Here is a 72,089-nt window from a genome sequence, read left to right as displayed (position 1 = left end):
GAGATTCAGGAATATAATAATGTGGAATGAATGTGCTGGCTGCTTTCTCACCTGCTGCCTTCAGTAGCTGTGTGCACGCACTGCACCTGAAAACGGGGCTCTCCCTTTTGCTCTTCTGCCTTTAACCTCAGTTTGGCAGATGGGATGGAAATATGTAAATTTTCTGCTTTATGAACCTCCCAGCTTGGAGGTTTGTTTGTCCTCACTGGCTGTGTGACTTTTGCAACAGGGGAAAATATCCTTTATGGCACCTCTGCCAGCTCTTCTGAGCACAGCACTAGGCTCGGCTCCCTGCCAGTCCCACCATGGTCATTCCCCTTCCCTGTTCTCCGTTACAAAGCTTTGGTTATCCTTTAGATTACCCTGCCTTAGGAATTCCTTAGGATAGGTACTTTCACAAAATGGTTTCCACAAGATGAATGGGAGTACAATCCTAAAAACTACAGAAGTCAACCCGGAACGGTCAGAGGAAGCATTCTGGGCTACATGCAGCTCTGTGTGTAGTAACAGTGTCCCTCAGCATTTCCCCTCTTTTTGGTCTTCTAGATGTTTCAATAAAATTTTTAAAAATTGGTGGAAGTTTATAACTCTGAAAGGGAAGAACAAAATGCTACGGGTGTCCAGTCTAAAGGCTGAAATAAGATTTTCACAGAACAAATTTTATATAATTATTCTTTCCATCGTCAGTTAGCAGAAACTTTTTTTTTCCTGGATTATTTACAAAGGAAATTAACAGTAAGGTTGGGTGGTCTAATGACAAAACTCACATCTTCAATCAAAATAGGTTTTGTCTGATATAATACACAGTGCAGTGATCCAGAACAGCAATTACTGCACGAAAAGTACTATTAACTGATACAAATACAGAAAATGTAAGAAATGCAGAGAAAATTAAGACAGTTATGTTTACATAACCGGGTATCTTCTATTAATTATGACCACTGTCGCCAGTAGCATTTGCTTTTAGCGGGAGAAGGAGCATTTCATTCTTTAATGGTAACACTTGTTGAAACTAATAGCTCAGGAGCTTAGTTCGGACTTTTTTCTCTTTGCTTCTACTATCAGTTTGGAAGCTGCTGGGATAAGTAATGGAAGCGATAGTCAAATCATGTACCTGCACAACACTGGCAAGTTTTGTATGTTGGTGTTAGACTCCATGTTTCTCTGCTTTGTGCAAGGAGTTTCAGTGTTTATTGTGCATCAAAGTTTCCATTCCAGCCACAAAGAGATAGCCATTTCCAAGCATTGAGGATGATGCTTCAGAACACCATAGTAATAAAACACCACTCCACTCCACTTGGAGTTAAACAGAAATGCCTTTTTTGTTCAAGATACAGTTGCAACAAATTGTCTTTTTGTGTGTATTTTTTTCTCTGTATAAGTTCCACAACTGTGCTCGCTGCTGTCAATGTTTTGCTGTAAACTCTGGCTCATGATTATTGAGGGAGACTATTTTGATTTTTTTTTTCCCCTGTTTTTAATTTTTTTTTTTCTTAAGCAGGAGCAATTAGATGACTGTACTATTTTGTACATCTTCATTTGGATGTGATCCTTACAGATTTGATCTGTGGAGTCTCTAATTATGATTAAAATGATTAATGTGTTTATTTGCCTTTCTGTTGCAAAGGGAGCTATTTTTACCTGTATGTGTCCGGGATTACATTGTAGAAAGGATAGCAGTGGAAAAAATCCTTAATTGCTGCTGGTGAAACTACGCCAAGATATACTGGCACAAATACATCTGAGCATATTTCTCTCTTACTTTAGAAGTGTTGTTTGCATTATCTTTACACAGGTACATGTATCGTATTTGTTCATATGCATGTGCAAAGTACTATCTGAAGCGTGTTAAGAAATATAACAATCTAATCCCCAAAAGAAGCCAGATCTGATTTAAATCTCTAATTCCAGGCAAATGTCAATTTAGTACACAGAGCAACCATAAAGATTATAACCACTTAAACCTCCAAAATGGGATTTATATGGAATTTAATGTCTCATAGTTTTGCAATGCTTTTTTGCATGTGGTTGAAACTCACCCTGAGCAGATGAAATGCTGATCACATTCCATGTCTGATCAAAGGACTGTCGCTGGCTGTGATGTCGACTAATAAACAAACTAGCAGATGTTGATTCTGAAAGAATTACTTGGTCTAAAGAACAGCATCAATTGGTTTCCCAGTCTTTTTATTTCTTATGTCATGCTGAGATAAATATGGCAATGATGCTTAAGTATCTTTCTAATGGAGAACAGATGAATGCATGCCTCAACACAGAAATGCCTCCTGTAATCTTGCTGGTCACTGGTTCTCTGGTGTTTCACATATTGTCTCATGCCTGAGGGACTCTGCTGGGGTCAAACTTATTCTGCAAAAACTCAAAAAAACCCCCCGTGTACCAGCAACTTCTGTGCCTTTAAGAACTCTTCTATGGGCTGTACTAGAAGGGCTGGTCCCTTCATGCTCAGTAAAAATTTCGGAAATTGTAAGTCTGTGGAGTTGTAGGGTTATTCTGTAATTTTTTCCTGATGTCTGTAGCAGGTGCATGTGCTGTGGCAGAACTGAATAAACCATGTGTACGTAGGGGAAAATACCTCGTGTAAAGCCCTGCCGCAGGGAGCAGAGGGATGCCCAGTGCCGGGAGGCAGCCTGGCTCCCCTGCAGGAACGCAGATGTGTTTGTGTGTGGCGTGGGCCCGCTTTGATGAGCTGTGGCCACCCAAGTGCTGCTGAAGTTTGTTTCCAGCCTCCAAGGTTTAATGTCAGAAGACGACTTCCAAGGTGCTCTCCAGGCCACTGGATCTGGGCTTCTCTGAGATACGGCTTCCCTGTGGTGTCTGTTCCTCAGTCTTAACACATCACAACTGCTGATGTCACAAGATAGTTTTGTTCAGGCTTTCGCACTGTTTAATGCATTTGCCACTTCTTGTGCACCATCTTTTTCTCTTCAAATTCTCTTTCCCCTTATCCACCTCACTCTTTAACAGAGAGCTGCTCTGACTGGCAAACCTCCCCCTTTCTTTGAGCCTTCATATGCTGCCATCTAACACCTTTTGCTCAAGTTTGCTTTAGTTTGTCTAGGAAGCCAAATAAATATTTTATTTATTCTGATTTTTTTCCCCTGAGACATTTTTTTTTTTTAACTAAGTGCAACACATTATTTCAAAGGCACTCGGAAAAGATCAGCAGCTGAAGAGTGCTGCATATTTTATGTGAATTTTAAACAACGTCCCTGCTCTGTGCAGGGAGAATGACTCAATCTTTGTATAACTTAGCTGAAGGATGTCATGTTGATATCTAATGGGTAGATAACTTGCATACAGTAAGAGTAAAAGCTGGGTATGTGTCTGACAGTCTATTCACATTTAGGTTACTGGCAATTCCTACTTTATGCTAATGGGCAAGTGTCAAGAGCAGAGTAAATATAGACTCATCTCCTCTTGCTTGAAACCGATTGTAAACTCTGGGAGAGCATTTACAAGAAGCCCTTCCAAGATTTATTCTTCTCGACGTTACTAAGAACAAAGGAGTATGAATAAATAACCTTTCACTAGATAGTGTTCTGAGTTGAAATATTAAGTCTTATCAAATCTTTACTATCTTTTTCTAAACTACATATCAAAGCTTTATTTAAGTTAGCAATCTCAGATCAGAGAGGAAAGGAAACGGGTGGGGAGGTAATCATATGTGAGAATGAGAACATGACAGTCCAACTGAATGCCTTGTGATGCTTTGGAAAAAATCAGGGTTGCTTTTATTTGGGAACTTTCCGTTAGTCACACAATTTGGCACTTAATGTGAAGTGTCTTATGTTTGTTTTTTTCTACATTAAATCTAATTTTTTTTTTTATACAAACAGAGAAGGAGGAAATCAGCTTAGGATATCGAGGGGATTTTCCTCTACTATGCAATTCTTCTCTAACCTTGAATTATCTGAACTCTCTAGATGTAAGTCCAATCTAGCTCTGAATAAATTAGTTCAAATTTTGTAGCAACGTAGTCATTTCAGGACTGCATTATGTCCTGGTTAAAAACATCTCATCTGGGCTGAATCAAAACAAAGTGTTCGTATAACAGCTAGCTTGCTTCTGGAACCTTAAGTGAGTTGTGTCCAAGCATAGTGATGTTGGAACCATGTATTCCTTCATCCATGAAGTGGGGGATAAGAGTTCTTCCCTCTTAGGACCTGTAAGAATAAATACAGTGGAGGCTGTAAGGTGCTCTGATAGTGCAACAATAGGGCAGTGTCAATGCTCAGGACAATTTTTTAATGTTTAATATAATATATAGTCATCTATTATAAGAATTTAAATGAGAATAAAGTATACAATAATGTAAAAATGGACATGCCTGAAACAATGGCTGTGGTTCATGCTGATATGTGAATCTGCATAGATCCACAGCAGCTTGATTGAAATCAATAAATGTGTTTTACATCATTATTATAATTGTTTGTGCAGGTTTTCACCGGTAGAACGCACCAGATGAATTTTCACCAGTATAACACACAAGATGCATTAATCTATGACTAATCAAGTGCTCTAATTTTTGTGATGTTGTTTATTGGCAATTGAAAGCAGAATGGTTATTTTTTTTTAAATGCAATAGCAGAATCGTGAAAAGATGAAAAAGGATTTATTCCAATTCATATTTGACCTTTTCCTTCTTTATCCAATAGCATGCCATACAAGCATTAATGTTTAAAACATGAAAGCTAATGCAGAAGGACATAGGCGTATTGCAGCAATGCGTTCAGAGCTCTGTTTCTGGAGTTCGATCGCTCTTTTGCAGCTGTAACGGCAAATCTAAGCACTTGTTAGAAACATTGAAACTGACCAATGATAGTTCCAGTCTCTCGAGAAATAAGTGTGATTTTCCATGACCTGCTGCAGTTATCTGCTGAGGTCTTGCCTTTCTGGCTCTGCTGTACAGGTTTGTGTCTGCCTCTCTGTCCTCTGCTAGATAAGAGCCCAGAAGGTGATAGAAGATTCCTGCTCCTGTCACTGGCACCGGGTGTGATGGTCAGTTGGTCCCAGAGGCACACGGGCACTATGGCAGAAGTGAAGATGAGCTGTTTGCGCTGCTCTGACTGCTCTGTGTCAGTTAGAAGGTACTTATGTAGATAAGGGGTCTATTAGATGAGGATCGAAGGCGCTGGTGTGCCGAAAGCCAGCGGGGTAGCTGGAACCTCTTGGAATGGCTTAGGAAGGCAGTGGTGCCCGAGAGCTGGAATCCCATTTTTGGCCTTTCTGCTCTTCAGTTTTATCATATGTGGAATAGAAACTATCTCTCTATTCACAGGAAGCTTTATGGCTTCATTCAATTAACATTTGCAAACCATTTAATGGATTGCAGGAGTAAAGGAGTGCAGAAATATAAGACATTATCTGAGTGCAATGGTGGCAATGTTTAACCCCCTGTCCTCCCTTTCCCTTGCTCTCCTGCAGTACAGTTTGTCCTTTAGTCTCTAGAGCCTTACTATGAGGTCCGCTCCAGTAGGCTCTCCCTGATTCTAGCCAAGCCCTTTGCCTTCTCAAGCTTATGTTACCTTAATCTCTCTGAACTCAGACTGATCATTGATCAAATTAATTAATTTCATAAGGGTTCTACCATAGCTTCTTGCATGTAAAATGGGATATCGCAATATTAATGGAAAAAGCATTGTGGAAACATTTGCAAAGCAGCAGACAAATAAGAGAGTAACTGTAAATTCAATTATTTTGAAATGACTGCACTATTTCTAATTAGCTAATTGAAGCCTAAACATAATTAGGAAAAATGATAAATGTTGAAATGCTCATTGAAGAAAAGAACACACCACAATACCAAACTCCCCAAAACCCACCCCGCTGTGGAGAGAAAAATTCCTGAAAAAATTGTATCAGACAGTTGGTCAGAAAGGTCAGCCTGACTAAATGATATTATTTACCCTTCCCGTACTGACTGAGATAATTGCAGTAATTGCACAGTTCATTTTCATACAAAGAGTAGAAACTGCTTGGAATCAGTTTAATCTGGAAGAAATAATGTGTTCCTCTTATAGCAAGAAAGCGTTTTAGGCAAGCAACATTTATTTCATCAAAAAGTTTTAAAGAAAGGATTTTGATTCAGCTGCCAGATGGATGCAATGAAGAACTCATCATTTGCTAGCTTATAAAGACAGGAGATATTTAAAGGAAAAGAAATATCTATGGAATGTGCTGTTAAATTACAATTTCTAGATAAGATACTATTTCCAGACCGACCAGTGTGGTCATGGAGAGAACAAATCCTTAATTTTGAATGGAATCGGAGAACACTTAAGGTAGAGACAGGAAGGATGGCAACCATGTCAGTACTTAAGCAAGAACCAAAGGATTTGCTCTATCCCAGTGTAATACACCAGAAAAAGGAAGGTGTTTCCCTGGGCTAAACAGCTTTATATAGAATGATACTCTACTTAGGACAGGACAAAAGCTTTTTTTCTGTTATAATCTATGAATTTTGCTTTGGACATGACTCAAACCAAGCAATGAGTCAGGTGAAAGCAGATCGCCTGCAACCCAAGTGAAGAAATAGTGGGTGGTGGGATTAGCAGCCCCTCTGAACTGTCCTGGAGTTTTTTGTAGTTCTGGGGAGATCTAGAAATGGTACTTCTTGAGAAGACACATCACGACAGTTTCTTGTTGTAGGGTCAAAATAGGAAATACAGAGAGCTGTTGCCAAGTTTGAGAATTGCCTCACCTAAGAAAGAAAACTAATTCTGGTGCAAATGAAAGAGGATGAGCCTCTTACAGATGGAGACAAGCAAAATGACAGCTCCTGTCTGTACTTTCATCTTCACTCTGTGTCTACACTTTGGACTTCATCCGTATTAATTCTGCCGTGCTGGTGCTATTTGGTGTGCTAGTCAACCGCTTTGAAGGAGTGCAGCAGGAGGAAGCCACTTTGATATCAAAATAAGCTCGCAGTATGTAGTCTTCAAAATCTTACTAAATCACTGAGACACCTTTGTGACAAGCTATGTTTTGTGAGTGAGCAGGCATGGGAAAAAGTATTACTGAGTTTAATTCATCAGTTTGAGAAGTATGTCTTTGCTTGCGGTTGCACTGTGTATAAACTAGTAATTGCTCTGTGGTATTTTATTCTCCCACATGCTTTCTTCTTCCCTGATTTTGAGCAATTAAATTAATTTAAAATATAATTACCATAAACACAGATCACAGAAAGAATAGATAACCCTCTTATTTTCATCGAGTTTGTTTAAAATTAGCACCATTTAATCTAGATTTTCCTTTTTAGATTTTCCTGTCTGAGAAGCTTCGTTTAACTGAAAGTACTGCTTATTATTTATGAGGTACCCTTTCTTTCACTGACAGACAGCTGGGGAGAGCATGCCATTTTCTATTGGTTTGGAAAGATGAAATATGAAACAAGTGCTGGTTAAACCTTGAGCTTCCAATCTGACCTCTGCTCAATCGTTAGATGTCAGCAAGTTAAAATATATAATATGGCCACATTACACAAATTTGTCAAGCAACCCGTGTTGACTAATAAAAGGGCAAGTTCTTCCTTACACAAATCAAAACCTGAACCCATAAAAGCACTGAAGACCTTGAGAAGAATTGCATGGAACCAGCTATTTATTTTGTTTTTCTGCTCAGGGGCAAGCAAAGCAGCCCTGTGGCTCCAGCAGAAGCTACTTGCAGAAGTTACTGATGTATACGTTAAGTCTGGGAGGGGGAAAAATAGATGATGATAACTAGATACTAGCTATTGCTTTTGAAGTACAGCATCTGACTGGAAACCTACATCAAGAATAACATAGGTTAAGTCTGTATGGTAGATCTTCAGGGAGCGGAGAGGGGGATGACTTTTAAAATATGGAAATTGGACAACAACGCAGCTTTAATGCTTACCTGGCTTGGTGCACAAATGGTTAGGGTTGTGATTGGTGTAGCTGCGTAAGTTTTTTGGAGATTGAAGATCTTGAAACATCCTCTTTGATGGAAATATAATACCTTAAGCAAAATTATTTGGGGGAAATTTTGTGATTTCTCAAACAACTGTGTCAGTGCTAGTGACATCCAAGAGGGTGATGGGGGGCTTAGAGCTCTTGCAACACTGAGGAGCAAATTTGACCTCCTGCTTCCCTGGAAAATTTATAATGAATGCTTTTACCTTTTTCATGTAAACAGTTTGAACAAAGTTTGGAATGCCAGTTTCTCTGGGCTGACAAAAAAAAAAAGTAATTGGGTAATTTAACTGGTCTCATATTTTCTTACTGGCTCAGGTCTTAAACCTTTTAAGTGAAACTGGAACAGCTTGATGGTTTTGCAGGAAACCTAAATGAAACATGTTGATCTGACTGACTTAAGCATGAAATTGTGTTTCTTAAGGGTTCTAAACAAAATCTCAGGCTGGTAGAAAAGGAAGAGAAAATTCTCATATGAGTTAGCAGAGAGCAAAAGCAAATTTTACCTATTTATGACATGGGTAAATGATATTCTAGTTACTTATCCAGTTAAAACCCAATTTCTAATAATCTGATTTCAAGAAAAGTGAGCAAGAAAAGTGCTAAAATTGCATAGGTCTGCCAAATTAATATTGCACTATCTGGTTAGCAATGCCTTTGCATTCTGCTTTGTTTCAGGTCAGTACAACCTTTTATACGCACACATTTCAATTCACATCTGTCTAGGCAAATTCTGGTATTCCAGTTCCTAGCAATGTTGTCTGGAATGGCTCGTGATTGTGTAGGCTCTGCAAGGACTCACTGCCCTTGGCAATATTAAGTGTTTCCTCTTTCTCATATAGATGAACAATTTTTTTTTCCCAGTGTATTAAATGAAAACAGGCTTTCCTGCAAAATTAGGCTTCTCTCCAAAGATTTAAACAGTTTTACTTGGCACTTCTGCATTCCTTGGTTACCATTTTAAGAAGCACCAAGGGCAGATGATTGAGTGCATTTGCTTATTATTTCATCACCCTGCTCAAAGTAATGCCACTCTACAGGGGCTGATAGCTGATGAGTGACATAAAACGGGGTAACTTTGGAGTTTAGTGACTTGGTGAGATTACTGATTTTCACCTGTTACCTCTCTTACCTTTCCAAGAGCAAATGAATCTATCTGTGCACCTGACACATTAAAAATAAGATGAATATTCTGAAGTGGTACAAAAATTCTCCTTTCTAGCCAAAAGCTTTGCTCCTTTTACCTCAGAAGGTTTTCAGAAGATTTGAGTTATGTTTGATATTTAGCCTCTGGATGAAATCTAACTGTAATGAAATCAGGAGCATACCTTCAAATGTATTGAATCCCAGCTTTCACAAAATGGTTCTCCACTGCTATAAAAGACTTTCTCCCTCCCATGACAAAAGGAAGCAAGAAGATGATGCTTGACAGTGAAAGTTTTCTTAATAAAATCTCTGTTCATCTTTAACACTATACTCTGTTAGCACACTCCTAATTAAAAAGGAACCAATTTGATTTTTCTGGCTAGAGCAGAGGAGAAAGGAGAAAAAAAAATCCAGTATCTTATGAAAATTTGGGGGTGTTTTCAACTTTTCCTGATCTCATTGCTCCTGCTAGTGTTCCCAGGCTGCAAAAAATCTGTCTTGAACCAAACTCCATTTAACAGTTCCCCTCTGCAATGAGGGCAGATGCTGACCTACTTTCCCAGCTTCAGCTGCGTGAGCCGGCCCGTGGCAGCCCAGCTCGGTTGCCCATGATGGAGGCAGCGCTTCCTTCCATCCTCTTCCTCCGCCTGCCCCGCATTCTCTCTTAAATCCAGCCCATTCAGCTGGTCCTATAATAAAGTTTTGGCAGTCTTACTTGAAATATTGCTGAGCTGAGTCACCCAATAGAAGGGGAGAGAAACAGCAGGTGGGAGAGGCAGGAGTCCTTGGCTGGGAGGGGAGATTTTGTTGGGAGAGAGGTGAGGAAGAAAGAAAAGGGGAGTGAGACCTCTGTCCTTTGGCACTGGGGAGCCACCCAGGTGTTTTCACTACCTGTGCAACCACAGCCTTCAAGCAGCTGCTTTGCATTCAGTTTTGTCTCTTATTTCAGTTGCAACCTGCTGCAAGAAAAGAAAAAGCCATTTGTGCTTTGTTGATTAGGAAGAGACTGGTGGGCCTTCCAGAGCCATTTCTCTTATCCACTAACCCCATTTACTGACTCTCTTCTGACAAAGTTTCTAGCCCCAATTAGAAACATTTTGGGTGGGGTACACCCTCTTGACTTGGTTATGTTATATACATATAGGTAAACCAGTAGATTTTCATATTTTTAGGAAGAATGTTTCCTGCTAATCTCAAGATTTTTTTGAATAGAGCAGATTTTACCCTTTTCTATAGCAGTATCTATTTTTTCTCTGCATTCTTCTGTATCTTTCTTTTGTATTGCTGCTGCCTTTGTCTTCTCTGGCACTTTGATAATAATTGTCAGGCAGACCCACACTTCTATTGGTTCTGTTAACTTCAGCTCAAGTCTTTACTCTCTGGCCTGACGTGCTTGCTCTTATTTTAATGAAAAATACTTCATTTTGGTGGAACATCTGTCTGTATTGATTTTTGCAGCCACTTATTTCCTGAGGTTTTATCCATTCTTTAGTGCAAGACACACACTGTGCAGGAACAGTTCTTAATCCTCAGATCTCCCTCCAACTCAAGCAGCGTTGCTGGGAGAGCTACTAATACCAGCCATAAGAATTTTATAAAATGGCCCTAAAGCAGCAGGCAGCAATTGTGTGTTAAGTTGCATCATTTGCATGACCTTCAGTGGGTAGCCTTGGACCCCTTTATTATCCTTTCTGGGCAACGAGAGAGCGCACAGAAATGTTGCACTGAAAGTAGCAGGTGTTGTAAAATTGCTGAGTAACTATAACAATCGCTACTGTAGAGGAAAAAAAAAAAACAAAACTAAAACAGGTGACTGTTTCCTGTTCTTGTGTGTTCCCATCTCTGTCCTGAGCAAATCAAAAGCAATCTTCACCAATTTAACTCCCCATCCTCTGTACAGTAAACAGAGGCCAAAGGAGTTGGAAAGCTGATAATCTAAAATTCTCAAATGGGTGATGAGCACTAACCCCAAATCTTATTAGATATCTAACACTAACGGCAGGCATAAATATCTAATTTCTGGAATGCTATGATCTACAAAACCCATCGAGTTAGTGCAGCTATAAAAATAAACTGTGTTGAGTGGGGTATGATGTTGTTTTGGGTTCCCCCCCCCCCCCCCCCCCATATGTCTTGTAGGACTCTGTCCTTTCCATCAGGTATTATGCAGCTAAGATCTCTGTGAATCCCGACACAGCCACCATCTTTTGTGGTTGTCTGGTGCTTGTCTTTCAACTCTAAAATAGAGACCATAGCATTTTCTTCCTTTGCAAGGATATTGTATGAAAACTATATTAAAGGTGTGGCTTATTCATACCATACGGTAATATAAATACATAGAAGAATTCCAGCAGGTGATGCTCATTGTATCCCAGCTTGGCTAAGCCAGAAAATGGCAATGAACCAAAACAGAGAATCTATCATTAAGAGCAGAGGGGTTTCCTGGCACAGTGAGACCACAAATGAGCCAGAATCCCTGCAAACAAAGTGAAGATTTATGTCTTCACCCGCAGCTCTCTCCACGCAGCAGAGTGAAAGGCTCCCCCACATCACCATGGCCATGATTAATACCTTGTTAAGGAAGAAGTGGTGTGTGCTGGATGCTCGCAGGGGAGTGCTGCACAGGCGTATGGGCTGCACGCGCTTCTGGTAGTGTTCATATTTCACTGTGCTCTGCTTGTGCCCTTCCTGCACTTGGCTACTGGAACGAGGTGGTAGCAGAGGAAGCGGTACTGGTGGGCTTTTTTCAATTTCTCAATTCGTATCCAAATTTCAAAATAATGGTAAATGCTATACCACTGTGCATTGTCTAAGTAAATTTTTTCAGCTGTGAAACTTTCTGATTTGATTTGTAAGCAGATGCAGACTGCAATTTTTCTCGTGATTATAGATCCAAATTCCATCTAGCTGACTGAGGACTATTTCTTTATAAAAAATACACCAGATTTGAGTCTCTCCTAGCAAAGCTAGGCAACGAGGAAGCTGCCTGAATAGCCACCTATAGATTTCTCTGCTCTAAGTGAATCCATCACACGGTATGAAAGCATCTGTATAGCAAAAATTAGGAAGAGGGATTGGTCTTGGTGCCCTGCCTAATTCTTATTGGGACACTGCATTGTAGAACTTGCTTTACAATCAGCATCAGTCTGCCCTCTCTGACTCTCACAATCAGCAGGTTTGCATTGGTCGGTCATTCCTACTTCTGCTGACTCTCTGCAGACCAGGGGAAGGATTCCTCATTTGGTCAGTGCTGTTATATGAAGCGGGAAAGTGAATTTTTATTTTGTTGGGTATTATAAAGGTTTGTCATAAGTAGCTGTGAATAGTGGTTTATACGGCCTTTGGATTTACCTGAGAGATGTTCGCTGTACTGTCAAGCCTAGAGAAACCAGCACAGTTTTGGGGTACCTGGTGTCTGTAGGTTACCATGTTCCCTGAATAGTCTTCCACCTCACGCTGCAGCATACTGAAGACAAACAGTGGCATTACATCCTTTAAGCAGAAGGCAATTTTGCAGAATTTCATGAGTAATCCCTTTCAACAGTTCCGAGCAAACTGACTGAAGCCAGCAGCCACAAATCATAGCAGCAATATTTGTTGGCTGGTGAGGCAGTGTTATTTTGCAGACGCTGGTAAATCTCTGGGAAGTTTCCTCTGCACCTGGCTGCTAGGTGGAAGGACATAATTGGTGCTTGTGATGGGCAAACCCCCATAAAAGGCCAGAAGTTTGTAAAATTGCTATAAAATCACTGGGTTGTAGAGAAGTCTATGAGCAATAAATCTCTGTTTGTTTATACGATGGCGGCTGAATTCTGCAAGGTCCTTTCCAAACCTAGAATGAAGAAAGTCATAATGTAAAAGAGCTTTTGAAGTAATAAGTTGTGAACCCAAATCATACAAGTAGAAGGGTTCAACGCAGGGCTTGGAATAGGAAAGAACAAAGCCAAAAGATTAGCTATAAAACAAATAGCCCCGGAGTTCAAAGACTTAGAACAACTAGTTAGCTCAACTGATTACTGATGCTCGTGTAAAACCAAGCAGGAATAATAGTCCTTCTGGCCTCAAACTCTGCCCCAGCCAGAGGAGAAGGGAGTGGATGCTTCTTTGAAAGGCAAATCTGAGTGCTCTGGTAGAGGATTCCCAGAGTGCAGTGAACTGGGACTGGAAGGCACTTTGGTGCCCAGATGACCTTACCGGTCTTTCCCTTTCTGAGCTATGTCTTACAGCAGTGGGTTCACGTAACTAGCCTGTGGGAACTCGAGCCCGGAAAGCTTAGAATAGCTCATGCAAAATATTGGATGTCCTTGGCCTCCTAAAGTAAACGTAGGCTGGCAGCTTGACAGCCTGCAGTTCAGGGGAGAGAGCGTGCAGTATTAAAAGCTAAAATATGGCCCTGTTGGTGAAAATGAAATTTTGGTGTGAAAGGAGAATGAGACCCTTTGGATTATATATGTGTACCATCACCACCATCAAAGGCATGAATTCTGGAAGACATGTATTATTCGCTTGGGTTTGTTTCACCTACCAAACACCCAGCGACACTGTATATCAGTAGATGCTACCTTAAGGCACTTTCTTGTTAACGATTTCTGGTGTGTATTCATGGTTCTTTTCTGCAGAGCAACCTCTTCAGTGTGGTACAGGCTGGTATATGGTCTCTACCCTGCACAAGACCAAAATTTAGGTAAAAATGTCAAGCATCTCATGGTTCTGGCAGACATGAGGTGATATGGCTTCACCGAAATAACCTGAATTATTTCTTCCCCTCCTTCCAGACTGCACATCTAGCCATTTGTTTGCATCAACTAGTAAGGCAAAGGGGAGGAAAAGGCAGTTGTTTTTTGTTTCTATAAGTCTAGGAGAAGGCTCAAACTCTAGAGTGACTGCAGTCTTCTGAGGAGACTTAGACATTATGCACAGTTTGAAATGTTTGTAGCCAATGTAGCATTTAAATCTTCAAGCCAATTAAGTGTAATTATTGAATGAAAGGTAATACTTTTCTTCAACAATATGACGGTTAAATTTAAATTGGTTTTTAAATTAGAAGGTGACACCTACTAACTGTCAGTCAATTAGGTGTTTATCTGAAGACTGTTGGCATGAAATGTCTTTTTTTTTAAAAAAAAAATATATATAGCCCATGTACTGAAGGCTGAATAAGTTTCTGCATTTTGTGCAGAGGTAAATACATAGAGCACACATGAATAAATGGAAAAATTAAACAACAGATTTGCTTTCCAGAAAGTGTCCAGTCCCCTTAATAGGTATTGATAAAAGCTTTCTATTTATTCTATTCTATAAACTATCAAAATTGAACTCTTAGGCTAATATTTCCAAAAATTGTTTTAAAAAATAATTTGCCTATTTCTTATCCACTCATGGGCTATTTTGTCCGTAACTGAACCTCTTGGCTGTGTCTGAGCATTTGTACTATATAATGCCCTCTAAAACTTTGAGAGTTTTGGGCTCACGGGCACATCACATGGTTCAAGGTGCAAATTTACTCATGTCTCTTGCCCCATAACATCTCACAGGTTTGTTCAGACAGTGGAAAGTCTTTCTGTTAAAAAGCTACAACTTTCCATGGAAATCCTGGCTTCTTACAGCATATACAATATATAGGCTTATTAATACACAATGACAAGATCAAAAACATACAGAAGTTTCATTTGATTAAATAGCAACTTGAGGTTGTAATTTTTATACTCCAAGCTGCATTATTAGATCATCTCAGTGATTGGAATTACAAGTTGCTGTTACTTTTAAAAATTAAGTATTTTTTTTCTCATTTCTTCTCGTGGGAGAACTTGTTTGAGGTCTTTCTGTTTGTGACAGCTAAAGAAGCATAAATTAGTAGTTTCTGAAGTGTTCTTTTTGTAAGCAATTGCAGATAACTTTTGTTTTGGCATGTATGGTAGAAAAAGATAAAAACACGGTGATGTGCAAAGGCATGTCAACAATTGTAATAAACATCTATTCTGAGAGCAATTGACATAAAAGTATAAAGATTTTATTTACATGATGCCAGGTGACATGGCTACAAGGGTTTTAAAAGATGTTTTCCTCAACTTCAAAGCCCTGTCAGTGTCTACACAAACACTTGGTGATTCGCTCAGTGATGGGAAGCTGTGGCAAGTAACGACAGAGCTTGTTTCCTTCTGTTACAACCGTTGGTAATTTTGAAGGCTGAGTTGCTTTCTGCAGCTAGGGACAGAGAGAACGCCTGTTCCCTGCCCCAAAACAGCTCTCACTTGGTTTGGGATCATAGCACTATATTTATATCCATGTCCAACAGCAAGGAGATGGAGCTGTGTCAATCCAGTTGAGCTCGTAGCTTCTTTTCACCCCCAGCAGCTCTGGCTGATGTTTGCCAAAGCTTTGCTAGGAAATGCGGAGGGGTGCTGGCTCTGCACGGGCGCTGACGGAGACCTCCCGCAGCACTGCGCTGCAGCTCCAGCTGCTCTGCGAGGCTGGCTGGCTGCGGGAAACAGGATTCCCTACCAACAAAACACTTAACGACTCTCAAGCAAAAGGCTTGGAATTGGAGGTCTGCGCTTAGCCAGATGTTTCTGTCTCTTCACAAAATAGATCAGAACTTGTGTTCAAAGTATTAAAATGAAAAACAATCCACAGGACTGGATGCATCTGTAACATTAATATTTTATATGCAAGGTTGACTGGTTGTACATGCAACTCCTGCTGGATATTTGCAAATTGAAATGCCTAATTTGCATGCAATTGTACAAACATCTAGTAGTAATCACATGAAAATGGAGGCAGTTTTATTCTTTTTGTTCTCCAGTCTCTATCAGAACCAATACGTAAAAGACGTTTTCTCTTTTTCTCTTTCTGTTTCCTTTTCCCAATATTCAATGAGTAGCAGTTTAAGAAAAAAAATTCATGTTGATAGTTTTCTATTTCTGCTAGTCTTTCTCTTTTTTTTTTTTTTTTTTTTTTTTTGCTCTTTGACCTTCCAATGAAGTTACTACACTACTTCATCATACAAAGGGGAACACTTAAAACAATTATCTCGGAAATGCTTCTATTTACTTTCCCTTTTAAAATGTTCAGCCTTTCAATGTTACAATTATTCAGACAAATGTTTCTGTTGTGCCAGAAGACATAAAGGAATAAAGACAGAGGAGCAGAAGCCCCAAGAACCACACAACCACTTAAAAAGTACTATAAGGCATTGTGTACACTCTATTCTAGATCCATTTTAGACATTGGACTAAATCCTGCTTTCAGGCACACATCACTGGCTCTAACAAAGAGTTTGACTTTGCTCTGATGTTAAGGGCAAAATTTGCTACCATGAGCAAATTGGTTTGGTATGTAACAGCCACTATCATCAAGGAGGATAAGTGGTATAATTGTAACCCTGACCTATACAACAGTGTTACAGTAGTCGGTCATTTAGCTGTGTTGTAGAATCTGCTGGAAACTGGTTCTGCACCAGGAAAGCCAGGTACTGTGCAAAGCTAACACCTTGCTTCATCTAAAACCCATCAGATTCTTCCTGTAGCTAAGCCAGAATGAAAAAGGGACTTTGGTTTGTTTTCTGATTATCATTGGTTTGTTTGTGGGTTTTGTTTTGTTTTGTTTTTTTCCCTGTGGAAGGGCCCAACAAGCCTTTGTCACACATTTGATTGATGACAAATCAGCATGCGTGCAGTGTTTTCCAGTAAGGGCAAAAGCAAAAATGCAGGGTAGGGAATGAAATCACAGGCCATTTCCAGTGTCTGACATTTAGACCCTGCTGTCAGTAAAATGCAGGTCTGAGGCAATTCCCAGCTGCTGGGTGCCACCCCTCCACCAGCCAAATACTGACTGTGTTTGGATCTGGTGGGCTATAAGCTGTGGGGTGTGCTGGAGGAGAATCAGGGAGCCCAGATGCAACCAGTACTTGATGGTGCGGAGAAGCGATGTGGATAGACTAACCATGAGCTGCAGGCTTCTGTGCTGGAAGCGACTGACACAAGGATAGAGTTATAAGAAAGGAGCGGTTTTGCACCGTGTGGGTGATCTAATAGTGGAATAAGTTGCCCAGGGACACTGCGGAGTGTCCCTCCTTGGAGGTACTCGCAGCGTGGCCTGAAGTTGGCCCCACTTTGAGCAGTGGGTTGGATGAGACGACCTTCAGTGATCCCTTCCAAATCAATTGGTTTGAGATTGCATGAATGGTAGGAAATAACTTCAAACTAAACTTGGTTGTCATGGTAATGGAATTTTCTGTTGTTTCCCTATGTACCTGAAAAAGAGCATGTGGTGGTCAGCTCTGATGCAATCCAGCCCGTAACAGATCAGCCATAACCAAGCTTTAGCCAGAGGTTAGAATATGCCCTTGATCAGAAGGGTCTATTAAGACTTGATTGGAAATCTGGTTTTTTTGGATTTTTTTTAGCCGGGGATCTGCACACACACACCCACACACACACACACACCCCATCTGTATGTGGTGTTAAATGCTGTCATTTGGTTACTCTTCTGTTTCTTGTGGTCTGTGCAGTTACACTGAAGTGATACACATAGTTTCATTTTCTGGAAGAACTGTGAACCTAAAGGAGAAGTACATGCAGTTGCATATCTGGTGGAAGTAGTGACTTGTTGATAAAATGCTTTATTGCAGTATTTCTATATTATAAAAGTCATTGACTTTGATATTGACCAACTATGTCCTAGTTTTGACAGACAGACAGCATTGTTATTGATTTTGTAATTTTGCAGAGCAAAATCACAAAATCTCTGAAGCGTTCTAAACCTGATTAACACAGGTATCTATACACTAGAATTAGCACACAAAGTTTATCTTAAAAGCTAAGAATTACTGAAACTACCTTGATTGCCTGACATAGATCATGGGAACTACCCATGCTGCTTTAAAATTCCATTTAATGATACATAGAGAAATTCGACAGTTGCCTATGAAGTACAATAATAATAATTTAATTACATTTCTAGTATATTAAATTTGAAATTACTTCTCAGACTCTTTTTGAATGTGCCTGTAATAATTGGCAATAGTGGTACAAACACTTTACCGTGTTCTGTTACAAGCTGCTATCAGAGATCATCTGTGTTTCTTCCAGAGGTAGCGAATTAAACTATCAAAGCACAAAAGGTACAGTTCAGTTATAGCATCAATAGCTGAGTTAATTTTCTAGATATTGAACTGCTTTTTTTTTTCTGCTAGAAGTGTGAGAGAATAGAAATCCAGATGTTTAAAACAACATATGGCTTTTACAGTGGACTATTACGCCCGATGGTCAGATTTTTTTTTGCGCAAGATTTTAGATTGTCTGTATTTAAAAAAAAAACAAAAAACAAAAAACCACCACAAAATGAAACAAGTCAGAAAGGGAAACCTAATGTTCTAACAGGATTTTCTCAAGAAGGGAAAACACCAGGATGAGACTCATCAGTGCAGGATAATAAAATAAATGAAAAGGACTGACTCTAGCTTAGGAAGAGTGTGAAGAATCACTATTTGTCATTTGAATCCTTCACTCGGTGCATTAGAGCTTCATCTATGACATTGTACAGCTGAGAAAGTGTTTTATCTGACAAAGTGTTTAAATGGCACTAGCCAGTAGAGAAATAGTTTTGAACGTTCCAGGTTGCTGTGTGTTACCATTTTGCTTTGAAGTTGGCCTTGCTTTGTGTGGGGGTTAGACCAGGGATCCCTTCCAAACCAAATCGCTCCATGATTCTGTGGTTTCCATTGAGGAAATATCTTGGAAGTAGTTCTCAGGAATGGATTTCTTGGTCTGGATTGTTTATAGGAGGCTGTCAAAAAATAAACGGGTTTAGAGACCCAAAACTCTTTTGAAAATGTGCAGTTTCTAAATTTGTGTTAAGCTTACTATTATGATGATCATATCTGATTATTCAGTGATTCTGTTTGCCTCTACCAATGGATCTATTAACTTTTATGCAGCCCTTAAGGCATGGAAAAGTTCTCCCAATCATTTCTCTTACCAATTCTCTTTTTTTAATTTTTATTGAAAATGTATTCCCTTGTAATTTTTATTCCCTTGTAAAGAGCTATTTCCTCCAGAGCCCTGGTGATAGGAAGGTGGCTAATAGAAGAGAATGACAGGTTTGTGGAGTTTTTTCTTCCTTCCATTAGACTTTGTAGTGTCTCTTTTCTCCCTTCAGACTGACTTTTCCTCAAAACTGTCAGCGTAAAGGAGAGGAATCTGGTTTCATCTTGCTCAGCGATGAGGCTTGGAACAATGCATGCACTCACCAGCCTGACACCCTCTGCCCCCAGTTCATGAGTCCCAACTGCCTAAAATTTACGCTTTTCTTCAAAGATCCCTCTGTTCTTATTACATGCCAAACCCAAACACCTAATAATTAGGAGAGAGATCTCTCTCTCTAGTCAGTGCTGCAAGGCTGCATCTCTTCACAGTATTGATGAATTTGGATACCAGGATACCTTCTTCAACAGCGTGTCAAAGTGCTTTAAAAACAGAAGCTTTCAACAAAAGAATAACTTATATAAGTCTGTTTTGGAGGAATAAAGCTCATCTCTACATCTAAATAATAAAAAATCATTTTCGTAAGCCTACAAATCTTATGTATCTGGGAGACAGCAGCCACTTGTTGGTCCACTGAGAACATGAACAGTATTTTCATGTCAATAATGAATCAGTGTTCTGTAGGAATGCATTTTCCATGCCAGATACTGCAATGTGTCACTAGTAGTTCAATGGGGTAAGCAATGGGATATCTGGGACTAAAGCAGAGAAAAAACACAGAGGAATTCAGAACTCTTGATATACCATATACCATTAGTTCTGGGAAGGATTTCTAGTCAGAATTACAAACTTGTTCCACTGCTTATGTTGCTGTGTTTGGTGATTGTCAGATTGCAGGGAAAATTGATGTTCTGGTCTTTGTTGCTGATAAAGACTTTTGGTCATATCTTAGCTTCTTTTTTCAGAAATAATAAGCCTTTGACAAATAACCCTTTATATATATATATTAATTTGGTCAGTTATGCAGAAATCAGGGAAATAGGAAGGAAACTGAAATCTTGACATACAAAAGTTTTGAGTTGCCATAGCTGAGCAGACGGTGGCCAATATATTAATAAAGTTAATTCTTAAAATCATGTCCTACTTTAAAAAAAAAAAAAGAGTAACTTTCAGTGAACCACCAGCATGTGATGAATGCTTTTTATAAGCGTTGCTGAAATGTGAAGAGAATGATTTCTCAGGGCTCATAAAGAAGGGATATAAAAAGCAAACAACAATATGTTAGCAGAGACACAGAAGATCTAAGGTGTCTTCTGGAGGCAAAACCAAACAAATGGACAGTCCTGCCAGTCTTCCAGCCTCTGTACAAAATGTTATTGCCTGGTTAGTTGTCCTAATGCTACCTTTCCTATTTGTTTAAGCTATTCAGAGTATTTCTCATCTCCCTTGTTTCAAGCTATGTTGAAAATAGCTCCACTGAGTTATTGAATTTGAAAACAATTTCAGCAAAATGTAGTTCCTGGATAAAATTATCAAAAGGCAAAGTTTGTGGAAAATGGATGATTTAAATGAGTCAAGCGATGAGTGCTATGGGTGTAAATAGGGGTGAACCATCCTGCTGATGCTTCCACAAGATGCTCCTGGCAGTTCACGGTGTTTGCTCTGCTGCCTCTCCCGGAGCCTCCTCTAGCCCGGATTCCTTTAGGACTGATGCTAGAAGAGCTCACAGCAGAGAGCAGCGCTGGGGCTGACCCGGGGGAGCCCTTCTCAAAGGGGCTAACATCGCAGAAGCTGATGCTGGAAGGTGGCTTACTGGCTTGGCCTCCAGAGCAGCTTCAAAAGACACAGCTGGTTTTCTTTCTGGGGCCCTTTCTAGAGCTGCCACTGGAACAGTTTCTCATGTAATTTCTCAAACAATTTCCAGGCCCAGTTCAAGATCCATGTCTAGAGCCACTATTTCCCTCTCATAAAATATAGAAGAGTTTCTAGAACTGTCTCTAGACCAGTATCTAGAGCCACTCTTCAAGCATTACATTAAAAGAATTGTTATTTAAACTTGCTATATCAGGAATGATTGTTCTGCAGAAGCATGTGAAGTACAAATTAGTTATTTTACACATTTGAATTTCTGTTATTTCATATGGTGAATTTCTGCTATTTCATATGACATCAGATGCAGGCATAAAAGGCCAAAGAATTGATGATGGAAAAAAAGGAACTGGTATCAAGCTGCTAAGGTCAAAAGTAACCTACAGTCCTAAAATTTAGGAATCCCAAGGTTAATTTATATATATATGAAATGTTTTGATAATTACAATAAAATATTTTGCAGAAAAATTATAAAAGAATTGTTCTAGAATTGAATGATATTTTTCTTTACTTTTATAAAGATTAATTCTAATTTAAAGCCGAAAGCCTTGATTCTATCTGTATGTTGAAAGTACTGGTCCACACTTGCTGAGGTGGCTGCAAGTGACTACCTCACCATTGCCATTTCCATCAATTTTACAAAACTGCGATTGTCAAAATAATTCAGACCCCTCTGTGGTAATCAGATAATTGAGACTATAGTAAACTGGCAGTGATTGCTAAATTAATTTGTGAAACAGTTTTAAGTAACAAATAAATGGAAAAAAATCGCAATCTGATTATAGGTATTACAGAAGTAAGAAACCAAATTAAATTCATTGGATAAATTACTCATTGTGATTCACTTTCTCCGTACTGTAACAACCCAGGGGCAAATATACTGTAAAGCTTCAAAGAGGTGTTAGAGTACTTTCCTTTGATTTCTAACAGAAAGTTTTAGATGACTGCAGGTGCCCTGGGTACCTCCTTGAAACAATTCCAATTTCAGTTCAGCACGGTAAAGGCAGCAGAACTGAGGGTTATGGAAAGAGAAACATAAGTCTGGGAATCAGATACTTCGATTCTTCTGGCTTTACTTATGATCTTGGGCAAGCCTACAAATCTTATTGCTTAAATTTTATTTTAAAAATCAGAAAGACTACAACAGAAAATAGACAGAAGATATTACTAGAGTTCTTAGAAAAGACAAGTCTTGGCTTCTTAAGGAGATGTGACAATGCAGGATATGTATTATGGGCTCCTTATTCAGATATGATCGTTAAACACAGAGGAGGATGAAACAAAATGTGAGATGCTTGTGGTGAAGCTTTTGTCTCAGCTTCATAAGCATTCACCATGCAGATCATTCTAATTCAGTTCATGATTTCAGGAGTATGTATTTTATTTTTTATTTCTTTAAGTAAATGCTTAAGTGACCCTCAGAATCAAGGCCATAAAAGGCTCCTTGGACTACAGCCTTGATTTACTGTTTCTAATTGGAAACTTTGAGCATATATTTTAAGTTAATATAGGGGGAAATTATATGAAGACTCATTTTTAATAATATAAAGACTCACTTTAAAGCATCCAGTTATAAATTCAGGTGCAATATGTTTCTTTGAAATTTGCTCCATTTGTTCATAGCATAAGCTGCCTTTAATACTTATTTCCTTCTATCTTATTTTGGTTTCATCTAAACAAAGTAAAAGCAGACAGAGGGTGAAGCACAGACTGATTAATAAATGTACACCTTTTTGAATTAGTCTCATCTGACAAGAAATCTAAGGTGAATGTAACAATTTCCCTAACAAAAATGAATTTTTTTTTTCTAATCCTAAATACAAAATCCTTTTAAAATCTACCCTGGGATTTTAGCACTGCAAGGTGAAGACAGCCACCGAGTAGTTTTTCTGGGGAGCTGGCTGATTATAAGAATTGTCTTTCAAAAGACGTGTTGAATATGATAAGAATTAACATTGTGCTTTATCTTACTTTAGTATCTTAGAGTATTGGATAGAGGATGATACCGAGACACAGGAATTAAGCTGTCAAAGGAACTTTTTCTTTCTTTTGTTGCTTTCGTCTACAGCTAGTAGAACAATTATCATCAAATAATGGATTAGCTGGACTTTTGTGGTATTTTTAAATATGTAGTTGAACAAGTATTTTAAAGTTATTTATTTTGTTACGGAGATTAATTGATAATATAACAAATATGTTTCTCAATAATGTATTTATTAAAGCAATAGGCTTTTTAAAAATTATTTGGGGTTGAGGGGTGGCATGTGTGAGTACTGGACTGATTCATCCAAATAACCCAAGCAGTGATCCTACCAGCATATATAGGACAGGATGGTAAACATTTTAGCAAAATAGTTGCTGCAGACTTTGCACAAGGAATGCCATAATTAACCATGATGATTTTGGAACTACATTGGTAAAAGTGTTTCCCATCGTTTCAACTGACATATTGGCTGCAAAATCTAAACTGAAATTAATTTAATACTGCAAAAAAAGTGAGGCAGTCTTCTCCAATATTGTATTCTGTCTCTGTGAGTAACTGCTTATAGGAGGACCAGCATTTCCTGGGTTTGCTAAACACATAGCTACAGCAGCACACCTCTCCTACAAACGTGCCTTGGGTTAGACAGAGTTCCTGGCAATGACCTAATTGCACCAAAATACACCTTTTAATTTGTAATCAGGTTACTGTGGAAGTTCAGAGTTTAATTTACTATGTTTTTAAAACCACCTGCCTGGAAGCTAATGATTATAGAGGGCTCTTTTGTATTTTCTTTTTTCCCTCTCCCTGCATCTAGTTTTTGTCACATACTTACATATAGTAATTCTATAATTTATGACATAGATGATGGGATGAGACATTTGTGACTTGCTATCTTGGGTTTCCTCTGAAGATCATGCAGAGTTCTTTGCTGGTCTTCAGAGATGCACTGGTTGTAGGTATGGAGCCAGTCTCACATCAGACAGGACTGGACTTTCAGTTGGTCTTATTCACCGTCCTGATGCCTTTGGATATATTCATCTGTCAAATCCACCGCTCCTGCAGGGGCAGTAGCAATGTCCTTAATGTTTTTCTATTCACTTCTGGTTTCCATGCTTGTCTTCAACGTGCAGAGACATAAGCAACCAGCCTGTGTGGAGCTGCCAGGCCTAAACATATCTCATGCTTGACCAGTTTGCGCAGAGGATTATCGTTGATAAACCAAGTAGCCATTTTAGGCCTAAGCGCATTCCCCATACCTCTGGCTTTCATTTTTAAATTCTTGTGCCATCACTACAGGCCAAGGCTCCCTTAAATTGGTATGTTCGAAAGGCAAGGACAGTGCTCAACTGTCAGCATCACACAGGCAAAGAGGCCAGCTCCCTCAGCAGGACACTGGCCAGGTGTCAGCAAGCTGGTGTCAGTTCTCTTTCCTACTGGTGAGGTATGTGGTCAGCTTCTAACAGGTGACAATCAGTGTGCTTCCACAGAATCTCTGAAACATATGGATATCACAGGCATTTAGGCACTTCCTGGAGTTTTCAGGTGTTGAATTTAATAAATAAGCAGGAATGTTGTGTGCAGACCCTCCTTTCACCATGACCCTTCCATCAGATGCATGTTAGGTCAAAGACTCACAGTGCAATCCTGGGCTTTCTCAGCTGAGTTTTGCTAGTTTCTCAACAATGAGGGAAAGGGTTGAGCCCTTTCGCCTTTGTACCCCTTTCCTCCCCACTTTCCTGCCCCCTTCCCCCCCCCCCCCTTTCCCTCTCTTTTCCCCCTTCCCCCCTTTTTCCCCTCTTTTTCCCATTTTTCCCCCCTTTCTCCCCCCTTACCCCTTTTCCTTCCTTTTCCCTCCTTTTCCCCCTCTTTTTTCCTCACTTTTCCCCCTTTTTCCTGTTTTCTTTTTCCTTTTTTCTGTTGGTTTTTTTTTCCTTTTTTTCCTTTTGGTCTTTTCCTGTTTCTTTTCTTTTTAAAATTTTTCTTTTTTTTTTTTAATTATTCTTTCTTTCTTCCTGGGCCTCTCTGCACACCCACACAATTTAAATATCTGTTGTGCACACAGTTTGACTAAATTACAGCAGCAGCATGGAGTTCCCTGGGGGTGACCCCTGGGTCCCCAGCCCAGTCTGGTTCCAATCCCCATTTTATCCCCAACACTTGATACACTCCCTTCTCACTCCTCTGTCTCCTCCTGATGTCTGCAGTTGCCAAAGACCTTTAGGAAGAAAACTGCATGTGTCTGCATCAGTGGACTCATCTAGCTGATTGATTGTGGGGCTTTTTAAATCCTATTATATCACTCTGGACCCTTGTAACTGGATTGGAATATAGATGGAAATTTCACAGAGCCCTTTTAATATAATGCTGCCACATACTTTGTCCATCAGATATTTCGGTTCATTCTGTAGGCATTTGTATACTGTTTTTTAAATGTTTAAGTAGCATTTACCTTTAAAAAAGAATAGCAGTACATGTACAACTGTGATTTATAAGAGGCAAGTATTGTCACTTCTAGGATTTAAGGAACAATTTGCAAAGGTTGTCAGAGACACTCAGGAATAAGATCTTTCAGATGAAGGATCACGTGAAAACAAATTGCTCATGTCTGCTGTCCTGGACCCAAGGTTAATTACTGTAATGTAGAACAGACTGAGGGAGATGTTGTGTTCAGATCTTCTCAATTAACCCCTTATCTAGAAAGGATGTGTTCTGCAATAAGCAGTAGACCACCTAGTCTTTTAAATAGCAGGTGTTTCATGGCGATGAAGCATCGGGAGGGAGCATGAAATAACATTCCAAGGGATGCCATAGAGAAAATGGTGAAATTGAGGGTTAACCAAAATCCTGCACTATAAGGCAGATGGATAACAGAAAATAGCACAGGCCAGATATTTATAGGCCAACCTTTTATTTTCTGTGTACAGTTTTGCATACTCAAACACTATCCCTTGTGTGTGATTGATTATCTGGGAGTGTATAAAGTCACCTGCCAGCAATAGTTGTCTAAAATGCATCTAGGAGTGCCTTAGAGGAATACTCTATCACATAGAGAGTAATTAAACTATGGAACTAACTGGCACAGAAATTCATTGAAGGCAAAAATTGGGGCAAATAAATGGATAACAGGCCTGTCAGGAGTTATAACTGATGGTGAAGACTTTAGAAGGAATACTAAACATCTCTGTTCAAGAATTAAGCCTCTCCCTTCCCAATCGGAGACGGGACACATGGGGCCGACAATCAGGCATCTATCTCTTCTTGAGGCCTGTGCTCTGACGATGCTGGAGATGGGACGGCCAGAGGATTGTCACGTATTATCCTGTGTAATGACTCCTGTGCATAACTAAAGGTGGTTCCCATCCCCTTGGAAAACAGGTTATTTATCAAGGCCTGCCTAATATTCTTTCACTTTTTCCCTACCTTGTGAGCTGATGTCCCTTTCTGTACTTTCATAGCTATGGAGTTTAAACTCTTCTCATTTTGCGGCATTGCAGAAGCCCAGACTGAAAATAAGAATAACATTCTTAGTTGCCTGCAGCGGAGGATATAAGGGAGAAGGAGTTATTATATCTGTTATTGTCAGAGTGACTGAATTGGCAACAATATTGCTTCCAGACTGGTAGGTTTTGGGTTACTATACAGTATCACAGATGATGTTGAACTGCAGAACTGGGGATTGTTTCTAAGAAACAGAAAGAAAGAAAGAAAAAGGAATTAACTGATGATGAAAAATGCTTATGATTCCCTTAGTAGGTAGCACATATCTACTTCCTTATTAAGTCCAGAGTTGGTGTTACAGATGTGTATTCTTCACTTATAAGTGTAGACTTTTACTTAGAAACCTCCCTCACTTACACCATCTATATTCTTCCCTCCTCTGTCCAGCTCAACGCTGACATTCACTGAAAAGCGCAGATTTTTAAAGCATAGACCTTAAGCTAGGCTTTCAGACATCTGCAAGCTGAAATAACTGGGCAAATTTTCAATCATGCTTAGAAATCTACTGGTGAATCTGTATCAGATGAGTGCCTTGAAATCCTGAACATTTGACTGTGTGGTTAGAAACCTTAACATTGGTCTAAAAGTCAGATTTTGTCAGTCCTTCATGGATTTTTTTTCAACAACTTACTTTAGGATATTAATTTAATTTGGCACATATGCTATAATGAAAGAAAATCAGCCTCCTGAAATTTGAAAAGTGTTGATATACCAGTCTAATTTTGAAGTTTTGCATTGCAAAGCTCTGTATATAAACCCCAGCAAACTTTTTTCAAAATTTCATACTTTTTATATAATTATTTTGGCAGCATCAAGACCTTGATTATTTCAGTGATACGAATGATGAATATTAGTCCCAAACACACTGGCTTCAGGACCTGGAAGTCAAGGATTATTTTTGTTGCTGTAGTGGGTTTGCATGGTGAGGTTTTGGTAGTGGGGGGGCTGCAGGGGCAGCTTCTGTGAGAAGGTGCCAGAAGTTTCCCCCATGCCCCGGTGGAGCCCGTGCCAGCCGGCTCCCAGCTGGACCTGTCACTGGCCACGGCTGAGCCCATCGGCCACGGTGGCAGCGCCGCTGGGGTGAGGGATTTAACGGGGGAAAAAAAATATCTGTGCAACACAAAATTGCAGCAGAAGAGAGGGCTGAGGCGGTGTGAGAGCAGCAGCCCTGCAGCCCCCAGGTCAGTGAGGACAGAGGCGGGGGGGCTCCAGGCACCGGAGCAGCCATTCCCGTGGTGAAGCCCCTGGCAGGGCAGGCCGTGCCCCCAGCCCACGGAGCCCACGGGGGAGCAGATCCCCCCCCCCAGCCCGGGGAGGGCCCCACGCCAGGGCAGGGGGTGCCCAAAGGAGCCGTGACCCGTGGGACCCGCGCTGGGGCAGCTCCCGGCAGGGCCCACGGAGGGACCCGCGCTGGGGCAGCGTGTGAGGAACCGCAGCCCCCGGGAAGGGCTCCCGCTGTGGCAGCGTGTGGAGGACTGTCTGGAGGACTGTCCCCCGCGGGAGGGACCCCGCGCTGGGGCAGGGCGGTGTGGGAGCCCTCCCTGTGCGGGGGAAGGAGCCGCAGGGACAGCTGTGAGGGACTGACCCCAGCCCTGTCCCCCTCCCGGTGCTGCTGGTGGGGAGGGAAAATCCGAAGTGAAGTGAAGACCAAGAAGGGAGGGATGGGAGGAAGGCCTTTTAAGATTTTGTTTTTATTTCTCATTATCCTACTCGGATTTGATTGGCAGTAAGTTAAACTCATTTCCCCCAGTGGAGCCCGTTTTGCCCGTGACAGTGATGGCTGAGAGCTCTCCCTGCCCTGACCCCGACCCACGGGCCTGTCGCTGTACGTTCTGTCCCTGCCGGGCTGAGGGGGGCAGGGACAGAGCGGCTGGGGGGCGCGGGGCCGCCAGCCAGGGTCACCCGCCGCAGCTGCGTTGTACATTCCTTGTGAATCACAAGGAGAAATGTGTAGCAACTGGTTTCAGTCATGCAGGGTTTAGTCCAGAAGAGACAACCCCGTTCATGTGAGCAGCACCAGTGAAGTCTGTACTAGTTAGAAGCACAGTTACCCACAAGCAAAAATCCCAAGGTGACTTGCTAAACCCCTTTAAGACCTCAGCTTTTACCCTCAGCCTTGGAATATTGTTTTTTCAGACTGACAGCCAAATAAATGCTGAGGGTAAGCCTGCCGACGTGAGTTCAGAGCTCTACCTGCACAGATGCACTGTGGCTGTCTTGTGAGTCTCCTCCTTTATAGAAAAACAAATTTGCTGTGAAGAGACCTGAGATTCAACAAGTGACACGTGTGACATTTTGCTCGCACTCCTCCCAGATGCCACATCAGTTTTTCTTTTCTGTTCTCACACCATTCCTTATGGTACCTTAGTGGTACCTACAGACTTTGACCTGGGAAAAAAAGTCTTTTTTTCATACTAGCAAGAGTCAATCCAGGACCGTTTCTTTCCCATTTCTTTCATGTATTTATAATCACGAGAGGGATGCTTTAGAGCAGCCCTCTTAGGGACAAGCGCAGGTGGACGGTTCCTGTGCCAAGAGCAGTGTAACATGACAGTGCTCATTTTGGCACTTTTGGAGGTCCTTCATGTGTAGGGTGTTGCCCCAAAGTGTGATGAGCTGCAAAGAGAGCATCACCTGTGCTTCCTGCTGTCTCATCGACTAGTAGCTATTCTTAAACTTTCCTTTGGTTTTGCTTTTTTAAGTGAATACATGTCAAAGGTTGAGGCAGTGATTTTGTTCGTTAGTTTGGAGTTTTGTCTGGTTGGGCCTGCTGCTTGGGGTGGTTTGGTTCTAACCAAAATCTGTGATAGCAACCAACTAAAGCACAATGGTTTTAAACTTCCCAAGGTCAAGGAAAATTATATTAGGTCAGGTTATTCCACAACTTCTTAAACAAGCATTTTTTTTTTGTTTTGTTGTGGTGTCAAGTATAATTTCTTTAACTGAAAACCCTCCAGGGTAAGGATGATCATGAGATATGAGCACTGTTACTGCTATAATGCCTTTCAGTAACTGTTGGGTTCTCAGAGCTACTTCCATACAAATGATAACAACAATTAAAAAACAGATACATCTGGTCTTCCACTCTCAGAAAATCTATGGCAGTGCCCAGGAGGAGATTTCAGGTTTTCTCTAAGAAAGTATATATATATATATATATATATACACACCAGCAAGGTAGCTGGTGTAGAAGATGAGCCTGATCTCTCTACTGAAGATATTAATATTAATAAGAGATGTTCATTTTCATCTTTGAAAACCTTGAAGATCTGGAGCAGGCAGATTTTTCATATATATAACATTTGTTATGTGAAAAATCAGAATATTTTCAGAGGAAACTGTCATTATTTTCCTGGGGAATAAAATCATTCTGCTGAAAAGCAATTACCTATTGGGGAAAGAAAACCAGATTGATGGGAAATTGACCAGCTATCAAAAATTGATCAGCTTTGCCAGACTGGCTGAGAGAAAGAATTAGCTAGAGAAAGATAGGAGGCAGGAAAAGAGGGGGCATAGAGGCAAAGGAGAGATGCTTATCAACACATTTCATTCCTTATCAGAATCACTGCTCTGCAGCCACTTTACCTAAATAAGGACCAATTTAGTTACAGTCCCTTTCCTCCTCTTTGGGTGACTAAATTTGTGCTATAACTTGACTACAGTGAGACCTCAGCGCATGTACTCTGCTATGGATTGCCATGCATTTTCTCCACTGTGCTGGAGCTGTGGGAAAACACGGAATTGAGTCAGGTTTGGTGGGGTTGTTTTGTTTTTGGTTTTTAAGTTTACCTGTCTCAAAATGTGGGGTAGCAAATGTTCGATTCGAGTTCCTCAGAAAATTCTGCTTACCTCAGGCATTTCTTTCAAGCCATTAACTATGGTTGTCATGTATACTTGCCACTAAACAAGGCTTCAGCTGCCAATCCGCAGCTAATTTATGGTACAGAAATTTATTGTTCCCAGAAAGGCACATATTTCTCTGAAATAAATGATTTGTATTACATGCTCTTATGATTTCTCTCCTTGTTGCTTACATTTGCCTGGTGATTTTTTTTATTTTATTTTATTTTTTCATATCCAGTGAGGCAAAATAATACTTGTCTTGCCTAGGTGTGAAAGGGTCAACAGACTTCCAAGAAGTGTTATACAAAAATCAAAGCTGCATTTTTCAGGACTTTGAGAAAAATGGTCTCCTTGCTGATGGAACCAAGCCTTGGCAGTTCGGTATGGCAGCCTTCCTGACAGGGACAGAAGTGGGAATCTCTTCCCTAGTCCAGAAAGAACCTAATGTTGGTTGCCCTCTAAGAACAAAAGAGATGGGCAAAGTAGCAGCAGGAAATCTATCATGCTTTTGTTTCTCCGCTTTAAGGGTACAGGGACTTTGTAGGGAAGAGTCTGCTCCTTCTGCCTGGGGTGCCATCCATCTGCCACTTCTCCACCAGCACCCTCCTGCCAGTAGTGCCTAAACATGTCTGCAAGTCTGTAAAGAACCTGAGAGCTCCTGTTTGGGCAGACTGGCTTCTAACTTTGCCAAGCACACAAGTCAGAGGCAAAACTAATTAATGTCACTGTGCTGCAGACTCTTCCCTAATGAATCCCCCTCCTCTTCAAATTAACCTTAAATGAAGCGAGTAACATATTTTGCAGATGGATCGTTAGCAGTGCTATCTGGCACACAGGAGCCTGATACTGTATTTCCTCACCATTTCAATTGGAATTACCCAAAGCTGTAGCACAGAAAGAAAAATGAAGCCATTGGCACCAGCAGCTTCTCCGTATTGCAGCCAGCAATTGAGCCAGAGCCACTGCTGATGTTTTGCTTCATGGTTGTGTCACTGAAACATCTCCTGCTCACTTTGTACCTGCATGCTTAATAAAAGCAGTGGTTCTTGCACAGTGAAGGAGCAGCAGAGAGATATAAATAGGTTTTAGTGTTAACTCTACATTTTCTTCTGCCCTGGTTGGTTAGGACAAACCATTGCAGCATGTGGAGGTAATATTTCAGTCAGCCCTGGTGGACCTAGCTTGAATGCCAAGAAGCAAGAAGGCTCAGCAGCTTGGATTTCAGCGTGTGATTGCTGCCCAAAGAAACACCCTGTGCTCCTCCTGTACTTAAATATTAAGAAACTAATTTTGTTGCTGGCAGGCACAGTTCCTCAGGACAAGTTGTGACAGGGACCTGTTGACAGTTTGAGCATTGTGAAGAATTAAAGGGCTGTCCAGAGCTGGCAAGAGGTTTTCAGAAGAGCTCAGCTGTTCTTTACAGATCCAAATACCATGGCTACATTTGGGAAGGCTCCTTCTTCTTGGCATTGGTGGAGAATCCTCCACCTTGAGAAGACTGGCAAGTGTTGAGGGCTCTTAAATCTCTGACCGCTGCAGCCACCAAGTAGAGATACAGGCACACATAAGACAACAGGTCCTGAGCCAAGGCAGGAGGTGGGCACACAGCACACTGAGAATTGTTTAGAACAGTCCCCCTTGATACTGCTAGTGCTAGTAAAGTTGCTTTACAGCCTACCTCTTTTTTTTTTTTTTTTTTAGCTACCTGGTTTATAGCAATGAAAGCCAAAGTGCTACACAAGCAAAACAAATGTAAGGACTTCATCTTCCCTGTGCTGCCTCTGTCTGAATTCTGCTTGTGTTCTTTGCATCATCCAAAGTTACATGTTAAAACCAACAGCAAACAACAAATATTGCACCCAAGAGAAAACTGAAGCAAATCCCATGTTTTGTTACTGTCAGGAAAAATTAAGTGCTTTTATCAATCAATCTATTTAAAAAGATAAACAGGTATTTTTGGAAATAATATAGTAAAAGACAAAAAAATGTCTCCTTTGTCCCTAAATGAAGAAGTGAACATTGTCAATAGGAATGTGCATGTTCAGAAAAGTGGGGCGTTGTTGCTTGTTTGGAAATAAAAATCGGTGTCTGGAGGAAGGAACAGGGGAAAAAACCTGCAACCTTTGAACTGGGAGCAGGATGACAAACTGATATGCCACAAAATGAATTCAGAGGTGTACTTGCAGGAAGGAAGAGGTGTGCAGGGAGGAGAGAAAACCCACATGACTGAAAGGCAAATAGCATAGTATGGAAAGTCAGGGAGAGATGTTGACACCTGCGGACCATTTCTGCCCAGGAGCTGCACTAGTCTCTTTAAAATGTCAAAAGCAGGTGTTTCCTTTTGAAAGGCAAGCTAATGTGGGCATTCAGCACAATCTCTCAGGCGCTAGAACAGTATGGGGTTTGGTCTTTCAGAGGTAATTATTGCTGAATACATTGTGTAGCCACTGCACCTGCCAGGTAGATCTATGTTTAAAAGAGAAAAGATAGATATATTGATAGCATCAGGAGGATGCTGTCAGGAGGATTTTCTGTTTCAACTAGGACTTTTAAAAGTCTTAAGTAATTTTCTTTTATTTATTTATTTATTAAATCAGTACTTCAGACCGAAAAAAAAAAAAAGTGTGGTCACAAATTACAACTTTTTGCAAATACAGCTGCAAATATACAAACAAATAAGAGGTGTGCAAACCCACATTTAAAGAAAGACATTAAAATGAAACTATGAAGAACATGTCATCACAGATGAAAAAGATCTGTTCCCTTCAGAGCTAGATGTAAGAGTTCAAGTCCTTTATGGGAAAACAGGCTGGAGATTGCTAATCCCTACATGATATATAACCAAAACCATTCTCATTTATGCTCCAGGGATCAGAACTTGGTTGATTTTAAGATATGTAAGTCCTTTCTAAGTAAAAAGGAATTGGACCCCTAAAAGTTTTGCAGTTTTCTTTATCCCCATGCATACTGTAAGCTGCATTAGAAAACACTACCAGCTCACAACAATATGTGTCCATTTTGTGTGTGTGTGTAAGTGCAATGTTGAACTTATTTTCCTCTAGTGAAAATGTCTTACCACAGAGAAGGAAAATGAAGAATTAGCTTGTAGGTGTTTCTCATTAGAGATGCCCTAATAAAACAGATTTTGGGAAGTAATCAAGCTAGATCCATTTGGAAAGGGAAGTCTAAAACTCCTCTAGAAGAAGGAATGACAAAAGATTTTTTTTTCTTGGTCACTTGTTACTGTGGTCTACGTTTATTGGGACCTTATTATTTTTGATGTTTAGAGCCCATACAGATTTGACTTGACCTTCTAGTTAGGTGAAAGACCCATCTATATTCATGTGAGGAAAGATCTCATGTCTGTGAGAAAGCCAAAATTGTTCTCGCGTTGCTGTTAACAGCAAAAGAATCTCTGGAGGAGATTAATTTAGTGCTGAGAAGCAAAGAAAATTACAGAATATATGGATGATTTTAAGCATTTTATCTGTTCTGCTGATAAGACCAAGAAAATACTATTTGCAATCAGGTGTTTTAAGTATTGGGACTTCTGTTTCAGAATCTTCTCAGCTCCTCTATGACTTTCAAAGTCTTCCTGAAGTCTGATGAAGGTACTGTGAATAGGCACCATAGAAATTTGCAGATATTACCCAGATGAAGTATTTCTACAATTGGAATCAAAACAAACTATAAGAGTGGGCAAAAATCCATACTCAACATACTCAAAATTAACTAATTTCATTGAACTGAGACTTGGTAATTATTACCATTAAACCAAGTGTTTGTGGGAGATACTATATTGTAGAAAGCTAAAAGTTATTACTGTACTTACAGGTATTCATACATGTGAATATGGTCCTCTCAGCAAGATGCAATAAAGAGATATTTGTATTTGCCAAATTAGAAAAAAATCCACTTATTCTACTCTTCACACTGAGATTAAAATAGGAGTTACAATTATGTACCTGTGTTTTCATAAGTAGAAAATACACACTGAAACAGTTATTCAGCCCAGAAGAGCAGTGTATACCAAAGAGAGTCCTTCACTGTTTAAATTACAGTTCTTTAAATAGCAGGGCAGAATTTCTGAGGGTAAATGTGTCCGCCCCACGAAACTTTGTGCAGATGGAGTTATTCGATAAGATTCCCAACTATGGCACACTTCTGTTAGATCTATGTCTAGGTGTAAGTAGAGAGCTACACACAATATTTTTTTGAGCTATCTTTCAAAATAGATTTGGGTTAGGTTCTTTGTCATTTGCTTTTCTGTTTAACTCTGTACAGTTTCAAGGACCATCTAGTGCCTTAATTCCCTGTCCGATTCAGGTTTGGGGTTATCTGGGCACACCCATCAGTGGAGACCTTGGACCATAGGGATGATATTTGCTGTCACTGTGCTGCACACAAGGTATCATAGCAACTGTCAGAAAGTCCAACAGCCACGTTGCAGGTACCGTGATTTCTAGATGCAACGTGTAGTTTTAATTAGCAGTGTAGCTGCCACAGTCTAGAGTTCAGGCATCTTGGGTGACTCTGGAGCACCCCCCCATGAGCTGGCTGCTGCTGTGGTCACCCCAAAAGCAGACTTACACTGATGTTCCTTTAATTTCAGGTACGTCTGTCTAATCTGCAGTCATAGCAGCTGGTGCAGTGCAGACATGCACTTAGCCCAAAGCTACAGAGTTTTTCTTTGAAAATAATTCCCAATAAAAAAATCTCTAAAATGCAATGATCTAGCAGCAAGTGTCATTCCAAAAGAGCACTGAAAAGCCACAGTGCCACTGTACGACACAAAGCAACGATAAAGTCCTTAGTGCAGTTTTACAAATGGAGCAAAATCGGGAAGTCGGGACACCTCTGTTCTTCCCAACTCTGTTAACAGTTTGTTTGACTTTGGGTAATTCACTACTTTTTTGTTACTGCAGGTTGCTGTCTCAAAATATGACATATAAAGTGATGTTTACTTCTGATATAGATTTAAAGGGCTGATTAAGCATTTTAAAGCTATATATAATCTTCCAAAGAAAATAATATAGCTATTATTATTATTATTACATCTCTGGTTGTGGTTAACACTTGATTAGCGTCACTCCCATTCAAACTTATCTAGAGTTTTGCCTGTTATTTTGGATACTTTCCCAAAATTAGATATGATTTTTAATAGCTTTAGTAAGTAAACACTTACCCTGCTTGTCTATTCATACCATTTGTATAACTAGCTCTCAGCACAAGTTAAACTATTCTCCCACCCACAAGAGAACAGACCAAATAATCAACACAATTTGGATTTATTTCATAATCACAAATATGTTAGTTTATGAATATTTCATATTGCCTCAGTTTCACCAAGAATATAGTCATGCCAAATGTCTCTATCATCAGATTATGCAGCAAACAATGGAAAACATATGTTCTGTGTAGTTTTTCTTAACAATTTGCTGAAGTGAGAACACCTGGCATGGTTAGAAATAGAATGCAAAGGAATTCTTTCCTTTTCTTACTTGCACTCCTGAAATTTTAAGTTGTATCCCAATTATAGCCATGCTTCTAACTTTGGGAAAAATGTATTAAAATAAGGTTTAAAATATTTATTTTTAAATGAAAATATATTTATTTCCACTTGAGGTAACAATGCGCTTTGCATTTTTCAAAGAGCTATGTGGGTAGCATTCAGAAATGAAAACAAAAGCAGTATCTTGCTTTATCAATATTTTGCTGCCTTTCCAAGCTTTTTATTCACTCTTCATGGATGAGATAGTGGCAACACACTGAAAGCAGTACTCCATTAACTGAGAAACGGGAAATTGCCTATAGTTCTTGTGACAGCACAGGGCTGTGCATCAATATTGCACATGACACAGGCTCCCTGTTTTCATGGAAATGGCAGTGGATCCACTTATAAATGGCACTAACATTTTCAGGTTTTAGCAGTAAACTAAACAGAAATTAACAAAGCTCAACTAGTTCTAGGAAGAGACTTGCTGCCTACGCAATGCAGTTAGCAAGTTACGAGAATTGTTCAGAAGAGTCACAGTCAAAATAAATGTTTACAGTTTTTCCTGTAGCTGTTTCAGATGTGCTAAAACAGTGTGTTTGTATTTCTGCTCATGCTCAGTAACCACAAGACATGTTCCAGCAAATTGCGTATGCATGTTCATGAATCCCAGTGATACCAGTAAGATAGAGCATGCATATGGAAATTATGCAGGCAATTGGTGAACCAGGACCAAAAGGAATCGTTTACTAAAATAAAATAAACCCAAGTATTTAGAGCAGATTTTAGTCATGGAGGGTAGGTGGTAAATTGTCAGGCTGCTCTAGCTTTGTGAGAAACCATTTACAAAAGCATGGTCAAGTACAATAGCTAGTAAGAAACCCATTATCAGGTTTGATAGCTCAAGTGTGGGTGACCTCCGATGGTATCATGCTGCTGGAATCTGAAGCGTTTGTGCTACAAGCAGAAAATCTGTAACTCCAGGGAGAATATAGTGCATGTGTGTTACAAAACAATGGTAAAATATAAATGCAACATGTCCTTTGGTTAGTAATACTGAATGCTTTGAAGATACAGGGGAAGAACTTGGAAAAAACACTCCTAAATATTAATTGTTAAAAAATAGTCTCCAACAGTAATATTATTCTTCTTAAAGTTAAACCCTGGAAGCTGTGAGTATAATGCCTTAATGTATTTCTTCTAAAGATGGGTAATTGGAAAGGGTTGTTTTGCCCAGTGGTTTTGGTCTAGTGAATTGCATCAGTGCTTGGTTGAGAACATGGTAATGCAGAAAAGGGACTTGATACGCCAGATCACTTAAAATTACATGGCTGTGCTGGAGACCCAGCCTAGCCTGACAGAGCCCAGCATATGAATCCTCTTCTTTCCTGATTCCCATCAGACCTCCAGCTCTCTCTTTAGGCCTGTTGTCTTCTTTCTCAAGAGCTTAATAAAACAACGTTGCAGAAAAAGGTGAGGAGCTACCTGTAAAGAGCCATCCCAGGCTCTAAACTTCAGGCCTGCCCAGGCCAACGTTGCCTTTCCAGCAGAATCTGGAACCGGCCAACTGGGCAGCACCGCTCTGCCCTGAGCACTCTTAAACAAGCTGAGCATCAGGTTCACAAAGGGACAGATTCATCCATGCTTCCCTGCCACTGGGAAAGCCAATCTGAATCTCCTTGCCTGCTGGTTTAGTTTCAGAGGTTTTCTTTATTTGATGAGTGCTATCTGTCCAGGAAACCTTTAGCTGGCAGGGACTGACTCGGAGCAGATGAGTGTTCTAGCAAAAATAATGGGAACAAGTTATTTCATTTTTATTATAGAAACCAGTAGTGTTACTACGGCTAGTGATGGCACATCCTGAGATACAATCAAATGTAACAACATATTGCTCATGCTTTGCATAGCCAATATGACTCTTGGCATCACTTAAACAATATTTTTGGCAATAAGCAGTGCCAGGAGGTTATGGATGGTTAAATACCTTTCATGAACAGAGCAATCTTCTAGGATAATGACAATAACAAACTGATTTCAATGTAGAGCAAATTCAATAAAACTAATCAAATACAGATTGCCAGACTGTTTTCTGGTTTACAACTGGGCAATGCTTTAACAGTGCCAAATATATTTTGTTTTCCCCTGTTACAAAATGACATGAAATCTGCTACTAATTTTGTTAAGAAGAAAAGCGTTCCAAATAAAAAGTAGTGTGGTTTTCCTCAAGCTGTTTCCGCCTTGTAACCTCAGAACAGTATTTTCATTAAGTGAAAAATATACTGGTAGCTTGTGGTTAAAGCATCAGGTTTTGTTCATTTGGTTGACTTTGGTTTTGTCTTGGGGAGGAGAAACAGGGCAAACTATAACCAATACCTTGTTTTTATGAGTAAACTGTGATAAGCCGATTTGTAGCATACACAGAGTGATCAGCAGTATGTGGGATTGTTCTTTCATGGAGAGAGGCATGAACACGGAAAGACAGGGATGTAAGGAATTATTTTTTCTGCACAAAATTGCAGAGTTTAGTCCAAACAACCCATCCAAGTTCTCCAGATTCTTCTCTGTGTGTGTGTTTAGTGCTGTTTGATTCTGGATTTGATTTGGTTCCAAGAATATTTTTCCTGCAGAAATTCTTAGTCTTCTCCAGGCTTCCCCTTTTTCATAGGTATCTTTGACTAGTATGTGTTGGTGTGGTGAACAGGGTAGTGCATGTGTTTAAATGGAATTATTCTACATTTATCGATTGATGTTTTTATCACCATGATACCATGCAATAAAGGATGTTACTTGTGTGAACTACAGGTTCATAAGATTCAGAAATTATTTTCTCAGCAAACAGAATCAAAATCTTCAGAAACATATTGAAAAAAATGAAAATAAACCCTTATTTTCTCCAAGGGGAAAACACTGACAAACTTCTGTTTGTATCCTGTTCTCACCCAAGCCTTGATTTATTACACCATTTCCTTGCTACTTACTACAGGAATAGGCTGCAGGACCTTAGGTGTATAAGCCCAAACCTGTACGTGATCTTTGTTAAATTGGTGTTTTGAATGTGAAATTCCATCTCCATTTTAATGATGTTGGCACCGGTGAAATTTAATTAAATTTTTCTTCATTGGATTTTTATTAAGGATGAGTTTTGCTCCTGAGTTTAACTGGAGAAACAGACAACATCAGAAAGGCTTCAAAGACCATGATGAACAGACAGACTAAAGAGAAAAACAAATTTCTGAAGAGTTCAATAAAATGATCAGATAGAGAAGAACAGACAGGGAAGCAATTAATAATAATTACAGCATTATTTAATTATCAATTTTATCATTAAATGTCATCAACTGCCTCATATCTTTAATTAAAACTTAATTTTGCTTTTCTATTTTACACTTTCACACACATGCAATTAACCAGCCGAAGAAAAGTATCATGATTTGCTTTATCTCATAAGGATGTTGCATTGTTTTGTGTTTGAATATTTGAGTAATATCTTTTAAAGAACTGGAACTTGTTAAATTACTTATTTGCTCTCTTTTACCTCTCAACATATATGTTAGGAGTGTTGCATTTTCTGAGTTGCAGAAGTGGTGTTTAAACCAACAGTACCATAAGAAGTTAGCTGAGTACACATGCAGTATTTTACCCCAGTAAAGTCAAATTTCTTGGTCTCCTTATTCTGTTCTGCACTTAATGCATATACCTTACCCTTTTCTCAAGGCTTTGGTGCATAAAAGAAGGGAACTATGTTAAAATGAAAATACTTTAGAAATGAAAGTGTGGCTTCTCTTTTTTGTTCTGTGTGGGTGAAGTGTGATGTAGTGAGATTCAAATAAGCCTTTGCTCTTTCATTGTACCAGAAGTCCTGGTAGTGTTTATCATTTCAAAAAAGAGAAATTTCAGGAGACTAGTTATTCCCTTGCCAAAATGACATTTCATTGTTAAAAGCAACAGCAGAAATGCTTGCTCTAGGAAGATTTTTACAGTCTGTTTGATATAATGGAGGGTATTATTTTCTTTTGCTACTGAAGTATGCAACAAGAAACATTTTCAGAGTAATAATGTCACCAAAATTCTTAAGAGATTATAGGGTGCTTTTTTCCTTTTTTTTCTTTTTTTTTTTTCCACTTAAACAATGAGTCTGCCTCTTGAGAAAAATCTGACTACAATAGTTAAGAAAAAAACTTCATACACTCTATTTCTCTTTTCTCTCTGTAGAGAGGGAAGGAAACATGTTTTCTTTGACAAATCCATGCAGCTGATGGGACCAGACCTGTGAGATCAGATAACACTCTGTGGCTATTTTTCATACGTGTTTATTATTCAATTTTGCTCTGCAGAATCAGAATCCACACAACAAATTCTGGCAAAGGCAGAGCTTGGCCCAGTGCTTAGTGCAGTCACTACCCAGGGCTTTTGCCTTTAGGAGGTGGTGGCACAGAGATCTTGCCCAGTGGTGATGTGATGGGGAAGCAGAAAAGCTCATTTCTCTCCTGGTGCAGCTTATGGGTAGGGAAGCCACAAACAGTACCGTGCCTACCATGTAACCCTTTACAGGACCAGAAACCCTGATCAATAGCATGAGACACAGGAGGCTGAGCCCAACTTGCTGCTCCAGTGCCTGCAGGGACTCAAGGCAGGGCATGTACATTGACAAAAAGCAGGTAGATCTTAAGGCGGGACACAAGTGAGAATGACTGGTGAAAAAAGAAGCCCAAAATAAACTTCCCTTCTTTGCCCAGAGATTGCTGTAAGTATCATATGTGGCGTTAAGTACTCAATCAAAGCTGAAATCTTTATGCCAGGACTCACAGATCTAAGTGGTCGGAGGAAATAACATGAATTCCTCAAGTATGTGGAGGTGTTTGCACTCAGTGGAAGAAAAAGGATGCAATCCTCTGTTAGTGCTATATTAATCTGAGGAAGAGAGGAAAAACTGTACTGTTTTGAAAATAGCTTTCTGTCTCTTCTTTATTTTTAAGATATGTTCTGAATCTATGCCAAATTTAGGTCTTATTTAAGACTATTTTACATACTTGTGTCCAAGGGATATTCTCCCAACATTAATGGTAGTAAGCTTCTCGGTTCCAACTGTAAAATTATTCAGTGGAACTATGCAGGCACTTAAATTTAGACCCCATTTTTTGCAGGACAGAGTTTTCAGGTACATATGGGTTATGACCATGTAAACAAATATACTTTTTCTTTATTGCTAGCATAAAGCAGTATTTCATTGCCTTATATGTCTTCTTCTGCCAACACAAGAGAGCAATGTGTAAAGCTGAGCTGTTTTTTGAGAGAGGTTAAATAACAAAGAGCAAAATATTAACCAAGTAATAACTTCACTCAGGCAATAAAGAGCCTGCCATTCTTCACTCCTGTCCTTTTAAAAGTTGCTATTTGATGCTTCAGCAGTAAAGACAACGCTAGTTTTCAGGTTTTGTTGTTTAACTTTGATTTTTGAAGATTCTCATTTATACCTTTGTCTGCCATGAAAAAAAAAGTTATTCTTTACATTTTTTGTGATGTTCAGACAAATGTCAAAGGGGAAATTCAGTGCATACACAACTTGAGCAAACACATGGGAATGTAAAGATATTGTATCACAGCAAAGGTCAAAACCCCCTTGTTTCTGTGGCTGAGAAGGAAAAATTACAAATAGGCTTCTGGTAGAAGGAAGGTAAGTGAAGATCACAGCAGCTGGAATAAAATATTCCTCCTTTTTTTTTCTTTCTTTTTTTTTTTTTTTTTTACTTCTTTTTGGAATAAACTTTGTACGTGGATGGGGTCCTGACCTCTGAAATCTGCAGTAGTCCCGTTTGGGAAGCAAATTTTAATGCCCTCAGTATCTTAGAATTTAGCAACATATGTCAGTTTGAAGTCTGACAAAAAGAATATTTATTCTTTTTCTGTTTATTACTAATAGCACTGTCATCTCACAAAGTTTTGGTTTAGAAACTGCATAATAGCTTTCCTCAATATTAAATATGCTGTTTAGCTGGTGGGCTACATATATATGCATACATGTATATATCTCCACACATAACTGCAGAGCAGGTTGTCAGCTGAAGAAGAATCTGATCAGCTTTTGTACGGCTGCCTTCCAGTGATGGGAAGCAGTGAAACTGTGAGGAAAGCTGTCAGTTTGTTTGCAGCTCTGAGAGTTTCTGGGCACAACATTGTCTTGGCATCTCGTTCAGAAATCTGCCAGGGAAATCATAGCTGGTGCAGCAGCAGCAGCGGAGGGAAGACTGTGGTAACTGTGGTGCCAAACTTAGGCAGGAGATGCTATTGAATAAAGAAAAAAAAAAAAAAAAAAAAAAAAAGGACAGTAAAGTCCCCTTGAATGCCACCCCCCAGCCTTACGTGCAGGTAAAAGAACAAATTGTATGGAGGAGGTGAGCTCTAGGAGCTTCTAGCCCCAGCCCAAACTGATTGCAATCACTTAAATGGAGTAACGAGAGAAGATAACACAGTACAGCTCTGGTTTACTCTTATTTTTTTTTCCCTTGCAAGCTCAAGGGTTACACAGATTAATCTAGTATCACTTACAAGCCCCCAGAGGACAGGCAGCTGATAGGAATGAAGCCCATCGGTTCGATTTCCCTGTCTGGAGGCAGCCACTGCTGGTGGACACCAAACATGGCTGCTGCGATTGCTATCGTGAGCCCCCATGCAGGAGCGTGTTGCCCCTTGCACTTGGCTGTTCAGATCGGCTCAGAAGACAGTGCTTTGAGAAGCCAAAGTGATGGATGCTTGTGCCTTATCAAATAATCCTGATTTAGTTATTCCTCTAATGAAAGATCATACAGAGCAATAAAATCTAGGCTCTGGGCTATAATGGCGCAGTTGAATTACAAATCACTTCCGAGGATTAATAGTTACGAATTAAAGACAAACAAGCAAACCTCAAAGTAGAGCTAAAGCTCTCCAGAGGCAATCACGCTGTGCTCAGTAACAAAGGTACATGTCTGTACCCAGTAAATGCTGTTGCTTCATCATTTGCACAGGGCACATTTAGTCTATGGCATTTAGGCTGTTACAGAGACTGAAGAACAGACACTTGCTCAGGAAAGAAAGAGCATATGTTTTCGGAGATAAAGATAAAGTAACTGCTTATGTGATGTACTTGCTGCTTAATTGAAACTTTGGGGTTCTTCTGTTTCCAAAGCAGGGGTTCAGCCAGGGTCATCATATGCTCAACTCTGGTTTATCTAAACTGGCAAGCCTATACAAATCGGCTGTTGTAAACTTTTCAGAAAATGCATTTTTAAAGGATTTCTGGCATGCTTGACCAGGAGAAGTCCTCCTAACTGTGTTATCACTTCCAAGTGTTCTCTTTTTCAAAGCATGAAAAGGTATGGGCAGCTTGAAACTATCAATGAAAGCTAAGGTGTATTTTTTTCCTCCCTGGAAGAGCAGTATTTCATTTTTGAGTCGAATTCATTCCCAACAAGCAGTATTCATATTACTTCAGGCTGATTTAAAAGTATTTTATATTTTGCATTATCATATTCTCAGAATTTAAGCATGATTCTGGAAGCTTTTCTACATTTTTCTGATGAATAGCCCATCTAAAATCACTTTTATTCAATCTAAGGTTAGACTGTACATAAATAAATGAGTACTTCTGAGAAAAACAGAGGAATTTGAGATCTGTCCCATACCCACTTCAGGTCTGAAATCCTGGCCTTGGTAAAGTCAATGGCAAAATATTTACTGATTTCACTGAAATCAGGATTTTACAGCCTCCCTCAGCAGGATTGCCCTGGGCCTGTGTATATAAAAGGAAAGCTTTCACCCGTTAATGATTTGGGAAGAAACCTGAGTCAAAGCACACACTGAAAATTACATCAGGGGAGCTGCTGTACCAGCTTATGCCTGAAACAACTACTCAAAATGGCCCCTGTATTCTTCTGCTAAAAATTCTCTTTTGGGGGGCAGATTAGCATCTAAAAAAAAAAAAAAAAAGGAAAAATCACCTTGTAGATGTTTCCCAGGTTTCTTCTGACAAGACATGATATTTGCATCTCTTGGAGGGATAGTAAAGCATTATCATTCTACTTATTTCTGCTTTTTCACTGCTTGTTCTGCGTAAGCGCCTTTAATGAGGATGAAAGAAAATAAACTGGTTCATACAAGAGCTTCTGGATTCATCCTAGAACTTTCTCTGGCAAAGTAGCCAGAAAACTTGCAGAAGTAGCTCCATAAGCATCCTATATAAATTCTGGCAAACCCTGGCTGCTAAATTCCTCCCCCTCCCAACCCTTGTGGAGGTGCTATTTAAAGCAGCTTGGGAGCAGAGGGCTTCTTCCAGCCTCCTGGTCCTCTGCCAAGCACAGCTCAGCTGAATCCCTGGTTCTGGCACACTCTTTAAATAACTGTGAGGAAATTAGCTGGAGTGTTCTAATGGGCAGCTTTCTCCCTATTACTGGAGACAGGAAACAGCACTCCGTGGTGCTGAGGGATTGAGGTGTGGAGTTTCTGGAGTTCCCCTTTCCTGTTTTCTTTTTCTGTACAGCTCGCTTGATCCCACACACATGGTTTCAGTGCTATTGCATAAATTCTTCTCTATTAGCGTGTAACCAAAAATGGGGAGTTCAAGAAGAAAATTAGAGCTACAGGAATTTAGTTGAATTATTTTAAGCACTAGTCTTCCTCAGAAGTAGGAAAACCACAGAAAAAATGTATTATTTTAACTTTATCTGTGATAATGTGGCATGTGCTTTCATTGCCATGCTTTTAGTATAATGGTACCAGCAGACTGAGGTAATATTTGAAATATTTATGATAGAGAGGTTGTCTGGATATGTTGCATTTATGTTATAAAGGGCTCTGTTTGACATGGATTAATGCTCATGTAAATATTGTATATTGGATGTTTTTGTAAATATTTCCTTTCTCATTCTACATGCTGTTTTATGCAATTTTTAATGGAACCATCAAAAATGTTTACAAATCTGCTTCTGAAATGGCAACTTTTGATGTCTTAATTTTCCCATGAAGTATGGTTGGTCTTCATTAGAATTCAGGATTTTAAGACCCTTGGATATAATCCTTCTATAATTTACATGGAGCTTAAAGCTAATAAACAAAATCTTTACTATATGGTCTCTCTGAGAACACTGGAGTTTGTTTGGCTTTTTTTTTTTTTTTTTTTTAATCCAAATATTTCTGCACAGCACAGGCGATGTGCTGTGGTAGAACTGCATAATGAAAAGTCAATTTGATTATGTACTGCAGATGTGCAGAACAGTTTGAAAGAAATTGTAGAAGAAACAATAAAGATTTCATAGACTGGTAGAGCCTGGAGCTAAAGTTTTACTTCTTATTTTCATGGAGGTGATTTGTTTTTGGAATAGTGATCACTGCAAGGTTACAAAATAGAAATGAGTTAGTCTTGCACCTCTGGCTCAGCAGCTGAAGTGCGTTAAAACCTAGAGGGGCTACTACTTGCCACCTAAAGAGGTGTAGTTTGATGTATAGGGATTAGTTCCTTTTGGACAAGGTTTTCACAAAAATATACAACAAAGCACACACACAAAAAAAAAAAACCCAACAAAAAAAAAAAAAAAAAAAAAAAAAAAAAACAAAAAAACACCCCAAAACCAAACAACAAACCATGCAAGTACTGTTATCAATGACTGGCACCTTTGTCACCTGTAATGTATTGTAGGGATGAATTGAAGTCCCTGAGCTCTGAACTTGCCAATTTTACAGGCATTTAGTCTAACGAAAGGAAAAAAAATCCCAAAGCGTTGTGTGGCTTTCTCAACTAAATAACGTTTTGGTTAGCAAAGTGTTAATTGTATCAGGTATATCAGGAGACTTGGTCCTGAAAATTATTAATAATTTTTGTGGAGTATTGCGTACCTCAGGTTATAATTACTTCATTAGTAGTTTGGAGTATCTGGCACTTTAGAAGATTAAAGGCGAGCTGGGTTATCTCCTCATTTTAAGCATGAAGCATGAAAGGTAGAAGCATGAAAAATATCTCATTTAACCTGCTGGTATACCCAACCCTTCAAGCTGATAAATGGGATTTTACCTAGATAACTTTCATTAATACTGGATCAGGAGATTTTGTTATAACGTGTCTTATTGCAGAACTACAGTTATAACAAGCACGTTAGGGACCATGAAGGCTATCTGACCCACCCCAAGGGCTGCAAAGACAGCGTGTCCCAAGAATTCAAAGGCCACAAAAGACTAGCAAATCATCCATCTTTATCTCTAGTACCACTTGCAAAGAATGGATAGAATTATGTTTTTAAGAAAGACTATCATAACAAATTTCATGTTCTTGGGTGTGTGAGTGTGCCAGAGAATGTGGCAAAGAGGGGAAGGGGTGAGCTGATTACATGATGACTTGATTTTTATTTTATTTTTGTTTTACTAGTGGCAAAATAACATGGAAAAGTATTGTTCTGATGTAGCTGAAAAAGTTTGTTCAGTGTGAAATGTTTGTTACTGCGTTACTTCTCTTTGAGAAATTGATTAATTCAAAGAAAAGCACATGTAATTTTGAAATTTTGAAATGAAAAGTCAAAACACTTCAGTTACAAGAAGTCAAAATGAAATATCCCCCTGAAAATTCATTTTCCTGTCAAAATGATTTGCTGTATTCAGACAAGCAACTTTGGTTGCTCTAAGATTGTGTTTTCTAAATATTTATTACTCCTATTCATATAATTTTCAATGATTAGTCAGCCCATCATTTCCTCCAACAGAATACTTCAGAATTCAGAGTTGCCTTCAAGGATACTTTTAAAAAATACACCTGATCTCTAGATTAAATTTGTCTTTGCTCTTCATAGAGCTACTTAAATCTTTGTCAGCAAAGCTAAAAGGTCTCCTCTCTCAAATTTATTTCCATGAGTTAGTGCGTATCAGTGATCATGTCACATCTTGTCTTTCTCCTAAGTTCAGCTTCTACATATGATGTAACTAATTTATTTAATTTCTTGATTGGTTCCATGGCCTTCACTGAACTCTTTCCAGCACTCATGTTCTCCTCAGCTGCAGACATTGGAACAGGACAAAGCATTCCAGTTCTTGAAAATACCAACATTTATAAACAGAAGTACTATCAAGATGTCCGTTCTTTTACTTGACATTCCTTTTGTCTATTAAAATTAAGATTTTAAAATGTACCATTTTATCTGTAATTTACATTTAGCTGTAATCCCACCAAAAAGATATCTGTATTTTTAAAAAGATCTAAGTCCCAAGAAATTACGTGACTTGCTGTTAATTATATTTAGTTTTTTCATTCTTCATTGCTGTAGTTCAAGGTTAGGTCCAGTACTATATCCAGTAATCAACAGAACTATAACTAGATGATTTCATCAAGGAAATCCCAAGAATTTGTGATCAGTCAGTTTCCCAATAGAAAGCTCCTTAGTCTCTTAAATTAAGGTGTTTGAGTGTATCTATTTAAATTAGAATGCTCTGTTTTAGTACTTGCTGTCCTGGTATGTTCCTTTGTTATCAATATTTCTACTTCAACCACAACATCACAATGTGAATACTCCTTATTCTGAGCCTTACTCCATATTAGAGAACATTTATTTATTAATAATTAGTTTTCTCTTCCCTCATAATTTACATTATTAAAAAAAAAACAAAACCAAAAAAACAAACCAAAAAAACCAACCACAACTGAATAAAGAAAACTAAAAAATCACAGGAAGACATCTAAGTTAACAGTTACTATTATTTTCTCTAGGGTTTTTCTATGACTATTTCATCAGTTGGCCTTTTTTTATAGAGAAGAAACAGTTTTAAAGGTAAGATGATAACTTTTCTCTGGAAAAACCCAGTCAACATTCTCTGAATATTTAGAGATCTCAAAACCAGACTGAAGCGCAGGTTGGGATATAGCAACATACAGCCTCACCAAACCAGGAAAGCTGTGTCTGTACCTTGCGATCGCTTTGTGATCCCAATATGTAATTCTGAGATTTCTGTAGATTGCAAACAGGAAGGGGCAGGATGCAACTATAGTTCTTGATGCTGAAATTATGTAGTCCACTTTCTAAATGTTGGCACATAATTCTTAGTACTATGGAGACTATTTTATTGTAAATGTTATTATATATTCTCACACCAAATCCAAAACATGCACTGCACAGCTACTAAGAGGAAAATTAATTCTATCCCAGCTGAAACCAGGACAGCCATGAAAGACATTTTTAATTAAAAAAGAAAAAATACCAAACAAAACCCCCTCCAGAACCAAAATACCAAAATGCAAAAGAAAGAAGAAAGCAACTTCTTGCCAGATTGTATAGCAGTGATTTTTTGAAAGGTTTTGTTGGTTTTTTAGTTGATCTGACATTAGTAGGAGAGCAGATCTTTGGTTTGATAAACCATGAAGGTGTTTTTGCTGCTGTTACAATCTAACATGACAAACCCTACCTGTGAGCGGGATTAATGAATGGATTTACTGACAGAACAGGCAGTGTCGATTCCCCTAGAGTTCTTCTGATCTATCACGGCATTTCATCACTGTGGTTATGGTTCTTCTGTTTAAGGGGGACTAGGTGCTCTGCTGCTAATGGACAGCTGCTGAAAAAATAGTCTGATTTTTCTTCTAGAGAGAATGGTTTAGAAATGTACCAAAAGTAAAGAAAAGTCAACTGAATGCAAAATGTAACACCCATGCACTTCAGTTATTTATCAGACCTGTAGGCATCAGGAACAGAAAGCCCTTTGACCCCAAGTGGAATGCAGCATCCCGATCTTGCTTTTGATCTTGTTTACGCCAACAAGACTTTCTCCAGAGTACTCGCATGTTTGAGCTCCTCTATTCTGAGCGAAGGTGATAGAATGTTTAAACTGGGTCTCCTGTCAAGAACTTATTTGGTAAAGCCACATGATATATTCCTGGGGGTCTCTGTCAAACTTCTGCAGTAATTAAGCCTGCTTGTATAAAGCTCTGAGTGAGCTGAAGTACGCTTTTATAATCCAACATTTCCCAGAAGGGGCGGGGGGTGGGGGTGGTAGTCCCTTCCTTCTCCTTTGTTTGTACAGACATCAAAGTAGAACTTCTGGGGCAGGATTTCATCCCACAGGAGTCTTGCAGTGGGGCTGGCTTTGAGAAGTGAGAGCTGTGAGGTTCAATCTCAGCAGCACGCAGTGCCTGAACCTGTGGCATGCGCAGAGCCGGCTCTCCGTGGGCGAGTAGCCAGGGCCCAGGGGTGGCTGTAGTTCAGAGATGGCTGGAACTGTTTTGTTGGGAAGCCTGAATCCGTTGCTCTGATAATTTGATGCATGTATTAAGGAATCTGATTAATGAGACAAAACATCTAGAAAGGCTTTTTTTTTTTTTTTTTTTTTTTTACTTTAGCACTACTTGGAATTAAGATTTTATATTGTATGTACTTGTAGCCTCTTATTTCTAATGTTGTGCCTAAACACCTAATCTTAAAAGACTTCTCTGATGTACTGCAGTGTGTTTGATAGTGATACCAGGCTGGGATGGGGTGAAACCAGTGAGCTCCAGGTGCTTTGCCTCTTCACAGGGGTGAAGCACGAGCCAAAGTAGGGTGCAGGGTTCCCCACAAGCTCCACTGCTGTGGGAAGGGAAGGGAATAGCTGGGGAGAGTCTCAGGTTGTGAGCCCTGGTGCTGCCAGGGGTGGATCTGCCCCGCGGGCACAAAGCAGCTTCCCCACCCACTCCCCACCATCACCACCCAAAAGAAAAAGTAAGAATTAGGCAGTCCCAGACCGGCACCACAAGAAATGAATAGCTGCAGGCAATATTCTGATAGGCTTTTTCATATTGATGAGTACAAGGCAAAAGTTCCCCTTTGGGTTTTCATGGGTCTATGCATGGAATAACATATTTCTAAAGAAGAGTAGGCATTTTAAAGTCTCTTCCCTGAATTCTCTGTTCAGTTTCATGAACTTCACCTTTCAAGCTTGTTATATCTTAACGTATTGCACCGGTCACCCACCTACCTTGTTCTGAATTTTTCCAGTTGTTGTCTTGCATGTGGCTTAACAGTGAATAGATACGGCTGAACCTCCCTCAATAAGTCTTTAATTATAACCAGTGGGGTTTCTCTCTTTATAGCTGATTCTGTTTCCTTAATAGGTGGCATTATTAAATTAGATTTTATTCCATTTTTTTCAATTATAAATAAGTGTTCCTAAGAAACAGGTTAACTAGTAAATGAGGACATTTATATTTGCTGTGATCATGCATGAAAGCAACCAGGATTTTCAAAAGGATTCATAAAATAACTTGTTTTCTGCATTAAATAAACTTGAGCTGGTTCATTCATTCTCTTATGAGGAAAGAGAATTACTTACACAGTAGTTTTCTCACTGATGCGGTTACCTATCAGAGTTAAAACAGTTCTGCAGATGACTTGACTTTATTTTTCTAATTGTATAAGGCTATACATTTCAAACTTATGCATAGCAAATGCTTCCCTTATTTAAAATCAAGAAAAGGAAATACATTCAGTTGTCCTCTTTCCTCTCCCAGCACACTATTTTTGGTGGAAGCTAAATGCCAATTATTTTATTCATATGTCTTTGAATCGGTGTATTATACAGACAAAATAAGCAAAAAAAGAAAGGAGATATTTCAGCAGGAAGAATAACATTTTAAAATGAGGTTTTATACATTGAAATCTGAGAGCTTATTTATAGCTGGCGAGAGTAGTTTGGGATGAGGGGAAACTGGGGATGGAAGTTAATGTATGAATTCCAGAAACCCCACAGAAAATGCAAGCCCTCACTGATGTGAGGCATGCAGTCTGTCAAATAAGGGAAATAATGTTCATCTTCCTCTCTCTGATGGCTAATTGGTGACTCACAAGCACAGAACAAAATGTCATGTTCAGATTGTTCATACGACATAACAATTTCAGGAGTTCATCTGACTTCTGCACTTGAAGGGAGTTTGGGTCATTTTATCTGCTCAGAGACAAGATGGAATCATGCTCCTCCGTACTGACGTATGAAGCAAATGGCAATGAGCTTTTCACTGTGGGGCCACTTAAAAACGTGTCTAATCAACACTCACTGTGGCTGTCAGTGCGATTTTCCTTGGGAAAGGGTTGTGTAACCACAGACGCCTTGTATTTCTCTTCAGCATTTCTCCCAGCTCAGCCAGGGGCTATTGCCTGTAAAAGCGTGACCCTGCACCTAGTCCCGTGAAGCACACTGGATTGTTCCATTTTAGGCAGAGGTAACTTAGCTTGAAGGTAAAAGAAAGGAGGAACAAACAGGCTAAATAACAGACAGGCTAAATGTTGGGTGCAAAACTGTTGAGAATCAGGAACATCCAGGTCGCTGCTGACCAGGGGACTGCTCTAAAGCTCCTGCTCCCTCTGCTTCCCCATGACCAGCCAAGGCCCCACCTCTCCTGGGGGGGTCTCACCTTGGACTGATGTGACTGACGTCCCTCCAGCCATGATGTCATTTCTGTTTCTTGAAACTAGAAAGACAAGATAGATCTCAGGGCCAGTTCCTTGGTTCTGAATCCAGGGAGCTGCTGCTGCTTTAGCTGAGCTGATTACTTGCTGCTCCCCTTCCGTTGGTAGTGACATTTGATACAAAGACAACACTAGTGTAAAAAAAATTATGCAGTAGATCCATAGTATATGTACATATATCAATCATATGTATATTTGAGCCTTCTCATGGGAATTATCTCACACTCATACTTTTTATGCAAATTGTCCCTTTTAGTGACATGCATCATCCCAAAACACATTACTGCTTGACCAGACCCAGGAAACTATGACATGACTATTTATTAATTGCAGCCATGGTCTTCAGGCACTGAACACCATCCATTCCCATGCAGATGAACAGAAGATGCAGAATTCAGCATCTCCCCAAATCAGCCTCCTTGACCCTGCAATGAATAATTCACGCAAGCTTTAATAATACTTCTATTTCACCAAATCAGCGAATGTTGCCAGCCTATAATATACTGTCTGCATTCTTTGAGGGGGTATGTATAGCAAGAGGTTAATCACATCATATTTCATTTTCTGAAAATATTTTAGTGAGGCCCTTTCGTAAGTAGAGTGTCAGTTAAAAGCAGATTACCTAACCATGAATTTTAAACAGTGAAACAGAAGAACAGTGTAAGGGTCAGGTTGTGGGGTTTTTTTTCCACTCCCCAAACCATGAAATTAAGAGCCTTATTCCAATTAGTTTAGAAAACGGCTGTCTCTGAGCAAAAGGAATGTAGAATATCCATGAAACTTACCAAGTTGTTTTATGTATTCTGACTACATTTTCAGGACCATTTTTTTTTACCAAATATTTTCCCACACAACACTGTGCAGTTTTGCCCTGCAGTGCATGAATAGCAAATGTGTGTCACGCCATATGCTTCATAACATGCACAAGTACGAGTGTCTTGCATATTTAGCTACCAAACGCTTTTACTCTTTTATATACTGTTTCTCCATTAAACTATGCAACAAGATGATTTTGTGGGGGGAGAGAAAGGGAGAAAATTAGTTGGGTTGGGTTTTTTTAGTGGTGAATCAGAAATATGACATCATGTGTATTTTATGTTCCTCTTTCAAATAAACATATTTCAAGGTGTAAAAACTTTATTGGTGGCTCTTGTTAAAAGCTGGAAATAATTGCAAATCATTAGTCCTCATCTGCCTTAAGATGAGTTTTTTGTTGCATTAATGTTAGCCAGAAGGGTTATTCTGCAAATAGGGAGTGCAAGGGGAGTAGTTCAGCTTGCCCTACTCTGGCAGAATGTATGCCCAAATTGACTAATAGAAAACATCATTTAACAGCACAAACAACAGAAGAATGTGTAATAAAACTTTAAGCTTATATGATGGGCTTAAGGCTAGAGTAATGGGACACTTACACTAATGCTGTCCTTCTTATTCAAGCTGGACTAATTATATCTATAGTTTGTTCTATAATAATTAAACATGAAATTTTATGCTTTTGTTTTATTCCTTTTTAACAAATAATAGAAGAACAAAAGCAATAATCAAAACTAGAGCAGAATTTGCCACTGTAACACATCTTAATGCATCGCGTTGGATATGTCTCTTAAATATATAAAGTCATGCTAATACAATATCTAGCACTCATCTTCCTCTTGGAAGGTTGATTTAAATTAATTTCCCTACAATTATTTTTCTTCTTTATGAACACATGTTCAACTTAGTTTGAGTTCAGGTTGTGATCTTTACTTTTTAATTGAAAATAGAACCATAGTGATGAAGGAACTGCTTTGAAATGTGGGAACCTGAAGTTTCCTGGGTTTGCAGAAAAGTAAAGCTCCTGGGGTAGAAAATCTGCTAAAAAGAAGGAAGGGGGAAAAAAAAAAAAAAGAGAGAGAGAGATTGTGAACTGGTAGATATTAAATGGAAGAATCAATTAATTTAATTTCATTTTAATGAGGTTTGTTTTGGATAAACCTTCTGGTTAAGGGCAGGAGGCTCCGCGGGGGTCTGGGCAGGCCGGGCCCATGGGCCAAGGCCAACTGTACGGGGGCCAGCAGGGCCGCGTGCCGGGCCCTGCCCGTGGGCACCGCAGCCCCGCAGCGCCCAGGCCGGGGGCACAGCGGGGGGAACTGCCCGGCGGGACAGGGCCGGGGGGGGCTGGTCGCCGGCCGGCTGGGCAGGAGCCCCCAGTGTGCCCAGGTGGCCAAGGCGGCCAGCAGCAGCCCGGCTCGTGTCCCAGACGGTGTGGCCAGCAGGGCCAGGGCAGGGACTGTCCCCCAGCACTTGGCACTGGTGCGGCCGCACCATGAATCCTGTGTTCAGTGCCGGGCCCCTCACTGCCAGAGGGACACGGAGGGGCTGGAGCGTGTCCAGGGCCGGGAACGGGGCTGGGGGGCGGCTGGGGGAGCTGGGGGGCTCAGCCTGGAGAGGAGGGGGCTCGGGGGGACCTGATCGCTCCCTACAGCTGCCCGGCGGGGGCTGTAGGCAGGTGGGGGTCGGTCTCTGCTCCCAGGTAACAAGAAGAATCAGCCTCAAGTTGCACCAGGGAGGTTTAGGTTGGATATTGGGAAAAATGTCTTCACTGAAAGGGCTGTCAAGCGCTGGAACAGGCTGCCCAGGGAGGTGGTGGGGTCACCATTCCTGGAGATATTTAAAAAACACATAGATGTGGAGCTTAGGGACATGGTTTAGTGGTGGGCCTGGCAGTGCTGGGTTAACAGTTGAACTTGATAATCTCAGAGGTCTTTTCCAACCTAAATGATTCCATGATTCTGATATTTTCATTTTTTGGAATATAGAATCTGGAATCAACCCAACCTGGAAACAGAGAGAGCGAACAGAAGATAGACTTAGGTGAGAGATATCTGTGGGTATTTTATCCTAACACTAGTGCATAATTATATATTTATTTTGAACAAACAAACAAAACTATTACATGAGGTGGTTCATTGTTATTTTACTGGTTGTAATTTTATTATCCTCCATATACTCTTTATCAGAGTTCTTCCCTGCACTTCTCAACGATCTCAATAGCCTCCTGCACATACCAGGAAAGCTGACTCTGTGTGTGAAGATCATCTGTGTAGTTTTAAGAACATTTTGCCCTTAGGGTTTTAACAGTGCATTGATTATACCAAGGCAGCTTTCCCTGGCAGCCGTACACATACGCTTTGTTTCATGCTGTAATTAGGAAGTGCTTGCCTTTTACCAACGGAGCAGAAAAAGAGGTATTACCTCTCCCTGATCCACCCCAAGCTCCAAAGGAAAGCCGTAGTTCTGAGTGCTTGGAGTTAAGGGAGTTTGATTTTCTGAGCATTTGTTCTTCACAATTCAACTCTCTGGGGTGTGATAAGAGTTGAGCTCTGATGGAAACCTTCTTACTGTGGCAGCACTGAGAGGGGAACCTCGCATTTACCAACCTGCCCATTGGAACTAGTGTGACCGTGATACCTTTGAGGATGTTCAGAGATATTTGGCTGTAATTAATTAATTGAACAAAATAATGTGGTCAAATGTGGTTGTGGTTAGCCAAGAGTTCATACAGGGAAGGGGATAGAAAGAAGACAGAGGCATGTAATTGGTACTTACTAGTTGTGTTTAGGGACCTGAACTAAAAATAAAACATATCGATTTGAATCTTCCCCTGATGATGTTAGCTTGGCACACCGCAGTGTGGGCTTCGTTAACTATATGGATTCAGCAAAAAAAAAAAAATAAGGCGAGAAAGGAGCCTAAGCACATGCTTAAAGTTAAGTGTCGGCTTAAAGTGATTTTCTGAATCAAGGATTTATGTTGATGAATGAGGAATCACTGAAAAATTATGCATAAGTTACTCTTTTGGATTTCTTTCTACCAAGTTGTACTCTAACTTTTATTTGATTGTGATTTATTTATTTGATTTTCAGCTAATTTTGAAGACCCAGACTTCCATTTTAAATAAAGCAGTAGATCTCTGAACAAACTCCATTAGCGCAATGGTTTTATGTGTGTATATATATATATTTTAGGAAAAATACATTCTAATATGATTAATTTTTATTCATGTTAAAGCTCTAAAACTGTCACCACAGAATGTACAGATCAGAAGTATTTCATTCTTTATTGAACAATTTAAGGAGAAATGCATTAATATCATTCAGCAAGCAATCATAGGCATGCTTTATAGCTCTTTTATACTGATATCAAATGAATTCCCTGACAAGTTAAACATGGTAGCCTTTAATCATAGGAAACTGCAAGGCACTTCAGCTGCATAAATTAGGGACAATTAACTAAAAAACAAAATGAGTTACACACATGCAGCTCATTATTTTTAATTTGAAATTTTATTTATGCTGGAGTCAGTTGCTATCTGATACACCAGATGCCAGGTAAAAAAAAAAATAGAAGGAATAAAATATTGGCTCTGAAGTCGGGGTAGTGTTCTGCAGAAAAGCAGTACTGGAACAAGTATGTTTTGATACTAACATCAAAGATGAGAAATGCCATGTTTCCTTAAGTGATTTGTCCCTAGTGTCTCTTGATGAATGCAGAAGCATGTGGTTGCAAGCCAACATGTGATGTTTTTGGTGCATGTCATAAAATCACTTTATCTTCCCCATCTCCTCTCATTTCGTGATCATCTGTTCTGATTGCTCCTCCATATCCAAGAGTACTTCTGGCTGGAAACTCTCTGTAGTCATCTCTCACTCGGGCATGAAAACCATCAAGATACTTCTGGTTTGCCAAGTCTAAGCTTTGCTACCAGAGCCCTGGTTCAGGGCAGACCAGGTGACAGTGCTTGCTGGCAGGTGGGACTCGTGTGTCCACATCTGGCGTGTCCCTGTTCGTACTCCTGGAGAGAACTGCTGAGTGTGGCCACTGCCCCAGCTTGGCTCCCCATAGCTGCCAACTGCTATCAGCCTGAAGAAACAATCTAGACCACCTTCTGCAATGATCCATGAAGTTTCCCACATCTGAATGTTCTCTCTCTGCCAAGGCTGTGGGCTGCCAGCAAGAATGAATGTCCAGTGCCAGGCTTGGCCCAAAATGTCCCCATGGGGTGGTGCAGCCCCAGCCCTCAAGGCTCTCTGCTACACCTTGTACCTCTTGTGCCATGCCACACCGGGATCCACAGAACTGAACTCGGAGGGTGCAAACCTGTTAGGGCATTTACCTAGTTAGATGCTCCCTGTATTTAGGAAGACATTGAATGTAAGGACCATTCTACCCTGAAAAGCAGAGAATATGAAAATAGTGTTTTATTACTTGGTAGAAGAGCTAGATCTGCTTGCCTTAGAAACTAGCCTCTCAGCAGCCTGCGCCCAAGGTTGTACATACAGCAAAGCATGAGCACACAGCCGGTGGGACGCAGCAAATATCAGTGGAAAGCAAATAGATAATAGCTTGATCAGAATTCTTCCTACCACCTTTTCTTGAGCAGTTGTGTACTCTTGACACAAGAAACATTGTGCAGGGGAACTTGCAGGAGGCGTCCCCGTTAGCAGGCAAGAACCAAATGTCTCGGTGGTGCCCATGGCCGCTGGTGTGGTCTTATTCATTCATTAATTAATTGGTAGAGTCTAGGTTTTCCTCAAAAATTATTTGGGAATGCAACTGGAGGATCATTTCTGGTAGTTTCAGAGAAAACAGCTGAGGGAACTAGAGCGAGCAGTCAGGGAAAATGGCAGAGGGTGAGGACCTTGGCTTGGTTCATCCCATGATTTCCACCAGCAGGAGCTGTGTGGTGGGATGGGGAGGTGGGAGCAGGGCAGCTGAGGGCTGGCATCTGCAAGCATCTTTGGAAAGGGTCAGACTGGGTGAAACATCCCACTGACAATCAGTAAGACCATGATGAGCTAATCACTTACTTCTTGTTTCCATTTCTGTGAATTTATTTCTGTGGCTTACGGAAGGGTTGCCTTAAGTAAAAGACCTCCAAATCCATCCTGTGAATGACTTCCATCTCTGTAACATGTGCCTGTGAAGGACTAGCATTTACTCTAAAATATTTCACAATTGGAACATGGGGGATTATAGGAAAATTAAGAGTGGCTTAAAGTTGGTTAGATTTTTTTCCCTGCGCATGGTATTTAGAATTGAAATAATTTCCATCTATAAAAAATTGTCTCCTTTCAACTCTCATTCAATTAATTTATTGAAGTAACCACGCCCTTCCTTTTCTGTAGGGCTTCCCTAGGGATGACAGTTTGCGAGAACAAGCAGTTTCCATGTCACTATTGTTACTTATTCCAATTTTATCACCTCCCATATATTTCTGGAAGTGTCTCATTGTATTAGTATTTTCAGCATTTATATCACTGTAGAGAATTGTTTGCCATTACATGAGAATTTTTTGAGCTTTCAGAGGAAAAAAAGAAACATCATCAGGATGGATGTGAAAATTCACGATGCAATATCTTTAAGAAGTTAAGAAAAATTTCAGTATATTTTATTTTAGTTTTTCCCCTTTTTTAAACCTAGTTTTAAAAAATATGGAAAGTTCTTTTGACTAGAATCACATTAGTTTCAGTCTGACAATATTGAAACATGGAGGATTTGTCAAAACTGTCATAGTTTTATGAACAGTTACAATTTTCATACACTATCATGTTCGCTAAAAATAGTTAATTGAAAAATTTTCAGCTGTCTGTAATTTTGATGCTTTTTTCATCAGCTCCAAAATTGGATAGAGAAATCACAGCCCAGACAGGCTGTCCCAGCCCTCGGTGAAGTGCAAGGTTACCATCTCCAGGCTTTCAATCTAGGAACTTTCAAATAAGCAGTAAATCAGTTTGCTGGGGTTTTTTAATGTTTTAAAATATGCATTACAAACCCTCGGTTAGCTGAACTCTTTTCAGGGAATGTTTCCTTACTACTTAGCATGAGTTCAGAGGGTGCCCATAACTAAAAAAATAAAAAAATAAGGACAGTTACAAAAATGTCTTTCTATTCCATATCTCAAAAATCAAAGAATCCTTCAGTGGAACTGTCCTTCTTTATGTCTTGCAGGATGTAAATAACTTTGCAAAACTGAAACTGAGCTTCCATGAATTATTCAGAGCACCAGAAGCAGCAGCTGTTATTTGTATTTGTCTCTAATTTTGAAGGGTGGAGAATTGGAGGTCCTCATTGACAACAGAGGGGAAGAGGAGGAGACAGTGGGAATGAATTGCTGCCCAACACTTCAGATGCTTCAACATCTGCAAGGCTGTGTTTAATTTGGTAATCTAGGCTGTGGTCCCTTCTGTTAGCAACAAGGGCAACAAATTGGTTGTGTGAAAGTCTGCTGCTTCCGACAGGTAGAGAAATAGCCTATTTCAAGTGACAGAACAAATTCTGGTTTAAAAATGATCAAAGCCAGGCAGAAAAAGTATCTTTATATCCATGAAACAGCTCTAGGGAGAGAGATAGAATTTAGAGATGTATGCAGAGTACAACCATTATATTATGAAAAAATATTCAACTGCTTTTTTAATATTTTTTTTTCCTGAAGTGAAAATGTTTTGAGATGGGATGATTGGACTATTCCATATTATTTTTGTTATATATACTGTTCATAAAGTGTCTGGCTTCTGCAAATCTGCCTTTTCTTCTTCCATTGCTGCAAATTCAGTAATTCAATTAAAATCAATATGAAAGTGGCATGTTAAAGAGGAGATGGGAGTTTCCATAAATTTATTTACTAATAGAAAGATCGAGTTTTGCAGATTAAGTTTGAATGTACCTTGAGGAAAGAAACAAAATTAATGAAAGATGACTGCATTTACTCACAAGTATACAGCAGATGGAATGCAATATGTTGTAGGCCTAATCCTCCAACTCAGTATTGTATTGCTACTAGGGTACAGCACAGAGGAGTATCCAGAACTTTTTTATCACCGTCGCAAGGATATCTGTACACTTGGTAGAAAGTCTGATTGTGTAATTCCACTAGAACATTATTTAAGCAATGCTTCACTCTCTAATGCAGAGCAGAAAAATTTCTTTGAGTATAAAGAAATCACTATCAGCAAACAAAATGTTAAAGAGTTCAGCACTTACTCTGAAGCTTAAGTACTATTTATTCTCCTGGGATAAACCCCAAAGTCCTTTACTCAGACAAACTCTCTTTGATACCAATGGTGTTTGCTTGAATGAAGACATAATTAAGAGGCTCAGGATCTGGGTCATGAGATTTAGTTCACCAACCTGTAAAGACATTTAGCAAGGATTACACAAGCACAGAACTCACACAAAGACCCCATTTCACTAAAATCAATTTTAGATAGGAAAAGCATTTTGGTAGGAAACTAAATTATTATTTTTTTTTCTGGACAGCAAGAAAGAAAATGGCAAAAAATACAAAGTTAAGATAAATTAACTTACACAACTTCCAGACTATAAACTGATGTACAGCTCTGCACACAGGAATAGAAAAGGGATGTAGCTTTGTACGAGAAGAGAGCCATCCTTTTAGGGTACTGTTTGTTTGCCCAGTAATAATGGGCACCTAAACAGGATGTGCATGTAGATAGTGATAGAAGTACTGGCACTTTTTTCAGAAAGTACTGTGGGATCAAACCCAAATCCAGGCAAGAAGAATCTCTAATGTAGTTAATTAATGTTTATAAAAAGAGAGGACAGAATTAGCAAAAATAGATTGTCTGCTATTCTGCTGTTTGGAAGGTGGAAATGAGCCCAGTTTGGAAGGTTTAGCTGAACCTGGTGCAGAAAGAAAGGTGCATGCATCATTTTATGGCAGTGAGAGCAGCAGACTGAAATGAAGCTACACGGTTGGTTTATTTTTATTTTTTCATTATTATTTATTTTAATGGAATCAAATACTCAGGACAGGGTTGAGTGCCCATCCCACCTTAAGCTCTGTGGGGAAGCTTGTCCTCAGGGCCTCCTCCTGCTGCTGGAGCTGAGTCACTGCCCCAGCCCTCTGGGGACAGGCACATCCTGGGCATCTCCAGGTGACTGCACAAAAAAGTTTGCTATCCCTCACTGCAAACCGATTCTCATTAAATCTAGTCTGGAGATCTTATATAAAGCCTCACATATTAAGCTTTATTTAATAGAAGCAGTAACAAGTGGTATTCTGATAAAGCAGGCAGGGACGAGAGCAGCGGAGAGCCTGGTTCTGATGGGCAGGGGCAGAGGAGCAGCACAAGGGGCACAGAGGTGGCTGCTTCTCCCCCACCTCCATTTTCCCCCTGGACCTGAACACGGTATTATCCCATCAGATGAAAGCTGTCTCCCATTCCCCTGGCAGTCCCAGCAGAGACAGTTCACTGTCAGGTTGGTAATTAGCCAGTTAATCCAGGCCTCGCAGGTAACCCACAGAGTCTATTAATCCAGTTTCCATTAAAAGGTGCCTGTTTGCAGCTGCTCAGCCCTCACACACTAACCGTCCATCAGTGCCACCAGTGCTGCAAAAGCTTTTCAGTGCAGAGAGTTGTAGTCGAGACTCTGAATGGCCTGGGATGTTTCTAAGGCATTGCAGCGTGAGGATTTCTACTAATTTATGGCCTCCCCGTAATGAATTTCAGCCATTTGGGGAGAGACAAAAGACTCCAGAGAGTGCTCCTGCCGATGTGCTGCCTGAGCTGCTCAGCTGCAATACTCCAGCAAGTAGTTTGGAAAATAAATTGCTGAGGGTTAGATTATTCTTCTGGCAAGTGGAAGCACAAGGGTGAGTTTCCCAAAGGGATGCTTGAAATGGGGGCAGCCTACTGCTTTTCCCCCTCTTCACTACCAGGTGAGCAAGGTACTGCCTTTTCCACCCCTCAGCGACTAGCTCAGGCTACTCAGTACAAATTTCTCTATTTCTGATACATGCAAGTGGGGAACAATGTGCAGATATGGAGCTGCCCCTTACAACATGCTTCAGTGTCCCACAGCAAACGAGTCTGCAGTCACAGCAAGTGACAGCCATTTGCAGGAGCAAGAGTAGAGAAGCTGGGACTCTGTTAGTCCTCTAAAAGACTTTCGTTTTCTCTCTTTTTCTCTCCCTGTCCAGAACAGTGTGGCTGAGGATGACATCAGGGTAGGAATCAAAAGGGCAATACAGGTAAAATCTAAGTTAACAGAAAGAACAGAAGCCAGATGGCTACATAAACACATGAGCCATCTCAACCACATTTACAGTGACAGCACACAATAAAAAGGAAGAATAGTGCAATAATTTTTCTTATCGTGATATTCTAAGACAGGAATTTAATAGCAAGTTTTTTTTTTTTTGTTTTTTTTTTTTTTTTTTTTTTTTTAGTATGACCTTAAAAGCATTCAGGTGCTGTGTTCTGGCTCACTGGGGTTACCTTCATTACAGAAATGAAAAGAAACCAAATGTTTTTCCAGTTTGGTGATCAGGGTTCTTTTAAGCTAAGCTGTTAAGTGTCCTTTAACATATATATGCATCAGCTAGGAAAGTAGGAAGCAAAGGACAGAAGTAGCAAGAAAAAAGGAAGACTAAGGTTTGTGTTTTTCTCATGCAGAAAATATTAGCAAGTTTATACTGGACTTTTCTGTATATTCTGCAGCCATGAGGCACATGAATAATCTGAATAAATCTACAAATTAGCCCAATCTTTGCAGTTCACAAGAAAAATGATGTTTAAAATCAGGCATTACATCAGAATATGGGAAAACTTCTTGTTTAAAATTATTTCAGTGGAGGAAAATGGCCTTTCTCATTCACTTACTCAGAGTACATTTAATTCCCTTCTTTTTCCTGTTTTACTTCCCCAAATTTTAAGCCATTTCCACTTTGCAGTGCAAAACTGGATAATCCCTGCATAGTTACATAAATGTTGTTGACTTTTTTCCCCAAAAATTTTTCTTGGAAAATGTTTTTTCATCTGTGTTATATCATGATGTCCCAGTGCATCTCTAAGTAATTGCACAATTTTTGATCATCCAGATCACAAAGCTGTAAAGAAAATAGAGGGGACCTTTACCTGTAGGATGAAGGAGGGATCAGATGACTGAAGTGGAAGCAGTCACTGAGCATGAATACAGGAGTTTGCCCTGTCGATATCTAGCACCAGCCCAAGCAAGCAAAGGAAATAGAAATGAGCTGTGAAGCCAAATGATAAAATGCTTCTCTGCTTACTTTAAACAGCCTGTTTCCAGTTATACTTACAGCCTCAGTTAGATTCATTGTTCAGTGTCCCTCAGTCAATATTCTATTTATCGTTCGGCAACCAGAGTGGTTACGATCCTTCATCCTTGATAAAAGAATAGAAATTATTGATTTAATTGGGAGCAGGGATGAGAATTTGGTTCAGTACCTTCCTGTTGCTTACTGTAAATTATTTGAGGAAAAGTCTGTTTGCTGTATTGCTTGTACCCATTTAGTTCTATTTTCAATGCTGCTTGAAATTGCTTTCTCCCAAAAGACATAGAGCATCATCAAGGAATTCATGGATTAGGTCTCCTTGAGCTGAAATCAGTCTATGCAATTCTGATCATGGTTATTTTTCAGAACAGATTTGTGTATGTGTCTGGGTATTTTGAGAAGTACATTGTTGATTACTAAAGCAATCAAGTCCAGACAGTGATTTTGTGATTCACTTCAGTGACGTGATATAAATACCGTATATGAGCTTTTCAGTTTCATTTATAACCCTGAACACCCACTCAGCTGCCTTGCTGAGATTTGTTCTGTTGCCTCCAATTCTATGTTTATCGGCTCTTTAAGCTGAAACAAAAAAATCCCACGCACAAAGTAGGTATTTTTGGAGGAAGAGACCGATGGCTCTCTGTACAGAAACATCTTACTTTCTCCTCAGTTGATTTTATAAATTACTGCCCACGCTGAACCAGACTGTTTGTCACTCTCCTTCTCACCAGCACTTTCTCAACCCATCGGTAGCTATGCTTTGCCTTCCCAATTTGTTTAGCCCAAAATTTAAGATGGACAGAGGCTGCCACTCTTATAAATCCTGATTTCATCAGTGATGAAGTGGCTGGCAATAAGTCCCTGCAGTAGGTGCTCTGCTCTCCATCTCCTGTACAGCCTAACTAGGTCTCCAATGGTAAGAAGAGCATAGGATGTCCGGAGCCTACTGAAGCATGATAATAAGACTTATGAAGAAAGTGTTCCCTGCGAGGCCTCATTACAGGCATTTCTAGAGCTGTGTTACTGCTTCAGAGGGTGGAAAAGGCATCTTTACAACAGCTTCCCCAAAACAAAGTGGATCATTTCTATCTGGATCTGTCTTGCATTTCCCTCATAATAGTAGCAGAGTAAGACTTGCTAATTGGTACATGATGCAGTTTGTCATACATTTTTGTTATGCTGTCATTATTTTTACCATCAGTATGAACCCATCTTAACACTGAGACATAACTGTCTCCAATTAACTGATGAAAAATGACATCTGTGTAAATGTGCAGTGTAAAATTGTCCTCATCTGTCTGAATACAGTATTTTTTCTTGGTAGCTTTCTTTCATAGACAAACTAAAATTGAGAGATGGAATGAATTTAAAAAGAAAAAAAAAAAAACAAACCAGCAACGCTGTTGCTTTCACTAAGCAGATAGATGGTTTTCTGTAGCCTGTATTTCAGTAGGGGTGGGGAAGATAAATGCTACCTATGCTGTTATCTGAAAAAAATAATATGACTACATTGCAGAAAAAAGCTCCAACAGAATAAAAACACCTAAAAGTAAAATGAAACCTAGTCATCGTGTTTTCTGAAAACTTTTTTTCAAAAACAGGAAGAATTTTAGAGGTGGTATCTGACAGGTTTATCTATATTCGTGTATCTACATACATTAGAGGTGTACGTGTATCCATGTTTATATAAAATTTAGCTGGTTTATGATCTATTGATAGAAAATAAAGTGGGTAAGTATTTATTGCCAGTGGCTCTGATTGGTCTAGCTCAACGTTCACTTAAAGCCTGAATAGAACTAGAATTTTGGGGTTGAATACTTTTACTGGATTTCAATCAAAGAACATATAAACTGTTAAGAGAAAAAGCGGAGCAGAAAGAAATGAAGAGGCTGAAAAAAGAGACATGGAAATTCAAGTTATTTATTCCAGCTGCTCTTACTGGGGGGCTAACAAGTCCCCTTGATCGAGGTTACAAAAGAAGTAGTGGTGAGCATCAGGCTTTGTGCAGATCCCAGTCTGCTGTAGATGTCAGGCATCACAAGGTGCCGTTGAGGACCTGGGGGATGCAGCAGCTCCCGGCAGTGGCACAAGCCACCTTGCAAGGGCTATGAGAGCTTTAAAGTTTGAAGTTTGAAAGTGGATGAACATACCTGCAGCAGTACTTAGCAGTACAGCGGGGCTTTTCAGGGATTGCCCCATGGGACTTGTCTGGCTTGTCTGATCCTCTGTGAATGTGCAAAAACAGATAACAAAAGGCATTTAAACATAAACTTCCCTTCTGTCCACTTTCACCCTGTCCAAACACAAGATAAAGCTAGCCTAAGCTCTGGAGAATAATTTTCTCTGCTTCCTTTTGTATTTACAAATGGTCTGAAGAGAAACCACATTTATTTGCAACTAAAATACCATCTGCTTATGTGTGAAAAAAAATGCCTAGTCATATGGATTCAGGGTTAAAATGATAAATTTAATTATCAGAAAGTAAAAGAGCAATTCACATTTGGAAACAGCAAATTTCAGCAGAACTCAATATTTAATTTTATGCCATTTCCTGAAAGTTCAATAAACATTGTGGGTTTCTCCAAAATTCAGCACATCATTTGAAGCAAAACTGTAGAGATGCTGCATTTATGAAGCATAACAAAATGCAGCTTATCATATACCCCATTGTGGCTGCAAATACACGTCGGAAAGTTTCCTGTAATTTCATCATTCTTACTTTTGTGTCCTTTATCAGTGGCTGCCTACATTACCATATAACTTACTTTAGATTACCCAAACTCATTTTGTTAAATCAAATTCTGGTTGGGTTTGGGGTTTTTTTTGTCCTTTTATTCCTTTAAGAGGATGCGTGCTACGTATGGTCCAATATTATGGTTGGTCTGAATTGATTAGAATTCTTTTTCTAGTTTTTCTATTACACGAAAAATATCACTTATATTTTTCCCATTGTAGTTTCTTATATAGAGGCATAATGCTAGGATGACAAATAATTTCTCTATGAGATGTTTAAGAAAATGTTGCTTCTCTACTTAACAGATGTTCTGCTCTGTTCTGATTAGTATCCGCATCACTCTGAAGTTGAACATTTCCTTTTATTTCTCTATGTGGAAGTTTCTTTACAGGTTTAATGAATTTTCCAGCCGCCACTTCTTGAGGTTCCTCAGACTTTACTCTCAGACATCCTGAATCAGTCTCCATGCCCCCGACGAAGCACGCGCCGTTACATAACATAATGCAGCTCTGTAACCCTTTTGTTCCCTGAATGTATGGCCAAGCTATTCAGCAATGCATATCTTTACCTTGCTACATGCTGAGATATGTTCTAGTTTAAGGACATTTTTTTAACTAAAGGAAGAGTATTCTTTTGTCAAGGTGCAGTATTTTTAGGCGCTTTCTCCTCCAACTTAGCATTCACTGAAGTCCTCTAAGATTTCTCTATCACTTCAGTCCATGCCAACACGGATGAAACCTTAGTGCTTCTTTAGACACTGAAAAGCATTGTTTTGTTTTTCTCAAAGAAGGAAGACCTGCCATACAGGTCAGCCACTCCAGAGTTCCACCAGGGAGCAAGCTGGTAGATTAAAAACAGTCTCTAATAAGGTGGTTTTTCATAATTCATTATTTGAATTCAGTGTTGGGGGAAAATGATTACAATAAAAATTGATGCAACTGAAGGCACAGGCAGAACTCTGGAGCCGCAGCCTCATGATGACTTTCCTTTGCCCATCTAGAGCACCTGTAATTAAAATTCAAGGGATTTCTGCGTTTAATTTCCTGCCATACAAAATGTCAACAGATGACAACCCAGATTCAAAAAAATATTTTATTACTTGGATATGGATTTCCACCAATTTTAGGATTCTGGATATGGGGTCATGCAGACTAACATCTCATTAGACTTAGTCTAATTGTTGGAAATAAATACACTGCTTGATGTCTCTGGTATACATGACCTGACCTGTTTTCTTGAGTCTCGTCCGTGACACTAGCTCATGTGATCACACTGTGGGACAAGGCAGGCTTTGCTGTTGATTTTTTTGGTTTCTTGTTTACTTGTGTTGATGAATACTTTTGAGTTTTACCAAGTGATGTGAGAATGTTTGTTCAGATTTCTCAGATGTTTGAATTCAAGGCATAAACTGTCATTAATTGTAACCCATTCATTTGTAACTGAAAAAGTAACTATATTGGGGAGAGAGGGGAAGGAAGGGTAGGAAGGTTGGTGGCAGATGTGTTTATGATAGATCATTTTTTTGGAATAGCAAAAATACTTTGGTTTTATACAAGCTTTTCTATGTTTTACCTTCTTTATACCCTTTACTTTTCACTTTCAAGCACTCTCAAATTTCCGTAGTACTGTTCATGGCTAGCCTCCTTTGCCCAACTTAAAAGAAAACTATTTAAAAACATCAAGTATTTGAGAATAAGCTATTGTCAAGGAAAAGAAAGGAAAAAAAAGAAAATCCTCTATCTTTCTTTTTACTGGCACCACTCCTTACTGATTCAAAAAGCTACATTATTTAAGCCTTCTGTAGCTGTCTTCTACATTTCCGGAGAATTTCAGCACTTGTGGATTTTTCTCCCTCCCCTTTTTTTTTTTTTTTTTTTTTCCCTTGGCTATTTTCCTATTTCTCTATAGGTCTGGTATCTACCTTGCTAATCACTCGCTTTGTTAGGTATATCAGCTCTAACTGATCAGCATAACCACGTACTTCTGATTGTTTCCTGCGGTCCTTTGTAAACAGCTGCAGGATTTTCTCCAGAAGATGGATTATGCACTTTATCTTCAGTAAGAGTTCTAATTTATCTCCGAGTAACAGTGAGCCCACAATCTTTTCCTGTATCACACCTGTTTAATTTAAGATCAATACTTACATGTCTAATGTTTAATACATGCTTATAACCTTGTTTGGATTTCATCCATGAAAGATATTTTTAGTGTTTAATTTTTCAGTTTTCCTTATAGGATGGTACAGATGGTATAGTTCACTGTTTAATTGCTCTTGAAGAAAAATCATTATTTTCTAATTTTTATTTTATTTTTGTAAATTTAATAATATAGAGCCCCTTTAAACATGAAGATTCTTCAGCTTTTGGCCTTATGAGAAGTCATTGAAGATCCCATGAGACCTACCACCTGACTGAAGCTAAAATAGACCAGTTGTTTCCTTTGAGTGGTGAGTGCTAAACCAATGTGCATCTTTCTAGACTAGACAGATAATGCAGTAGTAACAACTTTTTTATTATTATTTAGCTTTGTAAAATATTCATAAGACATTTCTAATAGCAAAAATGTTCATTTATAGGTCCATTTATTGAAATTATTGTAGCCAGTATAATTAAGCATCTAGTGAATCAAAACATAGCATGCCTGTTGGCATGGCCATTGTACTGATAAACTTACCTGCAGCTCAAATGTCTTGCAGAAGAGGGAAACAGTTAGTCTGAGGCAGTTCCTAAAGACATCAGCAGGAGTCTCAGCTTGTGTGTCAAAACTTCTGGTTTTGGAATGTCATTGGAAAATGTCACAGGCAATTTAGCACTCTCTCTCACATCAATCTGTGTATGCTGAGAATAAACATTACTTCAGATGCACACACTCTGCGTCAGTTAGAAGAGTTAAAACAGACAAATATGTCAAAATTGATTTTGCCATTAGAGGGCCTTGATTGTTTAGTAGAGAGGTGAAAGAAATCTTTTTTCGTCCTCTCAGATATTTGAGCATCTACACCAAGTGAAGTCAAAATTGGGTGTAAACATCAACAAAATTGCCTGTTCCCTCTTTTTCAAAGGACTATTCAATCTTTGGGAGAGATTTCGTAATAAAGGAACTCATATTAAATAGGGCTAAAAGTTCTCCACAGGTAAAAGCTGCATCTTTCAAGAAGAAACTTTACACTGAATTTGCAGCAGAGACTCATTTCATTTGAGGTCAATCTTATATTTTGCTTGGTTTGCACAAGAATAAAATCATGCAAATATACCGCAATGCCCTAAAGAAACTCCCTAGCTAGCTCCTTTTCCTATCACCTTCCCCAGCTTTCCAATGCCTCTATAAACTTGCACCTCTATTTTGCACAGAACTGAATGGTTTCAGAAGTCTTTTACACTGTGACTGTATATTTGGTCAAAATTTCCCATCACAGTTGCAGCATCAATGATCAGACTATAATTGGTTGTGATCTTATGCTGCCAGTAATTGTGTCTTCTCTAGCTTGAAGGTGGATAAAACTTCTATTAGACTCTGAAGGACTCAGACTTCAACTCAGTCTTTCTAACTGAAAAATATGAAAAAGTGGAGGAAGCAGAATATGCTCAGCAGGAGCAATATTGCCTTTGAACAAAAATGCTTAAAACTTTCAGTTTACATTAAGACCTTAGTCTTTGTTGCCAGTGTATGGCACAGGCATTGGCTTTAGATGAGGTGGAAGGATTTCTTTTCCCAGATGGCAGAACCTGATCAGAAATTTTCTGTGATCTTTTCTGCTACAACCATACTTTCCAAGAAGGATTCATACAACAGACAAACTTGTTCTGTTCTCAGCCCTTCCTCAGTTTCTTTCCCAGTGCCTCAAATTTGCTGGACAATGCACATTCTCAGAAGCCTGCTCCTTTAAAAACACATCTACAACTTCACCTCAACTTCACCTTCTGATTCTTTTTTGTCTAAGACCCTATACTGCTCCAGAAAAAAATTAAGCCTTGCTCTTTACTTCATAGTGTTCCTTTTTATTCCTGCTGTAGGTTTGACATTTTGCAGTTACTCTTATTTTGCATTAATGAATGTGAGGGTACAAGCAAGCACTTAAAAGCATATAGACAGCCCAAGGAAATGCAAACGAACACTAAAATAATCTTTTAAATGTAGTTTGATCTCCAGCAAAGGAAAGGATATAAAGTATCCCCTAGTAATCTCTGCATCAAGCCAACAGCCCACTGCCTACCTGCTGTGAGCAAACACCTATACCAAAATCCTCTGCTTGCATACCAAAAGCTTCTAGTGTAATTAATTTACTGTTGCTTACCTAACATCACACATTTCCTGACTTAGATTTTCACAGTAGGACTAAGCTCCTGTCTCCTGTTGCGGGAATGTTCTGTGTGAAGAGCAGAACAGGGCTTAACAGACTCATTAATTATTACAACTGCTGGTATTTTGATCAGTATGTAAATGCTGGGCTCCTCCAGTAATCATAAACGCAGATGCCTTTGGTTCTGTTTAAAATGCTGTGGAGCTCACACATATAAGCATTTGCAGGATTGAGTCTGGGGACAGTATCCTTCATTCGAGCTGGCTAGCTATTCAGAAAAATCTAGCAGATGTTCTACATAAGCATCAACCTCTTTTATTTTGGAGGGGCTGATGCAGGTCCTACTATCCAACACCTTTTGTTGCTTATGTAATTTTCTTTGAAATTCAAAACATATATACACTGCATTGCCCACTTTTTTGCTTTCAGTACTGCAAACTGCACAGAACTGTTTCAGTACGAGACTGATTTGTCTTTGCTGTGTCCATTAATGCTGTCAGTTTTTCTGTCCCCTGCCAGTAATACAGTCAGAGTTAACATTTCCCATTAAGCATGGCCACCAATTCTTGTTGAGAAAGGTGACATGAATCCTGCTGCTGAAGTAAGTGAAGGAATTTTTACCTTTGTTGCAAACAGGATTTTATTAATTTAGTATCTGAATAACTTACTGATGTCAAGTGTTTGGTGATTTTTGTGTGTAAGACAGAAGAAAAAAATATATATAAAGACATTTCAGCATACAAAAGTATAAAGAAGTAGAAAATTAAAAGGTAGGTCATCAGTCCTTTTGATTACTTTTACTGTAATGTTACACTTCATGTTACTTTTCCACCTCTAGATTGAAATTAAAAGTAAGAAGCACTAAAATCTAATTTCATATTTTCCCCTTTATGTAGTCCTTAGGAAGGAAGCAGCAGAAGGAAGAAGAAAGCAGAAAATGAAAAGAGAAAGATTTAATTCAATGAAATCTGAATGTGATAATGTTCACAATGCTGCAATGCCAAAAAAGCTTTGCCTTCTTCCTCCCAAAGCACAGTGCCATTGCTTAGAAAAGAAAAGGTACAGCAGAATTACTATGAAGCAGGTAGCCTCCCACTCAGGTTGAGTTTCTGTGCCCACCTGTTTAATGAATCCACGCAAAGTAATTAAAGATGTAAAAGTGGAAGAAAATAAAATTGGAATTATAATAATTTTAATGAGATTTGAAAGGCGTTTCTTAGTTCACATGTCTATCAAAAAATCCAAAGAACCCTTCAATAAAGAACATAGCTACAAGCTGCTGTTTCCAACTTTTCCATTAACTGAAAGTGTATCAGTGCTTTCTTGTTTCATGGTTGAAGTTCAGATACTTTGGCCCCACTACGTTTCTAAGTGTTCAGATCAAGCTAAATGGCTTCACATTGTTCAACATCTTTCCAATTTTCTACTGTAAAGGCACAGATAGAATATCTGCCTTGCCAAGTGCAAGAAATGGTAGGATCAAGTGTTGAGTTTCAATCACAAGTTTCAATCTGTTTCAAATCTTGTCATCTGATTTACAGTATCCTTGTTTCTGTTGAAATAGGTGGTTAAGCAGCCTTTATTTTAAGGCTTTATGCTTACAATAATGCTAACAGTCCAAAATAACATAATTCTCCAAAAAAGAAGCTTGAAGCTGTCTCTGAAATCAGACAGAATAGAGACTCCTTGTCCCAGGACTCAGTAAGGAGGTAGCAAGGGCACGTATGCTTTAAATGATGCTTTTAAGGCACTAAGACTACAGCATGACTTTGAGTATTTTCATTATTTTGCATGTTATCAGGAGAATACAATAAAAGGAGAAAGTTTGGTTCCTCTTCTTTGTATAAACTCTAATAAGATGCAGAATATTTTGTGAGGGATAGCTGTGTGAGATGTGATGCTTGATGTTACACAGAACCTCTTGATTTATTTTTTTCTGTCAATCCATTCTTTAATAAGGAAAGATTGTTGTGAGGGTCCTGGCATATCACCTGCTGCTTTCGTTAAATGGATGTCCAAAAGAAACATCTGATTCTTCACCTAAGCAATAACCTAAATCACCAGCTTTCCAATCCAGGTTCTTTCACAGACCAGCACTAAAGGATTTAAATAAAGCCTTCCACTCCTGCTGCCCCAGGAACCCTTCCTTGCCCCTTCTGGGTACTCCCCACACGTCACTGCCATGGCATCTCGGTCTACTGGCTTGCAGCATACCCAGAACTTCTGTAATTTCCTGGCTACACTGGAGTTCACCAGAGGCTTTTTGTAGCTCTTCCTCTACCTTTATGCTTGTTGGCATACTCCTCCACTGGAATTTTTCCACACTGTCCAATTGAAGCCCACATGGACCCCAAAAAGCCTGAACAGTAGAGCCAGAGAAGTACCAGAAGAGGAAACCTTCCTTACTGCACTGAAAATGGCTCCAAGGGATGCTTGCCAGAGCCACGTCATACATTAGACTGGCTGCTTCTACCATGTTCTCACTATACAAGTGCCCTATCAAAGGTTCACTTCATCCCAGGTAGTTGAAATTTTCAACATTAATTTAAATTTAAAGATCACTGAGGTTTAAGTAAAAGTTTCTTAGTCTCTAGCAATTTTTACTGTATATTAGGAAGAAAGAAAGTACACTTCTTGCCCTCATGAACAGGGAGCTGTTTCAAGTTCAGGGATGCTTATTTTGTCTTTACTTATGCTTTCTTCTTCTCAGAGAAGTGTGTGGGCATAAGTGTATGTTTTATTTTGTCTTATTATTTT

The sequence above is a fragment of the Falco peregrinus genome, chromosome 9, assembly GCF_023634155.1.
Source record: "Falco peregrinus isolate bFalPer1 chromosome 9, bFalPer1.pri, whole genome shotgun sequence".
NCBI classification, from domain to species: Eukaryota; Metazoa; Chordata; class Aves; order Falconiformes; family Falconidae; genus Falco; species Falco peregrinus.
This window is presented reverse-complemented; position numbering follows the sequence as displayed.